Source organism: Prunus dulcis, chromosome 4 (assembly GCF_902201215.1).
Source record: "Prunus dulcis chromosome 4, ALMONDv2, whole genome shotgun sequence".
NCBI lineage: Eukaryota > Viridiplantae > Streptophyta > Magnoliopsida > Rosales > Rosaceae > Prunus > Prunus dulcis.
Window position 1 is genome coordinate 24,188,568 of NC_047653.1, and position 65,724 is coordinate 24,254,291.

The 65,724-nt window shown below is 40.4% G+C and overlaps 3 protein-coding genes, 1 long non-coding RNA gene and 1 other non-coding gene across 9 annotated transcripts; 3 read left to right on the forward strand and 2 right to left on the reverse strand.

Annotated features, from left to right (window-relative positions):
• Positions 1-3,285: 3,285 nt before the first annotated feature.
• On the reverse strand, positions 3,286-8,067 carry LOC117625663. Its single transcript, XM_034357189.1, has 2 exons — positions 7,136-8,067; positions 3,286-7,048 (listed from the first exon to the last, which is right to left on the reverse strand). The coding sequence occupies exons 1-2, from the start codon at positions 8,065-8,067 to the stop codon at positions 3,286-3,288; spliced, it is 4,695 nt and encodes a 1,564-aa protein (XP_034213080.1).
• Positions 8,068-15,307: 7,240 nt separating this feature from the next.
• Positions 15,308-21,388, reverse strand: LOC117624805 (protein SUPPRESSOR OF GENE SILENCING 3). Of its 2 annotated transcripts, none has more exons than XM_034356262.1 (6): positions 21,197-21,388; positions 18,496-19,503; positions 18,055-18,349; positions 17,598-17,842; positions 15,913-16,070; positions 15,308-15,793 (listed from the first exon to the last, which is right to left on the reverse strand). In XM_034356262.1, the coding sequence occupies exons 2-6, from the start codon at positions 19,486-19,488 to the stop codon at positions 15,589-15,591; spliced, it is 1,896 nt and encodes a 631-aa protein (XP_034212153.1). In that variant the 5' UTR covers positions 19,489-19,503; positions 21,197-21,388; the 3' UTR covers positions 15,308-15,588. The 2 variants fall into 2 exon arrangements, with proteins under 2 accessions (XP_034212153.1, XP_034212152.1); XM_034356261.1 differs by having other exon boundaries at positions 18,496-19,489; positions 21,197-21,387.
• Positions 21,389-27,719: 6,331 nt separating this feature from the next.
• LOC117624486 lies at positions 27,720-46,629 on the forward strand. Of its 4 annotated transcripts, none has more exons than XR_004585328.1 (21): positions 27,720-28,264; positions 28,590-28,900; positions 29,012-29,111; positions 29,199-29,276; positions 29,383-29,442; positions 29,555-29,659; positions 29,788-29,898; positions 33,835-33,876; positions 34,055-34,168; positions 34,242-34,429; positions 35,673-35,962; positions 36,046-36,167; positions 36,302-36,344; positions 36,459-36,550; positions 38,133-38,181; positions 38,266-38,336; positions 38,454-38,573; positions 39,290-39,390; positions 42,339-42,384; positions 45,040-45,134; positions 46,105-46,629. XR_004585328.1 is itself a non-coding variant. In XM_034355773.1 (20 exons), exons 1-20 carry the CDS (start codon positions 28,028-28,030, stop codon positions 45,079-45,081), a joined length of 2,322 nt encoding a protein of 773 aa, XP_034211664.1. In that variant the 5' UTR covers positions 27,720-28,027; the 3' UTR covers positions 45,082-45,306. The 4 variants fall into 4 exon arrangements, 1 of the variants encoding a protein (XP_034211664.1); XR_004585329.1 differs by having other exon boundaries at positions 46,237-46,629; XR_004585330.1 differs by lacking the exon at positions 46,105-46,629 and adding an exon at positions 43,901-43,974 and having other exon boundaries at positions 45,040-45,306.
• Positions 46,630-49,045: 2,416 nt separating this feature from the next.
• Positions 49,046-51,567, forward strand: LOC117626172. The gene is made up of 3 exons (XR_004585507.1): positions 49,046-49,229; positions 50,116-50,179; positions 51,296-51,567. It is a non-coding gene; the product is annotated as an uncharacterized LOC117626172 (long non-coding RNA).
• Positions 51,568-58,877: 7,310 nt separating this feature from the next.
• On the forward strand, positions 58,878-58,984 carry LOC117626826. Its single transcript, XR_004585645.1, has one exon. It is a non-coding gene; the product is annotated as a small nucleolar RNA R71 (small nucleolar RNA).
• The last annotated feature ends 6,740 nt before the right edge of the window (positions 58,985-65,724 follow it).

Here is a 65,724-nt window from a genome sequence, read left to right on the forward strand (position 1 = left end):
GAAATTGGCCCAGCTGCGGAAAGATTTTGAGGTGCCAGCCTATATGGGCTTGAGATTACCGACTGAGGCCGATGTAGTCAGATATCCCGCGGATGGCTCCGTGATGATTTTCACAGATATGTATCGGCACGGCTTCAGACTACCGTTTCATCCGTGGGTTCAGATGATGTTGGCCAAGTTGGGGTATGCACCGGGGCAATATAATCCCAACTTCTGGATTCTTCTGCATGGAGTGTACATTGCTTGGTGGTTGGCTGGGCTAGGGGAGCCAACATTTGAGCAGTTCATGTACCTGTACTCAATCTCGAAGCAACAGGGAAATTTTGGCTGGGTACAGGCCAATTGCCGAAAGGCGAAGGAGAGGGGCTATTTTATTGGACACAAGCCCACAACGCAAAAGTCGTGGAGGAACAGGTGGTGCATGGCTTATGGGGACTGGGAGTGTCCTCCAGGGAAGAGAGTTGTCCAGCACATTCCTACCCATTTCCAGTCTATAGGTCCTTGGCCCCATCCCTTAAGATTGTCCATTGCTTGATTGTAGTCTTGGCTACTATTGTTGGTTGTGTACTTTGTTTGTGCAGGTGTAAATGGCTAAGTAGTTTCTAACTCTTGATGCAGGTTCTGTGAAGTGGGGCCCTATCTCCAAGGAGCAAGAAGACGAGGTTGAGTGGGTGAGGGCGCAGCTATCCGAGACTGAGCGTGAGTGCGGGAACTTGGTCACGCAGAAGAACTTGTTTGAGTCCGGACTGTTGCAAGGAAGTAAGTACCTGGGTTATCTTTTTATTTGTGTGCTGAACCTTTGTGAGTTTGACTAATATAATTGCTTTGTTTGTTTTGGCAGTGGCTGGCATCATAAGGGGAAGCACGAAGGTGGCCGTTGACATTGATGAGGCCGAGATGCAAAAGCGGCTGAGGGAGTCGCGGGCCAAGAAAGCTGAAAAGTGTGCCGGAAAACGACCCAGGGATGATGATGAGGGTCGGGTTGCGGATGTGCTGGGCAAGAGGAAAGCTATAGAGGAGGCGCACCAGCATGTGATGGGCTCGGGGCCGAGACTTCCGCCTTTTGATCTGCAGGCCCCGCCGAAGCTACCCTTCGGCATGGAGGATGTGTTCGCTGAAGGGGTCGAGAAAGTTGACTTCGGCAGGCTTCGGCAGCAGAAGAAGGAGGTCAACCTGGCGATGCACCGACAGGAGGTGCCCTTGGTGAACGTCTTCTTGGAAGGCGTGAAGAGCGCCCCCGAGGCCCTGGCAAAGACTCCAGCTTCATCCTTCGTGGACCGGGCCCAAAAGACGATCCTCACCTCTGCCTATGTAAGTGTTTAGGCCCTTTCCGAATGTATTTGTGTTGGATTATTTTTGTATCAACTGACTAACATGATTTTGTTTTGGCAGGCCTTTGGCGAGATGTACGTCAGCATGGCCAAGGCTGACAAGGAGATCCAGAGGCTGAAGAGGCGAGATCAGCAGGCCAAGAGCAAAGTGGCGGAGGCAGAGGAGGCCATCCGAGAGAAGAACGCCTTGCTGGCGCAAAAGGCGGCCCTGGCCAAGGAGGTGGCGGCTCGGACCAAGGAGGTGGAGGAGCTGAAGAGGGCGAAGGCCGAGGAGGTGGCTGCGGCCCGAGTCGAGGCGATCGAGTCCTACCGATCCTCAGAGGAGCTGAAGAGTTATATCATGGATCGGCTGGTTGATGAGCAGCTTCGCTGGGAAGACAGGTTGGTGAGGTTCAACCCCTCGCTGGATATTAACTTTGACACCAATGGCGAGCCTCCTGCCCAGACCCCTCCTGCTGATGCTAGCACCCCGACACCTGAGGCGGAGCCGGCTACTGAGGATGCACCGTCGACCGAGTCCTGAAGGCGTTGCCTTCGTCATGTATGATAGTTATTTTGTACTTTAGTTAATTTGTTGAAACATTTTGCCTTGCATGGAGCAAGGTGGTTTATTTTGGTTATGTATGAACCTGTCCTTGCCTGGAGCAAGGCTGTTTTTTTTATTTATGATGAGACTTAGCTTGATATGCATGAAAATAACAAATGTGTTGGTAAAAATAACAATGTGAGTATGAAAATGAGCCAGAGTCGGGCATTTTATTGAAATAGATGCCGAAAGGCATAAGGTACAAGTGGTCTAGGGTCTAGGTACCTTACGTCTACCTTAAAGTAAATAATCAAGACCAAAGTATTGCCTTAGGGTCTAGATATGTTTACTTGTAGTAGTACTTGAGGTGGTCAGCGTTCCACGGGTGAGGCAGCGTCTTGCTTGTTGAGTCGCGAAGCTGATAAGTGCCGGGGCGGCAGATTTTGATAATCTCGTAAGGACCTTCCCATGTAGGGCCGAGGGTACCTTCGTTGGGATTTTTGGTAGCCAAGGAAACCTTGCGCATGACCCAGTCCCCCATTTTGAAAGCACGGGGCTTGACTCGAGAGTCGTAGTATTTGGCGATGCGTTGTTTGTACGCGACATTGCGCATGCTCGATTGGTCCCGGAGTTCGTCAATGAAGTCGAGGTTGAGTGCCAACTGCTCGTCATTGGCCGTGGCGTCGTAAGTGGACGTTCGGTATGTGGGCTGGCCAATCTCTACCGGAGCCACGGCCTCGGTTCCAAAAGATAGGGAGAATGGCGTCTCACCCGTGGATGTGCGGAAGGTGGTGCGGTAGGACCAGAGTACTTCCGGGAGTAGTTCTGGCCAGCAGCCCTTGGCTTTGTCAAGTTTTGTCTTGAGAGTCTTCTTGATAATTTTGTTCACGGCTTCGACCTGGCCATTGGACTGAGGATGGGCTGGGGAGGCGAAGCATAGACGAATCTTGAGGTTGGAACAAAATTGTTTGAATTTGGCATTGTCAAATTGCCGGCCATTGTCGGTGACGATGGAGTTGGGGATGCCGAAGCGACATACAATGTTTTGCCACACAAAAGGATTCGATGCGAGCCGCAGTGATGGTGGCCAAAGCCTCGGCCTCAGCCCACTTGGTGAAGTAGTCTACTGCCACAACTGCATATTTGACTTGGCCCTTGCCCTCTGGCATGGGTCCAATGAGATCCAGTCCCCATTGGGCAAATGGCCAAGGGCTGACCATGGCGGTCAATGGTTCAGCCGGGAGTTGTGGGATGTTGGCAAATCGCTGACACTTGTCGCATTTCTGGTGAAGGCCTGGGCATCAGTGTGGAGTGAAGGCCAGAAGTATCCTTGGCGGATTGCCTTATGGGCTAGCGAGCGTGCGCCCGAGTGGTTGCCGCAGATGCCTTCATGGATTTCTCGGAGGACATAGTGACCTTCCTCTGGAGTCAGGCATCGAAGGTAAGGAAGGCTGAAGCCCCGCTTATATAAGGAGCCGTTAATGACCAGGTAACGGGCAGAGCGATGGCGAACGCGTCGTGCCTCGGCTGGGTTAGCCGGTAGTGTTTGGTTCTGCAAGAACTGGAGGATGGGGTCCATCCATGTAGGGCTGTGATCAATAGTGCAGATGAGTGGGGCTTGTGTGCTGGGCTGGGCCAAAAACTCGATGTGGATGTGGCGACCCATTCCTTGCTCCAAGGCTGAGCCAACCTGGCTAGTGCATCGGCATGGCTATTCTCTGAGCGCGGCACTTGCCTGATAGTGTGGGCGTGGAAGGTTGCCGGCAAGTGCCGAGCGTGCTGGAGGTAAGCCGTCATAGAGGCATCCTTAGCCGTGAAGTCTTGGTTAACCTGGTGGACCACGAGTTGTGAATCGCTGAAGATCTGAATTTGCCTGGCGTCCATCTCTTTGGCTAGGCGAAGACCAGCTAAGAGTGCTTCATATTCGGCCTCATTGTTGGAGGCTTGGAATTTGAAGCGGAGGGCGTACTCGAGGGCAACCTTGTCTGGGGAGACGAGAACGAGGCCGGCCCCACACCCCTGGGCATTAGAAGAGCCATCCACGAATAAGGTCCACAGGGGCTGGGTTAGGTCGAGAGTGTTTTTGGTGGGGGTTTGGTCCTGGCTCGGAGAGGGATTGGGTTCGGTTATGAGCTGGGTAGCTGCAGAAGCTTGGGGCTCAGTGAATTCAGATAAGAAGTCAGCAACGGCCTGCCCCCTCATAGCCGGGCGGGGTTTGTAATGAATATCAAACTCGCCAAGTTCAATAGCCCATTTAACCAGTCTCCCAGAGGTTTCTGGCTTCTGCAACACCTGTCGGAGCGGTTGGTTGGTTAAGACATGGATGGTGTGAGCTTGGAAATATGGTCGGAGGCGTCTAGCCGAGACGACCAGGGCGAACGCCAATTTTTCGATGTCTGGGTATCGAACTTCGGCATCTTGCAATGCCTTGCTGACATAATGCACTGGGTGCTCGGCGTTGTCCTTCGATCGAATGAGCACGGAGCTAACAGCTGAAGCTGAGACGGAGAGATAAACCACGAGGATGTCTCCGTGCTCAGGGGTTGACAACAAAGGAGCTCGGCCCATATACTCCTTGAGCTCGCTGAAAGCCGTTTCACACTCGGCAGTCCAAGTGATGTTTCGCTTAGTGCCCTTGAGGGCCTTGAAGAATGGGGCGCAGCGGTCAGTGGCCTTGGAGATAAATCTGGTCAGGGCAGCAACACGCCCTGTAAGGCTTTGGATATCCTTGACCGTCTTAGGTATTGTCATATCTAAGATGGCCTGGATCTTTTCTGGGTTGGCCTCAATACCCCTTTGGCTGATCATGAAGCCAAGAAATTTGCCTGAAGCCACCCCGAATGCACATTTGGTGGGGTTCAGCCTCATCTTGTACTGCTTCAGGATGGTGAACATGGCAGAGAGGTTGGGGATGTGCTGGTCAGCTGTGCGACTCTTGACTAGCATGTCGTCGACATAAACCTCCATGGTATTGCCAATCAATGGGGCGAAAAGGTGGTTCACCAGACGCTGGTATGTAGCCCCGGCGTTCTTGAGGCCAAAGGGCATCACCTTATAGCAGTAGAGGCCTCGGTCCGTGATGAAAGAGGTGTGGGCCTGGTCTTCGGGATGCATGAAGATCTGGTTGTAACCTGAATAAGCATCCATGAAGCTGAGGAGGGCGTGGCCCGCTGTGGCATCGACTAGCTGGTCAATGCGGGGTAGGGGAAAGCTGTCCTTCGGGCAGGCCCGGTTGAGGTTGGTGTAATCGACGCACATGCGCCAGCCCTTCCTTGGTTTACGAACCATCACGACATTGGCCAGCCATGTGGGATAGTCAACCTCCCTGATGAATCGGATACTACTCAATCGATCCACCTCCGCCTTCATGGCCTCATAGCGCTCGGGGTCATAAGCTCGGCGCTTCTGTCGAACTGGTCGGACAGCAGGATTGACGCTAAGCCTATGGGATATGATGTCTGGTGAGATGCCAGGCATGTCGTTGTAGGACCATGCAAAGACTTCGGAGTTGAGGCGGAGGAAGGCGACCAGGTCAGAGCGAAGTTCTGGCGAAATGGAGGTGCCGATCCGGACCTGCCGATCCGGGATGTCGTCATGAAGGGTAACCAGTTCCAGGTCCTCCATAGGTTCGGCCTGTGGTGTGATGGACTCCTCCCTTGGGTCCTCAGGTGGTTCTGTGCCAGCTTGGGGAGGGGTGGGAGCCTGGGTTACCGCAAGGGCTTCACTCCTATGTTGGCGATTGGTGGATTTGACTGCTGAAGCGTAGCAGCTTCGGGCCCCGAGTTGGTCGCCGCGCACCGTGCCTGGGCCATTAGGAGTGGGAAACTTCAACAGCAGCATATGTGTTGAAATAAAAGCCTTCATTTGGGCCAAGGCCGGGCGGCCAAGGATGACGTTGTAGGCCGTGGGGCAATCCACGATAAGGAAGGGGGTAGTGATCGTCGTCCGCTGGGGTGCGACCCCGATTGATATAGGGAGATGGATGCTGCCAATGGGCTGGACCACATCGCCCGAGAAGCTCACTAGGGGTGTGATGCTTCGGTCGAGTAGGTGAGGTGGGACCTGGAGTTCATTGAAGGCCTCGGCAAACATCACACTGACTGAGCTGCCAGTGTCCACCAGGATACGCCCAACGTCAAAGTTAGAAATGTCGGCCCGGATAATGAGTGGGTCGTCATGGGGGAGGATAACACCACGCTCCTCCTCCTCGCTGAAGGTAATGGGGGCCCAGCCAGATCTGTGTGTCTTCGGCAAGCGTCCATGCTCGGTGCTGAAGACCTGGTGCGCATAGGTGGAGCGGACATAGTGTTTGATGGAGTTGTTGGAGGTGCCAGCCAGGGTAGGGCCTCCGCTGATCGTGGAGATCATGTTGATTTGTCTTTGGTGAGGGTTAGGCGGGGCTGGTATGTTGTGGACATAGTTGTCTAGCTTTCCCTCCCGGATGAGCCCTTCAATTATGTTGCGTAATGCAACACAAGACTCGGTGTCATGGCCGCTGAATTGGTGAAAGCGGCAGAAGACCCCTGTGTTTGGCATAGGCTTGTTGGATGGTCTCCGGGGGGGTGGCTTGGGGATGATGGGGGCTTCACGCACCAGGACGTTCTCATATGTGGTGTTGAGGGTCGTGAAAACCTCGAACCTGGGCCTGGGTGTGAAGGGAAGAGGGGCCCGATCATTGGTCTTAGGAGGGTTGCCTCCGCTAGAGTGGTGGTGGTTGCCATGTCTGCCACGCTTGTTATTGCCGAAGGAATGCTGGTAGCTATCCTTCCGCTTATGTTGTTGGTTGTCTTGGGCATTCGGGGCAGGGGTAGAATGCTGAAGTGGGGCTGGGGTGGGTGCTGAAGCAGGTGGAGGATCGGCAAAAGTGTTGCGCGCCAGGTTGGCTGGGCCACGCTTGGAATTGAAGTATTCAGCCTTAGCGTGGATCGCCGCCTGCTTCATCAGCTCGGTATATGTGTTCCAACTATTGCTATGAACCAGGTAGCGGAAGTTGGACTCTCGGAGGCCGCTCTTGAAAGCGCCGAAGGCAGCGCGATCGTCAGTGTCTGGGCAGCGGGAGTATTCATGGCTGAACCGAGCTGCATATTCCCGAAGGGGTTCGTCCTCAGCTTGCCGAAGCATATACAAGTCGTCGGCAGAATATAGGCGATCAGTCTGGATCATAAAATGGTCCAGGAACGTCTGCTTGAGACTATCAAAGGAGTTGATGGTGCGGGGATGGAGCCTATAGAACCAATTCAGGGCCGCGCCGCTGAGGGTGGAAGGGAAGAGGAGGCACATGCCTTCATCGGTAAGGCCTTTGCATCCAAGGGCAGACTGGAAGGAGTGGATGTGGGTGAGAGGATCCTCCGTGCCAGTGTAGAAAGCGATGCGGAGTGGCTGGATATCTTTCTCCTGGTGGTAGTGGAGGATACGCTCGGTAAAGGGCCCTGGCCGTGGTTTCGCCCAGAGGGGTTGATGGCTGCGATGTTGCTCGCTTTCCAGGCGCCGGACCTTTTCGAAGAGAAGCCTCATAGCCGGGTCGGCATGAGGAAGAGTTTCAAGTGCCAAAGGCCCGGGGGTGGGATAGACAGGGGCTGGGGAATGTTCCCAATCTTCCAGCGTCTCAGTGTGGCGAGTTGGCCAGTTCTCTGAATTATAGAATTCCCAACTATCCGAGTCCCCGACACCTTCTCCGTTAGGTACGCGGACGGGGGCTGGCGATGGGCCCAGGTGTGCCACCCTTGGGTCCTCGAGGTTGACAGGGATAGGGATCGGCCTTGGCTGACGGTCCGAGATGCGATCCCGGCAATCTTGGTAGATCCTGACTGGCTCATGAGGCCGGTCCTTTGGTGGGGGAACGCAAAGGGGTCGTGACGGGGGTTGCTCCGGATGAAGGTGGTCTTTTCCCTTGCGGAGCCTAGAGTTGGCCGGGGAGCTGTGGCTGGAATGTGCTGGCTGGTTCGGCTGAGGATTCCCAACGTTCTGGGTCAGGTTTTGTTGGGCATCCTGGGCATGAGCCCTCTCCTGGTTCCGCTTTAGAACACGAAAGTCATGCTCTAGCTCAGCATTCCGGGTATGAAGATGCTCGTACTTCTCCGACATCTTAGTCATACTATCACGGAGGCGCTCCACTTCTGCCTGGAGAGAGGCGTCTCCCGGAGATTTCCTTCGGGAAGTACCCTCGCGGGGGGTCTGGTGCTGGGTATCGCGGCTATCCTCGGTCGGCATAGCAGAATGTGGGGTGAAGAAGAGGCGACGGGGCCTGAGGGGTGAAGGAGCCAGCTGGGCTGATAGAGAAAGAAGGGATTCAAGTGTCGAATTCCCACAGACGGCGCCAAACTGTTGATGCTCAAAATGGCTCGGCCACTATTTGAGTCCAACTTAGTGATTAGAGGTACTAGGTCTTCAGCAGGGAAGAAGGCTGAAGCCCTTGGGTGAAATGGATTGGTAAGACCTGCAGAAGGTAAAAAGAGGAGAAGCAACCGTTAAGCTTCGGACACCGGTGTGGTGCCGGCCGAAGGCTCTCCGATGCCTAAGTCAGTTACAGGTAGTAATTCTGGCAGAGTAACAGTGAAAGTAGGGGAATGGTCTCTTTGTTTTACCTGGGTACTGTTCCCTATTTATAGGGAAGTGAAAGTGGGAGCTTTGCACAAAGTTCCAATGTGGGACTTTGTGCAAGCCGACACGTGTCTTGGATTAGGTTTGGCATTTGGGAGCTTCGGCAGGTGTCTGGCACCTCGGAAGTGTGTCTTCCTTCGGCATGGGAGAAGGCGTGGTTGCCTTGGTGCTAGTCGCTTTGATGCTGGGACTGCTCGGTTCATTATGGTGTAAACTGCTCTCCTTCTCTCCTCGTCATGGGCTCCAAGTCTTGACCCAAGTTGATCTGCCTAGTAGCTAGCCAATTAAATTTTTTTGGTCATCGACCCTTTGTGTAAGCTGATCAACTCGTGAGTTAAGGCTTACTTGACTGCGTGGGCTAGGAATAGAGGTGTAGATCGAGCCTAATGGCAGATGGGCTAGGGTTCTATTAGATGTGTACACAGGTGCATACATCAAGTGTGATTGCAAAGGAGGGAGTGAATGGATCTGCTCCAAGAATAGGGAATGGCCCAAGATGGCATTGAGGTGGTCATGAATGGCGACACTGTCATGAGTGGCAGCACCGGCACCTAGGCCTTGCGGTTGCACGACGGAGGAGGCCACGGGGCTGCGTGGCTGCGCTACAATTTCAGCAGCCACATGGCACAGCTGCTGCTGCGTTCCAGTTGCTATAGCAGTTGTTTGGAGAGGTTACGTAGTTGCCCTTCGTGGCTCGTCGAGAAGCTGTTAGAACGCACTGGCAGCCATGGGAGGCTGCTGGAAATCTCTGGCAATCTGTTAGAACGTGCTGGCAGCCATAAGAGGCTGCTGGAACTCACTGGGAAGCTGCTGAAACGCCCTGGCAGCCATGGGAGGCTGCTGAAACTGGCCGGGGAGCTGCTGGAATGCGCTGGCAGCTATGGGAGGCTGCTGGATCTCACCGGGAAGCTACTGGAACGTTCTGGCAGCAATGGGAGGTTGTTGCAAATTGCTGGCAGCAGCTGTACCTCGTGGTGGCAGCGACGCTTCGGCCGTTCCGGAGTGCGCTGTCGCGGTGATTTTGCTCCTGAGGTGTTTGCTTCCAACCATGGTTGTTTGGAAGGCTTCGGTGGATTGAAAAAAATAGGTTTGGAGCATGCTTTGAGTATATCACGTGCTCTCAATGAAAGCACCAATTTGTAGGAGCAAATTTCCCCACGAGAATATTCGGTTCAAAAGATTCCTCTTTCTTCTTCGCCGTCTCTTTCTCCCTGCAAAATAGAACAAATAAGAGGACCACACCCGGGGATGTGTTGGCCAAAGGCACTCTAATGCTTAAATTAGTTCAAGTATTTGTCAGAAAAACATTAGCTAACTAGGGTACAGAGATGTGTTTAAGGTGTAAACCTTATGTAAAAGAGAGAGAGAGAGAAAGGAGGTGGCTAGGGTTTGAGAGGAATTTTTAGTATAGATTTCAGACGTACCTCAACCCTTGTGCGTGACCATCCTTTTATAGTGGTTTCGGAGGGTTAGGGTTTGGAGAAAAATAATCATTGTTAGGAAAGGAATTATTTTTCAGATTTTAGGAGATTTAAATCAATTAGGGATTTAATGCGAATCAAATCCCTAATCAAGGCAAGAATCCCCAAATCAAATATTCCCCAAATTGAATGAAATATTTGACCTAGGGTTTGCTTAAAATAGGGTTCCCACAGAGTGTTTGAAGAACCCCTTTTTTTATTGTTTATTATTTTAAAAAAATAAAAAAGGGCAAATACGAAAATACAATTAATGTTCTTTTGTGTAATTAAGATATTGTTTTAAGTAAGAGAGAAGTGACACTTGTCATGAGTAAAAGGGAAAAGGTCCAAAAGAGAAGGTTAGAGAAAAGATTGCTAGCCCCTTTATGCAATTTGCTGCATAGGCTAACTGAGAAGGGGTTGATAGTGACACACATTGCTTCTTGTGTCTACATCAAAAGGTGTTTAAGGCTCACCAAGGTGTTTAAGCCTCGCCAAGGTGGAAATTGTTGAAATTTGGCACGTCTTTGATGTGGAAATAGGAAGGAGAAGCATCATGTGGCTCATCGTTGGTTCTGGAAACGACTGGTCACATAAACCCAAGAGCAACAGTCGCGAAGTGCTGGAGTGAATTGGGGTCTCTGTGCAAAGAGACTGGTCGTCAAGTGCTTTTCTTGCTCGGCGTGTTTTGTTATTTTACACTGGTTTTGGGGTTTTTTTTTTTTAGCCTATTTGGATTAGGTTAAGTCTTTTATTCCTATTAGGTTTGTACTTAAGTCCTATGAACTATAAATAGGCACTTTAGCACTAGGTTTTCATGACGTGAGAAAACAAAGGGCATCAAATTGGGTTTAAGCCAAGGGTGAGAGAAAGAGAGTTAGGGTTTGGGAGAGAGCAAATGGGGTTTTCATTGTAACCAAAGGGATTGTTTCTTACTAGTGAATTTCTCGAGGATCACCGTAGAGGACGTAGGCACAATGCCAAACCGCTATAAATTCTTGTGTTCTTTGTGTGTTATGTGTTTACTTTTCGGTTGGTGTGTGTACTTTATATTTGCCTGTCTTATGTGTGGTAGTTGCGTAGTCCATCAATGACAAGGTCTTGGAATGTTTTTGCACAACACCATGATATTGGGTTGAGTAATCTTGTAACCATTTCTTAACAAATATATATCATATTCAAAAGGAAAGAATTTTTTTACAAGAAGTCTCTTCATCTCACCAAGAAGCGACATCGTCTTCTAAATGGGAAGAGACAATTTTCACCATCTTGTCCTCTAGGATCGCTATTGAATCAAATATTTTATCTACATCTACAATCCATTGGAGAAAGCCTTCGATGCAGTCACTCCCCCTGAAGTATAGAACAACTGCAACATCAAATTCTCTAAGATTAATTGGTTCCCCGTCTTCACAAATTATATCTTCCTCGTTTTGATGAGCCATTGGTGACATCTCGAGTCAGGCAAAACCTGCTCTGATACCAACTGACGCAAAGAGATATAGGGGAATAGGGATATCGAATGATAACCCTAAAGTAACAATGTCAGAACCCACCAGAGTAAAAATCTAAGGTATTTGATTGATAATAAATGAAATTAACTAACAATACAATGTCATGAGTTGGCTTAAATAGAAAACAAAGAAACTCTAAAACCGTTGAAAATCCTAGGTTCCAAAATATTCCTAGCTAACAAGAAAAGAATAAAAATCCTAATTAAAATCATATTAGAAAATAGTATCTTGATTGATAACTTATTCTAAAAATATAAATAAAACATTAAAGTAAAATATAAATCTTGACAAAATCCATTTGCTTCAATTTCTTCAATCTAACCAAAAATCCCAAGAATAGGCTTTCCTTCTTTTCCTAACACTATAATTGACATTTAATCAGAATTTCCCTCTCTGGCACAATTTTCTTCCAATTTTGAGTCACTTTATTTTAATTAATTTTCACACCATAATTAACCCATATTTCTTCCTACATCAACAAACTTTGGACCTCTATGAACCAATTATATATTTGTATGCCCTTAACACCAGTAGGAAGAATGTTTGGAAAACCTGAAATTGTAACATAGCACGAGTGGAGGAAAACTCTAACTTGGAATTAACAAAACCATGGGTTTAGATAAAACCTAAACTGATTTTTCGTAACAGTAGTGACCATAGAGACACAACGTTACAAACAGGAACAAATTGCATTTTATACAAGAACAAATTGCATTTGATAAAATGCAATTTCACTAGTTCCAATTTAAACAGTGCAACTTGACCTTTGTCATTCACATACTAATTAAAATAAATTTCTATGGTAAAAAATATTTTTGGTCACTGAGTTTATGATTGAAAATAATTTTGATCATCATAATTTTAATTTTCCAATTTTGAACACTGTATTTGCAATAGTTAGTAAACCAGGTCAAATGCCACAATTCAGTTAGTTTCATTAATTAAAAAATAATTACTTCCATATAAAATTTAATATTTCAAACAAATTTAGATATTAAAATTTTCAATTGTTAATTCATTTAAAAATAAATATTTTTAATTTGTCCATGTGGACGTCCATTGCATCAAAAAATGCCACATCAGACAAGACACGTTAACACTTAACATCTCTTCTAATGGCCTGAATAACAAAACGTTTGATTTGTACGTTTTCCGTGAGTTTAGATATCTACATGCAAAATTTAAAAGATTTGGTACTAATTTGAAACGACTCCCAAAGTTCAGGTACTTTTATGTAGGTGTTGAGGCCCAAAAAATCTACGGTTCAACCCAGCGGCCTTATTAAGAAAAGACCCGATTTGGAGCAAGCGAGAGTTCGTCATTCACGCTCACACAAGTCATAATCCACATGCCATGCCAAATAAATATGCAATATGTCACACTAAGAGTTGAAATAAGCACTGCCTCTACAAGCCCAAACTAATTATCCCGTCAAGCGTCGTATTCCTCTTCAAAGCGATAAAATTCAAGCACGCCAATTGACATTCAATACCAAGCAGAAAAACCCATATTTTACACATAGCCATGCTACAAGCTTAAGTGGGCCCAAGCCACGCAAATGCCCTGGCTTGCTGAGTGAGTTGTGGTATGGATGGTGACGAGTTTTCATGAGGCTCATTGATGAGCCGAGAAGTTGAAGTTTTGGGATGCTTGGGAGCCTCAAAACTCAAGCCCATTTCTTGAGCCCAAATATGTGGGTAAGCATAAAAGAGAGAAAAATGGGAGCCCAATACTCTAGCAAAATTAGTCCATCACTTTAGGAAATAAGCTCATTCCCTTAATGAGCTAACCTATCACCTAAGGAAGGCCCAAGTAGCCAAGGAAAATATTTGCAGTCTCCAGCACTTAGCTTGAAACAAGGGCCACGATAAAAGCCAAAATTGTCCATGTACGTAAGTTGGTGGGAGGCTCCAGCATGTGGGCAAAACAAACCTCAAGGTAGAACATTCAAAGAACCAGAAGGTATTAGAGCGCACAAGTTGCTAGGAGAAGAGGTATCCTTCAAACCATCACCCTTACCTATTTCTTTCTCCCACCAGCTCTTGTCATGGAAGAGGGAAGGAAAGAAGGTTAGGTGGTAGCCAAAAATGGGAGTTCATCACTGAAGCAGCTGCTGGAAAGCCTTAGAGCTCCAAAAAAATCTTGTCTTTGTGTGTTTGGATAGAGGAGGATTTCACAAAGCAGGGATGGATCGAAGGGAGAGAAGAGAAATGAAAGAGGAGACTTGGTAAAATTGGAGAGAACCCATTAGGGTTTCTTGGGAATGAGGAGCTTCCAGCGACTATAAAATGAGGTATCTCTTACCCATTAAAGACAACCAAATTCAGAGAGCAAGCATCATCTCTCATCCCTGGAACCCTTCAATTTCAAGCCCTTCCCATTTTCTCTTTTGGCAAGCCATTTCAGAGCTTGACAAAGCTTTCGTCAAGCCACCGGAAACTTGCTCAAACCACTCATTCTTCCACCCTCATCTTCTTCTGCTTCTCTCTCTCTCTCTCTCTCTCTCTCTCTCTCACACACATCCTGAGAGCAAGCATCATCTCTCATCCCTGAAACCCAGCAATTTCGATCCTTATTCCTCCATCTCCTCCCATTTTCTCTTCTGGAAAGTCATTCCAGAGCTTGACAGAGCTTTCGTCAGGCTGCCGAAAACTACTCAACACACCCATTATTCTTCCCCCGCCTCTCCTTCTTCAACGAACTCTCTTAAAATTCCTTCTCCTCTACTTTAAAACCCACGTTTCTCATAGGAACTCACAACCATCTCTCTCTTTACTGCTAAACTCATGACTGTTTTGCTTCTATGTCACAAGCTTCTCATGCCAGCTAAGAATCTATCTATAAGCAATTTTTGGTTTCATTGGTGAAGGAGACCAAGGTGTTTTCTAAAGTTCAGCTACCCTTTCGAAGCACTCATGGGGTCTGATCCTTGAACTCAGACCCAGGGGCAATTTTCGCACATTTGGCTCTTTACAGCACCCCAGGCCCTTCAGTAGTTGCCGGAATGAAAAAGTCCCCACAATAGGTAACCCTAAATTTTAAGTAATTAAAACTAATTTTTAAAACCCACAATTTAAAACGATCCCCAAAATTCAGGTCCTTGACACCGCAAGTTGCAACGAGGACAACACGAGATTGACTGAGGGAGAATGTCAAGGACCGCCTACTTGAGGCTCTAGCCCGCGTGTAGGAGGGCCCATTCCCACCAAGCCCAAGCCCGCTCTAGATGGCTCGATCCGTTGTATGTTTGGACATGTTGGAATGCGTGGAAATATTCCCTGTAGTTGACTTTTTTTAGTGTCTAGTCCATTCGGAGGTAAGAGTTGTATGCTAAACATCTCAGAGTTGTGTGGTTCTCTTGAGAGCAATACTAGTATTCTTTCTCTCAAATCTTTCTTTCAGTTTTCTTACGCGTTCTTCGTGTTCTTGTTCCTTTGGGTGCTAGGATCCCATTTTGCTGATTTCAGACTTACTATCAAATAAATAATTAAAAGTTAAGCTTTACTTGTACTAAGTGCCAGTTTTATAAGGTACCAAAACTTGCAATTTTTTTCTTTTAGAGAATCGCAAGTATTTTTTTCTTTTAAATTTGATTTCACTGCTTGACTTTTCTCTACTGATTCTAAAGGCTTCCAGTTTCTTGAGAGAACTCGATATAGCTTTGTTGAAACCATCAATGGCATCAGCATCTTATTTCTCAGTCTTAATGCGCCTTTAGCTCAGCACAAGAGGAATTTCACACTTGTTCTTGATACGCGCCATTATGGATATATGAGGTTACTTAGCTTCAGATTTCTAAAGCAGCATGTAAACCGAACAAAACACATAATTTGTACACCTAACCCCAACACAACCCCCACCCCACAAAAGATCGAATGAATGGTTTCAGCCATTGAAGGAGAATTTCATGCCAATCAATCATTGAATAAAGACAATATTCATCAACGATAATTTTCTGGCATTACCAACTGAAGCTAAGTAACCTCATATATCCAGAGTACCACCATTTTGATAGATAGTTTCTTTGCCTGTTCCTTTTAGTATAATTCTTTGAATCCATCATTAACCACACAACAAAAAACATAAACTGCCCTAAACCTATTTAGTGACTCTTTCCACCTAAGATCTCTCGCCTTCAAAGGACACGGGCAGTTTCTTCAGGAGCGATGTGGGGAATACTTCTCCATGAGCTGGGTATATTTGGCATCAAAATCCTTCTCCAGTTCTACCTCTTCCTCCCACTGCCTCCGCTTCATTGCAGCTTTATTGTCTTCATGAGCTTTTATTAGCATATCCCTCTCTTCCACAAATTCTTCCATCTCCTTTTCTTGAGACTTGATGAAGTTATCAATTTCCACCGACCTACAGCCACGAGTATGAGAGAAATAAAAATCAAACAAAACCAGAAAGCACTGCTTTAGGACAAGCATAGGGGTCCTAACTTTCTCTAGTCTATACATATTCTTTAACACACTTCTTACTTGTATTTCTTTTCCTCGGCATTTGAAGGATTGACATACGACTGCTTGACCTTGTCACGTTCTTCCTGCTGCAGCCTCTCAAAGCTTTCTTCCCTTGCATCCCTTGATTCATGAATTATTTTGATTTGGTCTTTGAAAAATTGTTCTTGCAGATACATCTTTTCACAACAAAATAAATAAATAAGCAAACAAAACGAAATAAAAGAGCAAATACATCTGCCGAAATGAACAAGAAATACAGATTACAATAAAGAATTTAGAAGCCATAAGGAAAAACCAAAAAGATTGTAAACCACACAACACAGTTAAAATAACAACTGCACATCAAGCCAAACCTGGATGCAAGTGTAAAGCACAGTTAACAAAAGGAACATGCAAAAGATAGAAATGGGAAACAGATACTGAAAAAATAAAAATAAACGCTACAGGTCTTTGTCAAAGTGCAGTCCAAATTTTACGTGCATTTCAAACAAACAGATTTTTTTATAACCATTCCAAACACAGTTAAAAAAAGGAACATGCAAAAGATAGAAATAAAAAATAGAAATGAGAAACAGACACTGAAAAATAAAGGCTACAATGGTCTTTGTCAAAGTGCAGTCCAAATTTTATGTGCATTTCAAACAAAAAGATTTTTTTTTTATTACCATTCCAAATAAATAGAATTAGTATAAGAGCAACTCCAGCGATCAGGCCAAGCCCGAGGCTGGGGGGAGCCCAAGCAAAAAATCCAATTCCAGCGGGCCACTTTTGCCCGGGCTGGAGGCGGGACCCACGAAGACAGGCTGGCCCGAAGGCAGCTCTCGCCTGGCCGCCTCCCCGGGAGGGGGGGGGGCTGACGTCAGCTTGGGGGGGGATGACATCAGCCCAAGCTGACGTCAGCCCTGCGCTCCACCAACAGCTAGAAGACGTGTCGTCTGGGGGCTCCGATCGCTTGCTCTCCTCCAATCCAACGGCTGGGCTTTTTTTTTTTTGGCTATAAAATTATGAAAAAAATACCAAAAAATTCTGGAATTTTTTTCTATAAATACCTACCAATACTCTTCACTTTCAACACTAAATCCTCATACATTTTCTTCTACTTCTACTATTATTCACTTTTTACTCAACATTTTATTCACTTTTAAATTGTATTTTTATTTATCATCTTATCCGAAAATTTTATCCGACTGAGATATGAATTTTATAATAAATATTGACACGTACGAACCCAAAAATATTATCCGAAAATATTATCCAAATTAATTGTTTAGGTAAACAAATTTGTGAAAAAAAACAAAAAAATGAATAGTATTTGCCCCTTGCCATGGCAACGGGTGGAAACACACATTGCTTTTTGCAAGGGCAGCCACTATTCACGTGAATAGTAGCTGCCCTAGTCCCCCCCCTTGCCATGGAAAAGGGCAAATGGGTGGAGTTGCTCAAACCACTTAAACAAATTGATTGGTTATAACAATTTCACAAAACCTACCCCACCCTCTGAAAAAATCATAATCCTCCTAACCGCAGGCTCTTGATTCAGACTTGAACTACAGTTGTAACTTAAAGAAACAATACCAGCATGGACATCCATAAATGTCCCCACCAGAGTATAAAGGCAGAGTCTACCAACTGCTGCTTACCCACAACACGAGTTTCAATCATAATTTTGGGGAGTGATTATATATCTTAACAGGGAATAATACCTCTTCCTTGTTCTCTTCATGCTGCATTTTGGTCCTTTGTCTTACAATACGATTTTCCTCCGTTGTTTTCCTGAGCCTCTCACTAACTATACCAAGAGATTCTTCAAGCGCTTTGGCATGCCTCTGTTCCTTAGCAACCTTGTTCTTAAACCAATTAAGCTGTTGGTTGTCCTCACTCATTTGCCTGATTTGGTTCACAACCATCTCCTGGTAGGATCTCATCTCAAATTTCAGCTTCGATTTACCTAATTAGTGATAGAAACATGTAAGACGTCCATATATAACATTAGGCACAGATCTTAATAGCGGAGTGAAATCCAATGTATCAAAGCTAGCATGGGAACTTAAAGGATTTAAGTGAAAGCTCATTGTTTTGTACACCACCCAAAACAAACAAAAACATAGAGCGTGGCATGGGTGGAGAGAGAGAGAGAGAGAGAGAGAGAGAGAGAGAGACCTTGGGAATGCTGGTTAAATATATCCAAGTCTTCTTTCACCGCCATGTACCCATAAAGCTGTCGCTTCCCACCTGAATGAAATAAGACACGACGACGATCCCAAGCATCTCTGTCTGTTCCTTGCTCTGTAAAATGCTTGTGCAGACGCTCAGCCTCTAAATAACCCCTCGCAGACGCTTCAAAGATCAAAATACTCATCCCACGGTGTCCCTGAGGACCATATGAGTGCCGAGCCCTCACAGCAGCATAAGAGCTGAAGTAGTCAAGGAGCTCCTGATTTCCCATACCAATCCACTGAAATTCAAAAGCAACAGAAAATAAGGACTGGAATGATACCAAGACAAGGAACCTTTAGCAAAATCATGACAATGTGCACCTATATTTGAGATAGTAATTTAATTACATAAAATACTTTCAAGCAAGAAAAACATCACTCATACCTTTTCATTTTCATCCTGCTCAAGTCTAGTGTTCATGATGACAACCATTGGAGGCCACACAATTTCATGATCCTTTTCCTCATCTTTTAAACCTTTCCACTTACCGAATGCTTCACCAGCAGGTACAACTGTAGTTCCCTTCCTCCGCAACTCCTCATCCAAAAGCTCCGCAAGCTCTCTATGGAGCATCACCCTCTTTGATCCTTTTGTTTTGGCATGTGTCATTAGGGGTTGCAGGCCTCGGTACCAGTCAATGGCACCAGGACCACCTTGGCAAGCAGGACAGTGCCACTGCCTGGCAGGATCATTAATCTCATCAACAGTTAAACTATCCAAAATCTCAAAGAATTTCTTGAACCATCTGCTACTCTTTCGAGTTTCATGACTCTTTTCACTTGAATCCGAATCAAACTCATCACTATATAGCTCATCGTCACTATCACCCACAGCATCAGAGTTGTCATCATCATCATTAGCCTTAGCAGCAGCCACATCGCCGTCCTTGTCATAGTTTCCCTGGCCATCTTCTGAACCCTTGGGTTGAGTGAAACCCGCTCTGGATTGCCAGTTCCATCCGTGGTCCAGTGGAGGGGGAACTACTTGTTGCGGAGCCACATAGTTGTTTTCGGAAACCCTAGCAGAAGACTGCTGCCTTACATTTCCTCTTCCGGCTGGTTTTCTAGAATCAGCAGTTTGTGATGGCCAGAAGTTCCCAGACGCCCGACCTGATCCACCACTATTCCTCATACTTGGCTTCTGAACATCAAACTCTGCCCAAGCTTTAGAATTAGAATTCTGAGGACCCCATTGTTTTGCAGTACTGCTTCCAGCTCTGTTCTTTGGTTTCCTGGAAATTACCTCCCACTGTCCGTCATCTTGGGCCGACTCCAGGCTAATGCCTGCTACACCATGAGTTAACTGCTCAACTTTGGGGCTATTGAATTCCGAGACATCTTTTCCTTTGGGATTTCCTCCGTTTCTTCTCGCACTCATCCTAAAGAATAATACCTTCTTTGGATAAGTTTTTAAACAAAAAATCACAATAAAACATTAAAAATTTGAGCATAAATTATCTTACAGGATCAAGGACATTGCAATTTTCGCTTTTGTAGACAATAACAAATTGATGTACGTGCACTTTCATTAACATATCAATATTAAGTGTCGAATCATAAGATGATGGTATACATTTATATGGTAAATGATACAACAAACAACAAAATGATGTACGTGCACTTTCATTAAAATATCAATATTAAGTGTCAAATCATAAGATGATGGTATACATTTATATGGTAATGATACAACAAACAACAAAATGATGTACGTGCACTTTCATTAAAATGTCAATATTAAGTGTCGAATCATAAGATGATGGTATACATTTATATGGTAAATGATACAGCTAGAAGATCACAAATATTTGAAAGAAAAGCACATCATTCAATTTATTGAGCCAGTGTTGAACTTAATGCACCTTCTAAACAATTTTGTAAGAATCCGTTACAAATGAAAATTCTAATGCCCCAAAACTGTATAACATATCTGTTGCTAGAAGTAGAAAAACTGGTTTTTTGCTTCTATTTTTTGTACTTTATAATGAAGTAGGCTAATAGGCAACATTGGAAAACACACGCATAGAAAGTGAGTAAATGAAAGAGAGAGAGAGAGAGAGAGAGAGAGAGAGAGAGAGAGAGAGAGAGAGAGAGTTCATTTAAACATGGAAATCACAATTTTCCAAAATACACTTGAAATCCATTCCATTGACCAAAAAGCAGGAATCAACATAAACTGCCAGACTAATCATACCAAACCAAAAATCTTACATTTGATCAGTTTCTTTTCCACTTCACACATCAAGATTCAAAAATAATGTCAAGATATGCATGAAACATATTCCAAGAAATAAAATTGTTTATTTGTACAACCTTTCAGAGCTAATTTACCAACTTCAAATCACAATACCCATTAACAAAATAAATCATTCAATTCAGAATGAGTTATAGAACACCCATCATTCATTCTCCAACATGAAATTTTTCTACTTTGATGCCCTATACAAGGCAACATGCAGATAAGCAGCCAAGTAATTTTCCACGAAATAAAATATTTTCATAAACTGTTGGACGATCATACAAATTCCACATTTTGTTTTCCAGTTACAGAAAATACTTTGACATAGAATATTTTCATACACTCTTTAACTCGGCACCCTCTTTTCTTTAGAAATATTTGCCACCAAAATACCTCCTCAACCAAATATCAGGAAACACAGGTCCATTTTATTTTTCTTTACCTTATTTTCTTAGAAACAAAACAGAGCGCAAAAAGAAGGCCGTTAGACAAACATAATAAAGCCCTAAAATTTTCACAAAAGTTTCATGCACAGAAATGTGCCGGATCTAATATTGTAGAGAGAAGAGGTTCAAAAAGGGTTTTAGAGAGAGAGAGAGAGTGAAATTAAAAGCACAAGACGCACTGAAACAGATTGTTGTGCACATTATACTCCAATCTACATTTCTACGGCAAAATATATATATATATATATATTTAAGCACAAAATCTCAAAATTACACAGATAAACAAAGCTCGCAAGTACATACGCATATCTTGCTAGAGAGAGAGAGAGAACCCTAATACAAGAACGGAAGATAGATACGGCGATATCTATTCAGAGAAGTAAAGCTTTAAGAGAGATTACCTGAGGGACAGAGCCGATCGTTGTCGGAAAATGACCACTGTACGCCGGAAACGTAGGGTTTCGTCGCAATGGATGGCGCAGGCGACTGAGAATCACGCGCTCGCCAACAGAGTGAGAATGAGAGTCAGAGTGAGAGTGAGAACGAGAAGAAATGGCGTGGAAAACAAGTCTTCAGAAAGACCCTGCCTTTTATTCCCGAGTCGAGCCTGCACACTTCTGTTGGGTCCGGAATCCAAATTATTATGAAATCTCGTTAATTAAGGACATCTGTAGTAATATCCTTGTGATAGTTTTTTAAAGACTAACTACAAAAGAACTCCCAAATTACTTTCAAGTTAATACGAAAAACCTATAAATTACTTACATCGTTATATAAATCGTTAATAAGTTTGTTAAATGCTAATGTGTTTAACATAGCCCCTATTTTTAATGACATAGACTTCTACATGGACAAAACAATTAATAAATAATTCTTTATTTTTTTCAAATTGTAAAAAAAAGTTAATAATTAAATAATTAAATTAAAACTAAAACTAAAACTAAAAAAATAATCTCTTCTCTCTCCTCCGACATCAATTCCTCCCATGTTGTAACACCCCATCTTGATTGGATCACAAGCCTCTACAATTAGTATCGGTGCATTTACATGCATTTAAAGGAATACAAACCAAAAAACCCTAAACTCTAACAGCAGAATTTAATTCCCAACGGCGATCCCTCTTCTTTTCTTTTTCGTTTAACATTTATCATCAAACAAATGGGGTAATTTCCATTTCTTAGACTAGTACCTATTCGATTGATGGGAGAGAGACATATGTGGGTTTCCAGTTGCCGCACACATCCCCTCCTTGGGGGTGGGTGGCTTCCCCATCTTCCATCTTTCTCTCCTCATCTCCCTTTCTCATTTCATAGTTTTCTTCCCCTCTCCTATTCTCTCCTCATATTTGTCTGAATTTTGGGTCCTTTTGCCCAGATATATCTGGATCTTCTCTTTTGTTTGTTTGTTTGTGTGTTTTCTGTTTTAGGTCCTTGGTGACTTTTGTTGTTCTTGGATGTGTGTAGACAAAGAAATTTTGGTGCAATAAATTCCATTGGACGAGAAAATAATTAGGGTTCGGTGGATTGAATTGTGGGTCTCATAATTCGCGCATGTGGCGTATGACTCATCAAAATCGGACTAGTTGTCAAAAGTGACACGTGGCGACATCCGACGGAGTGCATCAAACGGTTCAAGATGAAGACAAAATTAAGGGGAAAGAATCTTCTGTGATTGACTTTGATTTAAATCAAATATTAATCAAGTCAATCAATTGAAGATAATCTGGTTAAATTGTCAGATTATGGGAATTGATTTAAATCAAATCAAAATCCCACAAAACAAGGTTTTAAATAGGAAAAGTTATTTAGGTCAAGCATCCTACAAAAGCCTATAAATAGGAGGCCTCAAGACGAAAGAATGGGTAGCATGCAGAAGAAACAGAAAACTCTCCGCACTCTTCACTCTACTTTGGAAGAGCCACCAAGCACAACAAATACGTGCCGGTTCCTCCACCTTAGAGAAATCCAAACACCAAACAAGCTTTGTACTACTTGTTTGATCAAGATCAAGTCTCTACGACCCTTGCATCAAACACAAATTTTCTTTATACACTTTGGAGATCGAATCACCCTAAATTTCATAAATACAAATATTATTTTGTAACCTGTTCTTGTCTCATTTGTCGCAGGACATTCGTGTTTACAAATTTGGCACGCCCAGTGGGACCATCTCTGTCTCTCATCTCTTTTTTTAGTTCCAAAATCAACCAACACGCCAAAACGATGGCCTCTAGGAAGATTCAAACCATTCCTGCAATGAAAGGGAAAAGCGTGAGCACCTCCTTCTCAAGTAGAGATTCAGCTGGGGTCGTCACCCGGAGCAAGGCCAAGGCGATATCCTCAACTCAACATGTTACTTCCATATTGACTCAAGCCAAGGCTAAAGATGTTCACCGAAGGCGCAAGCTGGTTATCAATTTGGCCTCATTTAGGCAAAAGAAGAATACCTCTCGAGCGGATGAGAGAAACTCTCGAAGTGAAGAGAGGAGTTTTTCAGGTTCAAAGAATTCAAGAGAACGCTCATTCTTGCCTGTTTCAGACGCCGACTCAAGCACAGGCTCATACCATGGATCCCTGCCTGACGACCAACAGAAGAAGATTACCTCGGCGCCTGTAGGTGAGTCTTATTCTATGGCTATACAGGTCATGGTAACGGGAGCTATGTCTATTGAAGAACAGCTGGCCCATATGAACGAAGAGGTCACAAAACTGACTAAGATGGTCGAAGAGAAGGATGCACAGATTGTTTTTCTCATCAACAAGTGGGAAGCGCATCAGGATAAGGAGCCTGGTCAAGACGCACACAAGAAAAGACCACATCATGAGGCTGAATCCAGCGAGAAAGGATTAGGTCATGAAACAGAGTCGGATGAGAAGTCGCAGGAAAAGTTGATGCCGCCTCGGTGGGTTCTTTGTCGGTCCAACAACTTCAGGACATGATCGCGAACACCATCAGGGTTCAATACGGAGCACCTTCTCGAGACACACTCATGTATTCTAAGCCATACACCAGGAGGATAGACAACTTGCGGATGCCAACAAGATATCAACCTCCCAAATTCCAACAATTCGATAGAAATGGCAACCCAAAACAACATGTTGCACACTTCGTCGAAACATGCAACAATGCCGGGACAGAGGTTGACCATCTGGTGAAACAATTTGTCCGTTCCTTGAAAGGAAATGCATTTGATTGGTATATAGACTTGGAGTCCGAATCCCTTGACAGTTGGGATCAGATGGAGCGAGAATTCTTGAACATATGTTATAGCACTCGTCGCACTGTGAGTATGATGAAACTCACAAATACCAAGCAATGGAAAGATGAACCTGTCGTCAATTACATCAATCTGTGGTGCTCGTTAAGCCTGGATTGCAAAGATAGGCTTTTGGAGTTATCAGTGGTTGATGTAATCGGCTTGTGATCTTTACTTTCCAATTTGGATTCCTTGTTTATTAAGACTTCTTGGACGACTTTTCAATCAATTTTAGGGTTTAGGACTCTGAAATAAGTCATATAAAAGGCCAGCCAAGGCCCCCATACAAGGAATTCACTTCCTAAAGCGACCAACTGCGCAAGAGGAGGAAGCTACCAACGAGTTCTTTCTTTTCCTTTCTTCTTTTAATTTTCAGTTCTTATTGTATTTATTTTTGAGTTCATCCAAGAACATGAGTAACTAATTTCTTGATAGTTAGGGCTTAATCTTGAAGCCCTAAACATGATTTCAATTCTATAAATAAGTTTGAATGGATTTGTCAGTTTCTACTAGCCTAATGATTTCTGTTTCTCTATGTTATGTGGATTTTGATATTTTGTTTCTTTGAGTAGCTAACTTTGAAGCATGTATTGGAATTAAATTGTTGTAAAACATAGGTCAATTGCCATATTGAATGTGTTCTTGTTTGCAATGAATAATTGGGTTAAGAACTAGTTATGAGAAATTGATTCTTGAATTCCTAATAACAAATGCCATGTTTTAGGATTTTTGTGACACTTATATTCTCTTTGATCTTAATGGATTCTTGATTGTTAATTTGAGTAAATGTCATACTAGATTTCAATCAAGAATAAATGTATTGATGTAAATGCTATACACTTTACATACACTTAAAAGAGAATCATACAACTCGAGTGAAATACCATGATCTTGTTCTGAGTTTCGTCATCATATGCTTGCTAGAAATTGATTATCTATTGTTGTTTATGGATTGATTGATTGTTTGGAGGTGGATATTGAGTCCTGGATATTGTTCTTGACTGATTTTAAACCAATTTCTCTTAAACTCTAATTTATATTCTGTTTTGTTTTCTTTTTCTTGTTTTGTTTTATTTACAAAATCAAATCAAAACCCCCTTGGTGTTGGCATGTGTGTGGAAGTCCTTGTGGTTTCAATCTTTATTTTGTTTTCGTGTTTAATTGTGTTTTAGTTTTCATTGTGTGACACTGATAAACATCTCTTTAGATTATAATCACTGTGGGAACGACTCTTGCTTGCTTATTATACTATCATTTGATTTGTGCACTTGTAAGGTTTTAATATTGTTGTTAAAAATTACCAACATATATCTCGATATTTCTTCAATAGGTGCTTAGGCTCCGGCTAGCTAGCAGGTGGGACCCCACAGGGGCATACCAGCTTGGACATTATGTGAGTGGACTTTGTTTTAAATAAGCATTGTTTTTAAAGTATAAATTACATGCATAAAATGGGATTTTTTAATTTATATTTGTTTTTACTTGGATATGGGAAATATTGGAAATTTATGCACGTTTGCATGCGAGAATTATAAGGTTTTTATGGCATTGAATGGAAGTAATAAGGGATTGAAATATGATATGTGCATGTAGTATATATTGATGGCGCTATTGATTTGTGTATATGTTTACCACATTATGTACCTTCCTCATTACTATTACTCTGGATATTTTAGACACACGGTAACTCTTCGGAGGTGTGTCAAGAACTGGGCACCCCTGATTGGGTGTACCAAAGGCCTTGACGGGTTGTTTGAGGAATAATAGTCCCCCGGTTGGACTGCTCATTCCTTGGCCACATGAGTATTGAGGATTCTGCCATGTGATCTAGTAAAACAATTCCCGTGCTGGATTGTTTTCCCCTAGTACATAGCAATTGATGTGCATGCGTTTATATAAGTATAAAAAGGGATTTATGGGATTAACATGTTTTGAAATCAAACACGTGTATAAAGGTTTTACATGCATGGCTTTCAGGTAAATGTTTTCAAAAAGGTGGGGTTAGTACATTTGTTATAGTTATGTTTAAACTTTCTTTTCGTCCACTCACATTTTTGGTTTTGCTCCCCCCACAGGCCGTGACTTGAGGAGCTTAACAACTAAGACTAGAAACTCCCTCTCCGCCTGACCGTCGCCATCGTAGGACTTTCTTTTTCTGACATTTCTAATGTTTTTGACTTGTAAACTAATGAGATCCTTAGAATGCTCTGAATACGCCCATGTAGGGTTGGATTTGTGGCCAGAGGCCATTTGTAAATTGTGTGTGCTGGCGCTTGGGTATTATAACTGTGTTTCTTACATGTGTAAATTTTGGATTATCCATTTTTCAGGGGAGACTCTGTAGAAATTTCAATAGATTTAAGGCGGGAAAAATGGTTTCAATTAGTAAATGGGCTCATCATCCTATGGGAGTCAGAAGGGAAGCCGGATTTGACACGGATTCCAAAGGGAATTCGGGTCGGGTCTTGTCATTTTCCAAGCCCCATTAAATTACTAAAATGATGCCCTACATTCACACCAGTAGATGGGCAAAGCAGGATGACAATTAGGGTCAAAGCAAACAGATAAATGTTCCTGAAATTTTAAGAAAAGACAAGCAAGAAGTAGAATAAGCGAAGTAGCAGCTACAATCTTGAGGGATCTATGATGCAGATTAACAAGGAAGAAGTAACAGCTGTGAATCTACACTTCAACAAATTAACATAAACAATAGAGAAAAAAAAGTCATATTTTGGAAAAAGGAAAAAATATTTAAAGAGGTGCAAACCTTTATATAGAGTTACTATGTTTTAACAACTCGTATCGAGAAAGAGTAGTCTTACCCATAAAATCAAAGCCCTAAAATTCTAAACAAAAATTAAACATTAAGTGAACGCAATAGAAAATGGAAACTTTAATATCAAAGAGAGAGGGAATTCGAGAGAAACGTACCGATTCTGACCAAAGAAAATAAGAGATTGTATTGAGAGAGGAGAATCTTTTTGAGATGAACAAGAGGGAGTTTGAAAAAAAATGAATTCAAAGGTGGGGGAATTGTGCGGGGTTGGAAAAGGTGTGACATGACACGTGGGCTAAGGGGAAAGTATAACATACCCATTTGTATTGTAAGCTTACTTTTTCTCTTCAGTTGTTCAGATGACTTTGGATGGCTGAGATTGATTCTCATATAATGTTCTCATTTTATCATTCTCACCTGATCCGAGCGGTAATATATATAAGCTAATTGAGCACAAATCTCATGTCGGGCTAGCCCATCGAACCTGGACTCTATTTACAGGCCTATAGTCATCCACTAACTCATGCATTTACAACTATTTGAACATTTTTTTTAGTGGAGCGGGGAACTAATTTCCCAAAAATCATTCTGTCTAGTTCTATTAGGCCATTTCAATAATAATAATACTACTATTACAATATTTGTATACTACATCGCTATACTATCTTATATGGCAGTTGAGGTGGACAGCCACATCAATTAAAATTATTTAATATTTTATTTTATTTTATAATTTATTCCAGTATTTGTTTTTCTAATTGTTTTAATTAAAAAATACTTCATTGATTTAATTGATGTGACATATAATATTGATATACCACGTCAGTATAAAGATATGAGATAAAAATGTGATAAGTGTAGCATTACTCTTCCAAAAATATCCTAAAAACTTGAGTTTATTTTTCTTCTCCTACCGGGCATCTCTCTCTCTCTCGCTCGTTCCAAATTTCTCAGTCCTCTGTGAACTCCACAGAAGAGAAAGAAGGCAAAATAAACCATGATATTTGATCTCATCTGCCACTTTGTATTTAATAAATGAATGAATTCATGGCTAGAACCACTAGTTGATACTAAATCAGGCAGCAGGAAGCTTCTTCTCAAGTAGGCAGTAGGGCAGCAGTTGCAGTGAAGAGCGAAATCAAATGAAATGAAGTGAAAGAGAGCAAAAAGCCCTATACAGACACAGAGGCAGAGCGAGAAATGATGGAGAATGGTTATGATGGGAAATTTGCGGAGAAATTCTCAGGGTTGGCGATTTCGAACGCTGCTGATACTATTCGTTCCTCAAACGCCAACCACAACCACCAAAACGACAGCAGCTTGTTTCAGGTCATGAAAGCCGTGGAAGCTGCGGAAGCCACCATCAAGCAACAAGTCGAAGAGAATCTCCGACTGAGGACTGAACTTCAGCACAAGATTCTTGAGCTCGACAGATATGTAAGGGCGCTCCGCTCATTTTCCATTCGTTTCTGCAACAACTTCCTTGAATAATCATAATATATGACAATATTCAAAATTGTTGATACATTTTTGTTAGGTTGTGAGGTTTGCTTCTCTACTCTCTTGTCTTATTAACCGCATTCAACTTTATTTATTTTGTTGTTGGGGGCTTAGTGGGGGTTGTGTTGTAACTCATTTCTTGTATTGGATTACAACCCTAACTTGTACAAGTGTTGATTGATGCCTCTTCTTCGAAATGGACCGGACCATTCTCGTATGCCCTCTTCATGTAATTGTTTGCTTTCTTACTTATTATGGGCAGAAACTAGATGAATCAATGGCCCAAAGGTCGCCTTCAGTTGATCCTTGGTCCGAGGGTCTCCAAACATCTTTTCAAGCTCATCAACCAGTTCCCACTGTGGATGGTCAAGACAATAGAATTAAGAGTGTAAGAAACACTTATGTAGTTCTCCACCAAGAGAGTCAAAACCCAACTACAGATGCCCCAATACAAAGTCATGCTGAAACTCAATCCAACAATGGCACAGTCAATGGAACCATGAAACTGCCTACAGATAATGCTGGCTCGTCTCACTTGTCTTCGCCATCTACCACATCATTTTCTCCAGGAAGGTATTTTACCTCAAATGCAGAGAATGAGGTTCCCTTACTAATCTCATTCTTAAAAGCAGTGTTAGTAAAGTATCTGAACAAATTCAGATGAAATTTTTTTGTTCGTCTTAGGTTTAACATGGTAGGAGAATATGATCCACGGTTCAATTTTTCTGGGCAAGGACTGATGCCAATGGCTGAATTAAATACTCCTAGCAGCCTCTGGAAACAGGTATTGCATATACATATACTAGATGTTAGTTTTCTCTTTATTATTATTTTAAGGTATTTCTCATGGACCAAAATTTGCATTTATTAGGATCTGAGTGTTAAGATTCATGAACATGAAGAAGAGATTATGCAATTACGGAAACATCTTGCTAATTATTCAATAAAGGTATGCTTAAATCATTCACATTGCACTTCCAATCTTCACAATGGCTGCTTATATGCCAATTGTATTCCTTGTTGATTGAAGTGACTAATGACTAGTATGATGATAGGAAGCACAAATACGCAATGAAAAATATGTTCTGGAGAAGCGTATTGCTTATATGCGTCTGGTAGGCAGAATTTCTCGTATATTCCTTATTAAACTTCTACACCCAACCCTTGTCTCTCTGTCTCTCCCCTCCGAGTAATCTCTATATTATTCTGTTTTCTTCATGCTACTAGGCCTTTGATCAGCAGCAACAAGATCTTGTCGACGCTGCATCAAAAGCTCTATCTTATAGACAAGACATTATCGAGGAAAACATACGCCTCACATATGCATTACAGGTGCTTTGCCTTTTCTCCCCTGTTTCTCTTTTACACCGATAATAATGTCATGAAAAAAATGTATAAGTTGTCAGTTGTCTTGTTTCATAACTGAGTTGAAAGAATAATTTTTCGTTTGCTTCTGTCAGGATGCACAGCAAGAGAGATCAACATTTGTTTCATCTTTGCTGCCTCTTCTTGCAGAGTACTCCTTGCAGCCACCAGTTCCCGATGCCCAATCAATTGTTAGCAATGTCAAGGTCAGCTCAAATGACCTTTAGTTGTGTTATGTCTAGAATAGATATGTGTATGTTTAGAGCAGGTCAGCTTTATTACTCTATCACTTGCTTGAGAGTTTGTGAAATATTACTCTCTTCCTGATTTAACTAGGTTTTTACTCCTATAGCTTGTGGAAATTTTATTTTAAGCCTTCTTTAGAAAACCAAGGTTAAAAACGTTGGTATTGGTGGATTATATAGGAAGAATGTTGGTATTGAGTATGGAAACAACATAAATTTCCTTTAAAGAAGGAAAATTGTCGATAACACTTCTAGAAACCCTAAAGCAGTTGTAATGGATCAATTAAACTTGTACGCTTGATATAATAGTATATCCATGAAGAAGTTTGACATGTAAGATGAAAGCAATGTGCGCCACTGACACGTGACTTTGAATGTTAAAATATAATGTGCAAAAGTATCTTTTTCCATTTTTTTTTAAAAAATTGCATACCTTGATGGTATGTGGTAAACTTTATATACAAAAAAGGGTACATTAAACAGGGAAGGACGTTATGAGTATTATCCTCAATTAAAACTAATTCAGCGTGGAAGAAATAAAAACAATTTGCATCTAAGAAGCACGGATACGCTGGTTGAGGTGGGTATCCCGTATCCGATACGCTAGGGGATACGATACGCTGTGAATACGTGCGGATACGCGATGTCAAAGACAAAAAGATATTCGTATCTGACATTACAGATATGAGTATCTGATGTTTAGGATACGCGTATCAGGAAACGTCTCCACTTCTTCTTTCAGATCTTCCTTCTTCTTCTTCATCCAGCAGTGCCCCCACTCATCAATTCTTCTTCTTCGTCCTTAAGAAGCCCAGATCTTCCTTTTTCTTCTTCATCCAGCGGCGCCGCTCATCAATTTCTTCTTCTTCATTCTTTATTGTCGGCGGCGTCGGGTTCTCTTCTCCATTTTCATTTTGTTTTCTCACGCGTGCTTCTCTGTTCTTTTGACAAAAGGATTTTGTTTTTTTTTTTGTTTTTTTGTTTTGGTCAAAGGATTTTGTTTGTTTAATATTCACAGTTTCACCCACACCCCACGTGATGGCTGGTCTTATCGTTTTGACAAAAGGATTTTGTTTTGTTTGTCTTATTAAAAGTAATAATATTATAACCAAGACAAGTGGAAGTATGTTAAAAGTAATAATATCAAAAGTAATAATATTATCATTTTTATGTTATTTAAAATATGTTATAAATTATATATATTGTTATTTTTAAATTATTATAGATTATTTAAATTGCCGTATCCACGACGCATCGTATCCTAATTTTTAGAAATTTGTCGTATCCCCGTGTCGTGTCGTATCGTATCCCCGTATCCGTATCCGTGTCCGTGCTTCTTAGATTTGCATTAATGGAATACAAGATATGGGCAGGAATCGGGGAAGGCAGTCAAAATAGGAATATGAAGAAATAGGTGTGCCTAGATACTTTATTCTATGGACAAAGGATCTAATTGGCTTATTGAGTGGGAGGTGGCTTAGAATAGCCAAGAAGGAGAGGTGTGGGAATTAGAAACTTCACAAATGGCTGTGGAGGTTCCCACTTGAAAATGAATCCGTATGGCTGCGATTCAAAACAAATATGGGCTTAAGGAAAAAGGGTGGAATTCTAAGACAGTTGTGAGAGGTTCAAGTTATAGTTTGTGGAAATATGTTTCCCATAGGTATTCTCCATTATTGAGTTGCTGTCAGTTTGTTGTGAGAAATGAGGATATAATTAAGTTTTGGGAACATGTTTGAGTGGGCGAATTTTTTCTAAACATTCTGTTTCCCAGGCTTTTCAAACTGTCCAGTATCCGTAATAGAGTTATTCCTAGCATTGCTGACTCTAACTTTTGTGGAACTGGTTTTGGTTTTAGGAGGAACTTGAGTGTGGCTGAGATGGCATAACTATCTTCTTTGTTGTCTTTACTTTAAAAATGTTCGTGTCCACTCTTCGAGGGTTGATTCAAGAAAGTGGTGCCTAGAAATCACAGGGAGTTGCAGCAAGTGTGGTTACCTGTTAACTAAGTAATTTAGGTATTGAGTCGTTGTTCCATCCCTACGGTATGAATTGGAATGCTACAGGTCCCACCAAGGTGAAGATGCTATCATGGTTAGTGGCTTACCATAAGATGAATATTTGTGATATGGTTCAAAGGAGGAGACTAATTACTTGCTGACCATTCTCTTCGGGTGGTTTGGCTGGAGAGATAGGGTCTTCTAAGATTATGTGGTGTGGGGATTGAGGAGTCATGGTAACAAGTTCAGGTTTTGTCAGCGCTTTGGTCATCTGTCACCAGAGTTTAAGGGTTTATTCTCAAATATTTGGCTAGATTGGCAAGCTGCTGTTGTTAGTTGCTGTCTTTGGGAGGGTCCTTTTGTTTTAGTTGAGCTTGTTATTTTCTTTTCGTCTGGCTTTTCTGAAGTGGTCCTCTTCTCCACTACTCTTGTACTTTGTTATTATATTGTTTGCTGGCAATAAATTGTCTCTTTTATATAAGAAATGGTATGTATTTATGGGTCAGGTTCACCAGTCCTATTTTCTGACACAAATTTTAAACCATTAGACTAAAACTCTTCCGAAGTTAAGATTCTTTGTTACATGGATTATTTCTTTAAAAAATTAATGGTTAATTTTTGTAATCTCTTTCCAAACCCAAAAAAAAAGTAACTCGTCGTTTCACTACTCAACCCTTCTCTCTCTCTCTCAAAACTACAATTCAAATGTCAAAATTGGCAGAGTATAACTCTGAGATCGTCTTTGGTCCCTTTTGGCAATGGTGGTGCCCACTTGGGTGGAACCATGTAATGCCTTTGGGTGGGGATTACAGCATAGTGGGTAATGAACCATACATGTAGTTCCTAATGTGCAGGAAGTACAGCTTAGCTTGCCAGACAAAAGCCTTTCTATTGTCCATGTTGTGTAGTACCATTACAAATTTCAGGAAGAAAAAAAACAATTGTTGCTTCTTTCCTGTTAGATTATTTGCATGTACCTTTTTTCTTCTTTTCAAATTTTCCTTCCATACCAAAAACCCAGTCCATTTTATGCTTCTGACAGAAGTTGCTTACTTATCAGTTCATTTTTGGTCTTCTGCCACTCCCTCCCATCAAATCCTGTGGACATAGCTCAATTACTTGTAAACCACATAAATCATTGTGCCTTTTGTGTGCGAATTTTCTTGTGGGTTTTGTGTTCTTTTCCTATTGTGTCTTACTTGTGTACGATGAATAGGCTTATATTCCTAACATTTCCTGAATTGACTCAATACAATGCCAACTTAGATGAGTCACTCCGATCTATTAGGTAAAGTTGGCTTGGATTTAAATGACGGTTATGTTTATTTGGGATTTCACTAAGCATTTTGGAAGGTGGAGTGGTTCTTTGCTTGATTTGGCATTGCTTACCCCTTGATCCTAGCCTTATTACAAATCCAAGGATTCTCTTGTATTGTTTAGGGTCAGTAATAATACTCAAAGATACAGGATAACCCATGGATTTGTAAGGCAATGCTCAAATTAAAAGTCAAGCAATACCAAGACTAGCAGAGGAGCTAGATCCCTGAAAGGTATACCATGCTCAATTTTTTATTTCTATTTAAAAATCATTTTCATGGTGACAATTACTGTTTCCCCTGATTTGCTCATCTTAATTTCTGCAATTCCTATGAAGGTTCTTGTTCTCTTGGTATTCCCCTTTAGCAACCATTCTGTTTAAAACTTTTTAAGTGTTTGTAATTCCGTTCTCTTTTCCATCACTAGCAGCAGCATAGTGTACAGTTCTACTAGAAGTTGTCCAACCTAGGAGATTGAATTATGTTTGGAGAAGATATCTGTCAGTGTTTTGTGTGCTAGACTAAGACTTCTCATGAAATGAAGTTGCTTCATAGTCCCTGCATCTTCTGCTTTCTTGCAGGTTCTATTTAAACATTTGCAAGAAAAGCTCCTTCTTACTGAGGTATGTAATGCAAACTTCAGAGTGCTAAAAACTTCACCTGATCTGGCAAATTTTTTTAAGTTAACCTCCACTTATAGTACTTTAACCTCCACTTATAGTGCTTTGAGATGTCTTTGAGCAGTGCATAATTTTTTCACCAGAATCGAATTATTTGATTACATCATTCCCTTGATAACAGACAAAATTAAAGGAGTCACAGTACCAATTAGGACCTTGGCGCTCAGATTCAAATCACTCTAACATTGCCCCGCAGTCACCGTCTCACTCCATTGGTGCAGCATTGGCTACTTCAGTATGTTTATTTCTCTAGTTCTTCCTCTTAATATCCTGTAAAAGATTTTCATCTCTATTGTGCTTTTTATCAGAACAAAAATGGGCTAGAACTGGTTCCGCAGCCAATATATTCCCATGAAACAGTACCAGTTTCTACTTCTGATGCTCAGACAACCACAGAGTGGGATCTATTGGGTCTCCATCAGAGTGGTTTGGGTGGTGTTGTCACAAATAACATGAAAGCCAATGGCCTGGGGAGGTATTCACCTATAGAAAGCAGGTGAGCCTGGTCAAATGGAGACTGCTTCTTACAACCATCTGAATTTGTTGGTGGGTTCTGATTTCATTGGATTTGAATGTTGAATGGTCATACATGGATATAATTGACCAAAATGCTACTGAGTTAGAGTGAATCATAAAGCATCTTTTTTTGAAATCATAATTTACCCTTGTTCACCAATGCTCATAGGTCTTTAGTTTGTCTATTGGTTAGGTCCTTATTGGTGCCAGTTGTTACAATATCCATTTTTTCACTTTGAAACTGTTGTGCCTAAGTGCCTATATATATTTTTTATTTTTATTGAAACTAGTGTGGTATTGTTATAACAGTTCTTTCTAAACTATGAACAATTTGGAATTTATGAATCATGACCACAAGTGATATGAAGAATGAAGAAGCTTATAACAAACTTTCTAGTTGGTGAAAGAGATGTGAGGAATGCGAAGTTAGTGAAGCTCATTTACTGTTTTTGGCTTGTTAGAGAACCACTAAATCCCAAACTGGATGGGGCCTCACGTGCAGCCCATCCTGAACATGGAAAGGCAAGCAAATGCAAACATAGAGAAAACATATAGGTAGAGTGCCACCCTGCACCTTGCAAATCAACAACATAGTGAGGAATGCGTGCTAGAGGTTTTGAACTCAGGACCTTATGGAATCAGAGCCTTGATATCATATTAGATAATCACATACCAGTAGTCCCTGAATGCTTCAGATGTTAGGGAATGGGCCAACGATATACGTCAAGCTGAGAGATATATATTGCCACATTTATACCCAGTTCATGTCCAGCAATAAATGATTGATAAGTCATGCCGTCAATCAACAGACAATGGATTTTAATTTTTAATTTTTTTTTATAAGCCATTGGATATTTAGAGTGTAAATGAGTAACAAGGCCATTTAATGCTTCAACTTCAACTTCAACAGCCCATTTATGAAGTTTATAGGGCCAACCAGCAGCATAAATTTCATATCTGTTCCGAATAGTGTATTTTCCAAAAGACAAAAAACATGCCCTAAATCCCAAATTTAATATGATTGGATGCTTTAGGATTTTCTTACATAATTTGTCTTCACAGATTCAGACCAAATTTATTTCCATTATTGAAGCATGAGTTTAAAGTTTTGTACTCCTTTTTATTTACAGATTGTTAGTGGTAATCAGGAAGCCAGGGAATATATATGTATTTCTATGAATTTATATGCAGTCTCTTGCTCAAGTGTTTCAGTTGTTTACTAGGACTTCTGCAGCCCAAGATGTACCTACTCAACTTGCTGTTACTCAGGGTGATGCACAAGTAACTCGTTACAGTGAAGAAACCACCAATAAACAGGTCACATTTCGTGATCCTGTCAGGAACTCAGAGAGTGATTATCAAGATCCAGAAGGAAACCATAATGAGAGAGAAACGTCAGCCAATTGGAATTCAGGAAACGCTCCTTACACAACAGCGCTTGATGATCCCAGCTCCTCGTATGCCCATTATCTACCACCAGTGCTTGAAGAACCTTCTTCTTCATTTTCAGAGGGTCATTATCTATTTTGCACTTTGTTTATTGGTCTTATTATTGAGTCTTGTCACTTTTAAAATCTGGTATATTGCAATATGCAGCTGCAGATGATGATCCGTTACCAGCGATAGATGGCCTACAAATTTCAGGCGAAGCTTTTCCTGGACGGGAACTTCAAGCATGTGGATACTCTATTAATGGAACAACCAGTTGCAATTTTGAGGTGTGATTTTGAATATAACTTTTCCTCAGCCCCCTCCAACACCCACTAACACATGTAAAACCTAATCATTTTGAGACTTTTTGTTAGAGACACATACAAATTTGTAATCATATATATTTTTACTGCATTTCCAGTGGGTACGCCATCGGGAAGATGGATCTGTTTATTACATTGATGGTACTGATCTTTTCCTTTTATGTTCGATGTTGGATTTATTTATTTATTTATTTATTTAAATTTTGCATCCTTTTATCATGTCAATTCTGAGGCTTGCCGAGTTTCTGATAATAGGAGCAAAGCAACCAAACTATCTTGTTACTGCTGATGATGTTGAGACATACCTTGCTATTGAAGTCCAACCTCTGGATAACAGGAAGCGAAAGGTACTTTCTTAATTGTAGTTACATGTGTGGCTGACTTATTTTGTCTCAATATTGATTTCTCTCTCTCTCTCTCTGTCTCTCTCTGTCTCTTTCTTTTTGGGGGATGGGGGCAAGGTTTTCTGAATGTTCAATACAAGTGAAGCTTGAATGCAATGAAATGCATGAGTTGTCTAATTAGTTTGATGTTCAAACTTTGTGCCTATACAGTAATTGGCTATAACTTATAAGGTATCTTTCCAGAATGATATTTTTTATTAGGCACCTTAGATGTGCCAAACATTTCGGAAAGCTCAGAGAGTAATTGCTACACATGGTTGGTCAGTAATTCTTCCTTCGTCTTCTGCATTTCAGATGTCAAATATTTAGGAAAACAGGAATTTATGCTAGCATTATGTGGTAGCTACCATTATCTGTAGCTAAAATAATATACAAATGCTAGTTCATTGTTGTCGCTACTAACCATGGCTCTACTTGTTATAAGGTCCGATATATCTATAAGAAAATGAACAGTAAGTTCTAAGTTGAGTTTCTTGTAGTGCAAAACCAGTCGCTTTTAAATGAGATGAGTGCAATCCCTAGATTGATTTTCTGTTTTCTTTTTTTAAAGGTCTTTTTTAATTACCTAAGGTCCTAAGACAATCCCTTAATTATAGGGGATGGAATTTTCGGGATACATTTTAACCCTCTCATAGAATTTGTACTGGCATTCACAATGTGTGCCAGCTCGCCGCAAAAAAATTTGCACACAGCATAAGGGTGGGGTGTGGGGAGTTTTGAGGCCCCCTGCTTTTAAATTGAAGGAGGTAACCCACCATTTGGGCTGCACCGCATTTTGTATATGAAGTTATCTCCACATAGGATAGGAGATATGAACCCAACCCACCCCTGCAGTGCAGTTGCTTGTTCACCACCATGTTAAACCCATGGGTAGAACTCATCCTTGAAACCAAAACTTACAAGGAAAGGGTGCCTGTGTATTTATATACTGCACCTCCTCTCAAGCGAAGGGCGTTCCAGGTCACCAATTCTCTTTAAGAGAAATCTTTGTGATAGAGAGTTTGATATGTTTTTCTGAATTATTTTCTTGTATTAGTAACCTCACTGTGCATCCTTCCTGTGCTTACGAGAGAGTTGTTCCAGGTCGTTTCTTGTAAATCCTGTTCTATGTCTTTCTTGATAACCAAAACCATCCTACACTTGGTCCTTAGTTCATTTTCAAAGTCCAGTTACTTGTCTGGGTGGTGGCCCATGGAAAACTCCATACCTGTGAGATTCAACAGAGGCAGCCTACACTTCATTGTCTCCTCTTTGGTCTGTTCGGTGAAAAAATGCTAGCGAATCTTCTTTCACGTCTCAAATTTTGAATGGTTTAATCTTGGTTTTTTGTTTGAATTGGGTGGTTCTGAGCGCTCCCATCCTTTTCAGTTGTATCTGGGTGTTAATCTTGGTCGTACGTTAATTTCTTCTTGTTTTTTTTTTTTTCGTTTTGGATAGAAAACTTAATGCTTATATTGATTAAAAAGGGGAAGTACAATCACAAAATCTAATCCTTGTTTGTTCATTAACTTGGTTTTTTTTGTAGGGAGAGCTTGTGAAGGTTTTTGCCAATGAGCACAAAAAGATAACTTGCGGTAAGTAAGATGACTCAGGTATTTTGTAAATATCAAGCCATTCAAATTCCATGGATGTCACTATTCTTTTCTCTTTATTCACAGATCCTGAAATGCAAAGTCACATAGAGAAGATTCTCGGTAGTGGTCATGCTTCATTTAAAATTTATCTGTCGGTATGTTTGTACATGAAAAATCCCTACATTTGTACTTAGTGTACTTATTATTCATTTAGCAAGTGTTTAAAGATAGATTATTGTTTCTTCTATTGAAAGTACCTTTTCATTTTACAGACTGGATATCTTGATATATGGGAACCGGCTACGTTGGCTATTAAGAGGGAAGCATATAGTATTAAGTGTAGTGAAACTAGTGGTGTCGTACTTACGGAAAAGTTTTCGCCGACAACACTTGTATGATTTCTTACTTATTAACCTTTTTGTTATTCTGCATGGATTGGTGAGGCTTGGCCAGCTTAAATTGCAGTAGTTTTGGAAATGAGTAGATGTTATAAACCTTGTAGGAATGTGAGTAAACGGTGCTGAATTGATTGATAGACTTGCTTTTCATTTTGTCCTTATTTATTTATTCCATGATTAAGTAAGCTCAAGTGTAGTTCTAGCTTTGTTCAATTGAATGTAGCATATAAAGGTTTTTCCAGATTCATGCTTTGTTAAAAGCCCAATTAAAACCTGGATGAATTCAACATGACTTGTGCCCCTAATTGTAAATGTGAAACTGCGGTACGACTCTCTTTATTACTATTGTCTGGCAAGAAGTGAATATACCTACATTGGTTTATATATGATTCTAGTTCTTTGAGAAAATCTGAAATGCTTCCTTTAAAGTACATGAGTGGTTTAGATTTCACACTTCAGGTATTATTCTTATTCAGTGTTTATAGGCTTCTTGCTTAGCATTGGCCCATTGGATCGTAGATTGAATAAGGTATTGGGATATGTTGAAACTCTTCTGATGCTTTTATTAAGGGGGAGTCAAATTTTGTATTTGTTTTACGGCTAATAATGTTTCTGACCCAGTAAGTACTAGTATTTTCAGATCTATGTTTCTTCATGATTATGTTGTATGTAGTTCCTGTCTTATTTGACTTCTTTTCTTATTTTGTCAGGTAACAATTCCATATGGAAGTCCTACAGAACTCATAATATCTAATCCTGGCGGGGGTGAGCATATTTTAAAAACAGATGATAGCTCGACCGATATTAGCTGGTAAGCAAAATATGTTTCCATATAAACAGAAAAGAAACAGGAAAAAGATAAAAGTCCGAAATTTTTGTTTTGTGTGAACATAAACATTTTAATGCATTCCTTTGAAACAACCAGATCAGGATATACCAATCATGAACTCTTATTTAGTGTTTGGTAGTTGTGCGTACAAATTATATGTTGGATATATTTTTTTTATTATCGTGTTTGACTGTCTCTTCAGTACTGGGAGTTATTTGCATATAAAACCCACTCTCTACAGCCAACTGGAAAATGAATAGCTATTTTATTTTAATCAAGACAATTGCAACTATCAAAATGATTTTATCTTCTTTTTTTCCCTAGTACATCTACATGCATTCTTAGCTTATTATTCTCCACAAGAAAACTTATGCTTCAAGTGGTTTAATCTAATTGTATAAGTAATTTAAAGAGCTGAATTATGGAATATTGAAAGGGAAAAAAGAATCTGAAAGAGTTAATCATGCATCAAGTAATTAAGATGCAATTTTCTTTTTATAAGAATGTGAATCTTTATAAATAAAAAATAAATAAACCAGTATAACAGATCTGACCAAGAAGTCCACTTCAAAAAGGAAACTAAACGTGCAAACTGCATTACCACTTCAATCCTAGGGAAAACACCAAAACAAAAAGATAATTCCAAAGAGCTACAAAACAGATGATTTCCAATCTGACAAATGATAGAAAAAGATAACTCCCTAGAAGTTAGAACCATAATTGTGATTACAGCCTAGCAAAGGAAATTTTTCTTTGTCTGGAATCTTGAAAGCCGCTTCCCAAGCAAAGCCTCATTCCTTTTAGCTAAATTACCCAACCTTAATCCTCATTTTTCTTTGGGTTGTTGAGACACGATTTCCCAACATGGTTGGACAATGATCCAAAGTCAATCTAGTAAGTAAGTGCAGCTTGCCTTGCATGAGGAGAGAGCTCCTCCCAATCCAAAGAAAATAGACCAAGTAAAACCTGCATTATGAAGTTCATGATCCCTCAAATTTGTTTGCTTATAAAAACATTAAATGCCCTCATGCTTCTTGTTACCCTATCACCATTTGACATTTTGGAAGCAAACCTAGTAATATTAAAATCTCCGCCTATACTATACACCATCTTGATCCACCCAGATAAAGGCGCCAACTCCTCCCAAGAAAATCTCCTTCTTCTAGATTTGTTTGACTCGTAAACCTGTCAGCCAGCAATCTCTTCCGCAATTTTAATCGAACAAGAAAATTCTCCCACAACAGATTCCTGACTGCGACCACCTTAGTGTTCCACTAATCAATATCCCCCCTGACCTGCTTCCACAAGATGCCACAAACACCCAATCCTTATGCCTTCCCCCAAAATACTACTCACTATCTTATCAATTACCACCCTTTAGTCTCTTGCAAAATTACTAAATCTGCACCACAGTTGAGAAGTACTCCTTTTATTACCCTTCACTTGGTCGCATCCCCTAAACCCCGAACGTTCCAGCTAACAATCTTCATTGGACTTTCTCACTTTCCCCTGACCTGCTGCCACAATATCCCCCCAGATTCAAACTAGTCAGAACATCCCCCAAATTCTCCACCATCTCCTCTGCCTCCTTTTCCTATTTCAGAAATCCCATCTGAACCCCTCTTCTATTCCAAGAACTCCACTGGAGACTTTAAATTCCCTCCAGCGGACTAATCTTTGGTAGATTGATGTTGCTCTATAGGAAGTGGCTGTGACCCCAAAATCTAAGAATCTGCATTTCTTTGCACCTTGGACAGACTCTTTCCTGGACTTAGATTAGAAGAGTTCAACAAGGATGCTGAACTAGACAAATCCCCTCCCTCAGCACGAGGAAAATACCCACTTTCTTTCTTTCCACTAGAGCCCTCAGGTGCAACCACAAAACCTTGGTGGTTGGTTAGACAAGAGTCATGGTGAGAAACTACCTGTTCTGACTCTTCAGGCTCACCCTCTGCTAGACGGAAGGAATCCCCTAGGCTGAGCATGAATCCTTCGTCTTCCAGTGGCTCTTAATTTTATTCATGTTCTTTGTCCAAATCCTCTTCCAGCATATCTGAGCCCTCAAAAGGTCCCCTAGTTGTGACCCATCTTCATCAAAACTGCCGTCTAATCCTTGTTTATCTAACTCTTGTGAAAACAGTTCCAAGAGTTCCTGTTTCTCACTTGCCTTGCAAATCCTCTAAATCATTTCCTTCCAGGGTTCTCTCCTCCCCTACGCCAATCCCTTTTGAATCTGAAGCCCCTCTGAAGCAGCAATACCGTTCTTTTTTAGATACGATACTGCAATTCTCTATCCCTCTTCGGTTAGAGCCCAAATCAAATTAACCCAAACCCATGCCCACGCTGCTGCCATTGTCTTCCACGTCAACTTCTGTATCACGAAGAACTGGAGTGTGTTTGAGTTGCAAGGGCTTTTGATTTCTTTACTAAATCTTATCTGCATGTTTCTTGATTAGACTACTTATTTGTTCATGCATATATCATTATGGTAAAGCCTTTTCATATAATTCAAATTTTTATGCAAGAAAATTGTTTTTTTTTTTTTTTTTTGGTTTCTTATTTATTGAACATCAACATCACTAGTTATAGGTTCTGTCCCAGATTTCAGTTAATCCACTGTATCAAAGAATGTAACTGATCCCGAGTAGTACATATGATTTAGTTCTACTGTCATTGTACTAGTTCTGCTGGTGAGATAGTCATATTTGCCATGCACTGCCAATTCTTAGTTGTAGATGCCATGGTTCTAACTTTTATATCTTTATTTCTTATATGGCTACTTTGTTTGTCTTTGTTTAGCAAAATATTGGTTCCAAACGATTTGATGTGATTATATTTGGAAGGTTTTATTCATTCCTATGTTGTTTAACTATTTTGTTTCTTTCCTCTCCTGATATATCTCTTTTTATTTTTTCCTCTCCTTTTTGCAGTTCTAGAGATACAATTGTGCTCACGTTGAGATTATTTATCCTAAGGGTATAACACTTTAATCTCTGGCCATAATCTCTCTTAGTTTACATAACATGGAACTATGATCTTTGAAGGTTTTGTTTGGGCATCTAATTTTGTCATACATACTTATAGGGACCAGACATAGAGCAAGTATTTACATATATGTTTATAGGAGAAAATCTAGTGTGAGACTAGAAAAGTGTAATATATGGAGGACATGACATTTAACAGTAGCTTGTTAGATACCACTGGCCCTAAAAGCTTGAGCTGTTAAGGAGTGGACCAACAATGTATAATCAAGCATGGGAGGCACATTATCAAGAAAGATTGAGATACCAGAAAGGCTAAAGAAGAGGTGAATTAAAACTTAGAAGCGAAAACATGTAGCTGCACACAAGTAGTGATATTCCTGAAACTTAACTACTACGTTATCTTTCCTCTCTTATCTCTTAGTATGCTTTTATCTTTAATCAAATGAGTCCAGCTCATTTTCAAAATTTTGAGTCAATAGCACAAAATGCCGGTGAGCTTGAGGTGGATGTGGAGAAGTGCAACTCGAGTTTTGTTTGATAGAAGGTTACCTTTGAAGTTAAATGGCTAAAATTGTATACGACTCTTATAGGCATCTCACCCAAACCTCCCACGGCCCCTTTTTATGTCATCCCACCCATGTACTCTATCCATCTTCGCCCCCCACCTCGTATCCTCACAACCTCTGAGTAGCTCCTTTTCTTCTTCTCTTCTTCTATGCTCCCTTTCCTCCCAACATTAGCCCCACACCTCCTACTCTGTTCTCTGATGTAATTTTGATCTCCCAGCCTCTATACTTATTCTCTTCTCTGTTGTTATGTGCTTTCCATTTTGTGGAATGCTAATGCATTTCAGTTTTGAGCTGTCCAGCTAATTTTGAGCCTCCATAACGTCTCAATGATTGCTCAAATGCCCATATAATATAATATAATATAATATTTTTATTTGTAATAATTCGAGTCCCGAAAGTCTTACGTGGCTTACCTTGGTAGACATAATAAAACACTTGGTGCCTACTCCTCGCCTTTGAAAACACTGGAAGCGAGTAAATATAGAGGGAAAGCTTCTGCAAACACATCTAAGAATGTAGGAAGAGCGGTGTTTGACCCTACAAGTCTTATGTAGATATAGATGAAAAGCTAATGTAGATAAGGGCATTATGTAGCACAAGGAAAATTGCAGTGAGGCCAAAAGTGGACGGACTAGGATTTGGCATAATTGGAGTATATAGTGATAGAAACAAGCTTTTCAGAGACAATTTCAAATTCTTTGAGTCTTGATTAACTTATCAGTTGTGTGCCAGAAGAAGCTGATTTTTTATTTTTAAAAATTGTATATGTATTACTTAAGGCTATAATGTACTACAAATATATGGTGATATCCCTTCTCTGTCTTTGAACCAAAGTGAGAATTGCACATCCCTATTCATCTCATTTTTTCCTCGCATTTTTTCAAGAATATAATTTGAATTGCTTCTGCCTTTTATTTTTCTTTCTGTTTGGTACACAAGATCACATAGACCTCGGAGACTCAAATCGAAGCATTTAGTGAGGGAGACAAGCACAATTATAATGCACTTAGCAGGTGGTGCTTCCTCTCCCTCCTTAATAGCTCACTAGACTTCCTGTTGTCTTGTTCACAATATTGTTTAGGCACTTTGATGTCTTCTTTTCTTTCCTCGGACTTGTCGTCTGGTCAGTCAACCAAGTTTGATACACACCTTCATTTTTCATGTCTTTGGGGACCCAAATCTCTCCATGTTTAGAGAACTTCTATTAACTGAAACAGAAAGAACCATGTGAAATGAAAGAAGAGGATTAACCTACTTGATACTAGCCTGATTCAAACTACAGAAGTAAACCCACACCCTTGTGGGGGAAAATAAATAGTTTTAACTTACTTTTTATTCCCTCAAAAAAAATGATAATAATTTAATCTTTGAATAAGTAAAATTGTAATCATATGGCCTTAGAAGGGTTTGAGATATTTGGTATTTAGTTTTGATTACAACCCTTTCGGATTTCATTTTTAGCTAGAGAAAATAAGTGAAAATTAGTATCTTTCTTTTGTATTGAGTCATCTATAGAAATTGAAGGAAAATAAAAGGGAAAACAAGGTTAGTTTAGTGACTTGGTTCCTGTAATTTCGATTTAGTATCACACATTATGCTTTTCTTAACTTGTTATATGAATCTGATGCAGGGCAGCGGCTATAAGCTGCTGTCCAGCGACCCAAACATACCCAAAATACAGAAAATAGAAGGATAAAGCAGTAGAATCGAAGTTGGAACGAAGATAATTGAGTTCTAGGGCAAAATCCCAAGATAATTGAAATTTTATTCAACAAAAACTCAATACAAGAGTCTCTAATTGACAAAGGAAATTGAAACAAAAACTGGAAATTGAACTAAAATCCTAGGAAGAATAGGAAAACAAATAATAAAATAACCTATTAATTTGATATAACTAAAACTTAGCCTTATTGGCTGATGAGCCTACTTAGATTAGGAAGTCTAATAGATGCTCCTGCATCAGAATCATATGCGTGCCAATGTTTGGAATTCATTTAATTCATTGTACGTATTTTTTGTTGTTGAGCACATTAAATCTTCCTTGGCATCAGATTTCACCCATCTCTTGGTTCCTGCAGGCTGGTGAGAGAAGGAAAGGTAAAAAAAGGTTGTTTTTTTGAGTAGGACAATTATCTCCTGCTGTTGGGCTCCGCAAGAGCTTGTGTTCTTATGGGTAAGGTTGTCCATTACATATTTGGGTGTTGGTTGTGCTGTTGAACTTCCTGCTATTCAGTATTTGTTAGAGCAGCATGAGTTTTGTGTTGTAATTTATTGTATAAAACGATCAATGTTGTTCTTTTTAGATTTATACTGCTTTTATTTTTTCTTTCTGTTTTATTCCACCATCTCTATCTTATACACACCGTCCAGAAACGTATAATCGTTTAGGGGTTAGGATCTGGGGACAGCTTTTTACAAATAATTTTACTCCTTTTTAGTTCCTAGATCCATTTACATCTAAAGGGTCCAAAGAAAAAGTTCAAGATTTCTTTTCACTTCTTTTACTTGTTATTTTCTACACAAGCAATAGGATGTCCATGAAGACGTGGCAAAATCATGTATGACGTAAGTGGTTGAGTTGAGTCTTATCAGGTCAGGTTCACACGGGTTGACACGACAGTAACATAAATATTGAGGGTGGAACTTTGTGAAATGTGCTCTAGTTTTTTTTCTTTATTATGTACAGAGTTTGATGCAGAATGCATGTGATTAGTTTTCCTAATGCTCTTCGGATTAGTTATTATTAGTTTTCCTGTCATGAAGTAAAGAATATCGTCCTGAGATGTTTGAGATGTTCCTTATGAGAGCAGCTGTATATAAGTATGTCATCAAAATAAACTACCAGAAATTTATCAATGTAAGGCTGTAACGCATGAGTCATCACCCTCATAAACGTGCTAGGTGCATTGGACATTTCAAAGGGCATAACAAGCTATTCATATAAACCATCAGGGGTTTTAAACACGGTTTTCCATTCATCTCCTTCATGAATGCGGATTTGATGGTAGCCACTGCGAAGATCTATCTTAGAAAACCATTGGGAACCAGTCAAATCATCCAACATATTCCTAAGTCATAGTATGGGAAAACGATGCTTAATAGTAATTTTATTTACGATGTGACTATCAACACGTATTTGTCAGGAGCCATCCTTTTTGGGGTAAAGAGAATCTGAACAGCACGAGGACTTAAAACTATGATGGACTTAAACTATGATGAATAAAGCCCTTTATCCAGCAACCCCTCAATTTGTTGATTCAACTTTGCTCACTTAGGCGGATTCATATGATAATGGGGAAGATTAGGAATTTGCAAAGCAGGAACAAGGTCAATAGCATGCTGAATCTCTCTTGTAGGAGGTAGTTCATCCGGTATCAAGTATGACATCAGAGAATTCAGTGAGGAGTTGTTGCATGGGTTCGGCAGGTGGAGTGAGGGTGTCATCATATGCCGGCTTAAGCAGGTTTTCCTAATTCTATTTGGATTAGTTATTAATTTAGTTAAGGATGCCTTGTTGTTGAAGGATCTCTGATTAGTTACTTTGCTTTACTATTTCTCAAAGTTTACTTTTCCTTTTCCTAGAGTAAAAAGGGGTTGTGCCTTTATAAATGAGCAGTTTGTAATCTTTTAAGGTAGACTTTATTAATGATAAATTTCCTTACTTTAAACTCTCTGATTCCTTCCCTTTCCCTTTGTCTCTTCGATCTTTAATTCTTCTCTTTAACCTCTTATATTCTTCTCTGTTCTATTGTTTAAGTGCTTAATATAATACCCACATATTGTACTACATCAGAGTTGGGTAAATTTTTTGGGCATTTGTTATGTAATGTGTTTGACATAAGTTTTTATGGAATTATAAGATGTTTTCTTCATGGGCGAAGCATGATAAATTAACAGGTAAGATTTGGGTATAAGATAATGTCACACGACATGACGTGAACACATGGAAATACGATATATTAAAAAATCTAAATGCATGGATGAATACTATTAACTATTTGAGCTACAAGTTTCTTTCCCTCTCTTTAAATTACTACATGATGCGGCAAATAAATTAAATAGAAGAAAATTGCAATCAATTAAAATTCTTTAAGATAAGAACTCTAACTTCCATCGGAAGAAATAAGGTTAACGGTCGTTTTTACCCCCTCAATTTTAATGCTATTCGAACTCAACATACTCGTTTATTTTTTTCAATTACTTTAGCAATTATATTAAAATGGTCAATGTAACACCTATGGTTAGGTTTTTTTTTTCTTTCCAAACTTCATTAAATTTTCCATTCAAAATGTCACGTGAAAAAAAGAAAAAAAAAAAACATGTAACAATTGAAGGAAGTTGAGGTTCCACCCTAAAATCAATTGGCAATGGGGGGAGTAAGCCAACTTCTTATAAACCTAGGTTAGATTCCTTAACTTTTTTTTGACTCAATTTAGCTTAGTTCACTAGTTCAAATGCCCACCCCTAATCTCGGCGCTTGTCAATTGCTTCACTCGGATGGTTGACATGGTAGGTGTGGGTTTGTTAGAGTGAAGATCGTCGTCATGTTGAGACAAGTTTCATGCCTCATATGGGTGGGCATTTGAGCGGGTGAATTGGTGGTGAACCTAGTCCAAAAAAAGGGGGAAAAAACTGTGTTGAACCAAAAAAAAACAACCTATGCTCAAAAACAGAACCAAGTCACTTTGGATCGATTCCCATTCTGGTTTTTGTCTTGAAAAAACTAGTATAAAGCGAACCGAACCAAACCTGTTATGTTAAGTTTACTTATTCATTTATATCTAAAATTATTAATAACCCTAATTAATATACAAATAAAATTAGTAACTCAAAGTAAGATATATATATTTTAGCCCAATTAATACCCAAAAATGTCTTACTTCCAATTTATACTCAACTAAATATATACTCTAGCACCATTTCTTTTCTTTTCGGTGAACCATATTCGTTCTTGTTGTGCTTCCATCTCTCTCTTTTCAACCTAATTTTATTTATTTATTTTTCTTCCTATTTATCTGTTCACATCTTTCTCTCTTATTTTATCTCTTCTACCTCATTCTCTCTTATTTTATACATTGTATATATTTTTCTTTTCTTCCCATGTTTCTATACATCCTATTTCTTTGTTCTTCACATCTTTATATTTTATCTTTCTAAATCGGCAATTGGACCAAACCGACCTGGAACCACATTAGTTCGATTTGGTTAAGTTCTTTTGTACATTTTCTATAAAAATCAAACCGAATTGAACCGTGTGTAAATTCCGATTTCAATGGGAAAATCAAACTTTGCCCACCCCTAGTGCATCATATAGTCTAGCTAAGCCAATAGCCTCGCAAATAAATTGGCTTTGATGGTATCTTTCAGGCCACTAGTAAACATATGAACTTATCGGTCTTGGGAGAGATAACCAACGTTGGTTAGTAGCTTCTCAAATTGGTTTTGGTAGTCATGAACCCCAAAACGAGTGTGCAACCCCTACTGAACAAAAAAAAAAAAAAAAAAAAAAAAAAAACCACCTTCTTCCCTAGTTTACCGACACCCCATAACCAAATCATTCCTAAGCCAACCACCTGAGACTCACCCCTGGGCCCCGCATCCAAATACCTAGAATTTTTATTTTTTTTTCCTTTTCCAAATCATTTTTCAATTTTGAAAACATTTTAAAAACATATATATTTGTATTCAAGTCGTTATTGTAACACCCCGACTCCGAATTTAATTCATATTTTAAATTATTTAAGTGAATTTACGAATTTACCCTTAGGGTAGGGGTAAATTGGTCTTTTTCTTGCCCGGAAAGTGTTTGGGGCAGTGACTGGTATTTTTGGGTAGGTGGTACTGAGACGAATTCGTAGACACGCGGTAGGCTTGAATCGGAGTTGTAACGAAAAAGTTACGGGCAAAACACTTCCAGTGGCAAAATCGTAAATATTTCAAAATTGGGTTTAAAATATCTGACTTCTCTCTCTCTCTCTCTCTCTCTCTCTCTCTCTCTCTCTCTCTCTCTCTCCCGCGGCTGAACTCCCCCTCCCCCGTTTTGAATTTTCGCCGGAATTTCAGACGGCGAGAACTTCGCCGTCCGCCCTCCGTTTGAGGCGCCGTTTCTTGCAAAAGCTTCATCTCTTCCTCCTCTACCCAGCCCACCCCTTTTCTCCGATCGAAAACCCGGCAAACGGCGGTGGCGACGACGTGAAAACCAGTCAAAACTGCCGACGTCGCCGACGACGTTTCCGGCCATCTCGAGCTGCGCCGTCACTTGGAACAGGTAGCTCTCCTTCCCTTCTAGCTATTTCCTGGGTTGTGCGACGACCATGGTGACGGTGGTCGTCGGATCGAAGCCGTGAAGTTCCGGGTTAAACCGCGAACTTCCGACGCCGATTCCGGCCACTTGCCGTCCGAATTGGACCTTGGTGTAGTTGAATAAAGTGTTCCACTCGTCGAGTAGAATCTATAGCCGGAAGGGTGAGCTCGGGTGTGGAGTTTTTCCGTTCCCGGAATTTCTCTACACACCCACGCACTGCCGGCGCATGTGGCGGCGCGTGGGCGAGTCTGGTGAGGCTGCAAAATAACCCGATGAGATCCTTAGGTTGTCACGAGCACGTAGGATTTCGCGGATCTCAATTCGGATGTCGTTTGACTATCGAACGGATTTTCGCATATTGTGCGTTATCCGGGTTCGATAGGTTCCGACCGTTAGATCCTTCCCGAATTAAAATATGTTGTACTAGGTATTCCTAGGATCGTATAGGACTTCGCGGATTGTGAATCGGAACCCCGGATGTTCCGATTCAATAACTTAAAGTTTGTGTTTTATATTAACCGTCCGATCGTGCGATCGTTAGCGATCTAACTGTCCGTTTCGGACCAAACTTGCGAGACGAGTATCTTAGACCTTGTGGAACCTTTAGGAACTTTCGGATTGTAAAATGGAGGTCGTGGGTCCCGTGGGCCCGGTTGACCCGAATTGGGAAGTTTGACCGTCTGTTGACCGAGTGTCTCCCGAAGCTGTTCCATCGTCCAAATTGGGTAGTTGGACCTTAGAACGTTGCGTTCCTAGTGCACTTACTAGAAACCTGGGAAATTAGGGTATTTAATTCAAAGTACTCGTTCGAAACGCTTCGTATTAATCTCGTGTACGTATTCTGAATTAGGTACTCCGACCACGCATACGCAGCAAGCGGGACCCTCTCAGGGTCAAGCAGCGTGGGACTACTTGTGAGTGGATTTTGTTTTCAAATCTTATGCATGGTTTTATTAATGAAAGATTTATGCATAATGTTTAAACGATTTATTGAATATATTATATTCATGGGTTGAATTTGATGTCTATATAGCGCTTTGGCATAGTTGGGTATTGAAAGTATATTTTATATGGATTTTGGGAAATTTATGCATGACGTTTTAAATGGTATTTTTGGATATATTATTTATTCAATTGTTGAAAGGGATATTTTTATGAAGCATTGAAAATATATTTTTGGGTTTTAACATATTGGAGTATCTTGAGTATGAATATATGGATTTGAGGATTTCTATATATATTTGGTTATGTGCGAGGTACTTGGGTTGTTGAGATGAGATTGTGGAAAGTGGTGAGTATAGAATGTCAGTGTGGTGTGCTATAAGCACTACCCTATGTACCTCCCCTGATTTGGAACTTGGATACGGATACTTGAGATACTTGGAAGAATCGGAACCCGGGGCATCCTTGACGGGATGTTGCTGTAGACCCTTGATTGGGTAGTCTGCGCGCGTAGGACTAATCACAGACGTACGGGTTTTGAGGTTATCGACGGTACGTGCTGGCTGAGAGTTGGTCCCCCAGTTGGACGGCTCGTTCCCTAGTCACATGGTGGATTGAGGACTCATCATGAGGACTCTGCCAGGGTGACTAGTCAAACAATCCCCCGGTTGGATTGTTTCCCCGGTACAACTAGGTGATGGTCATATTTATATTCTATATATATATATATATATCTCTTATATATATTTATATATATAATCCATTCATTCATGTTTTTCGGTGAGGATACTTCTTTGCCGGTCGTGCCAATGGGTACGCTTTCGAGAGTTTGGTTGTGGGACTTATAAGTTTGGTTGGTGGGTTTTATAAAGCGTTCTTTATGGATGTTGGACTTGGCATCGAGTATTGATTTGTTTTTATATATATACATTATATATATATATATATATATATACTTGAGTATGAAGGTTTTAAGATGCATGGAATTTCTTGCATGGTTTTCTAAACGGTGGGGTTATACTACGTTGGTTTACACTGAACTGAATTTATTTTTGTCCACTCACAATTTTCTGTTTTGCGCCCCCCAGCCAGTAGTTGACTGAGCTCCGCAGCAGAACCGGATCGTGCGCTTCCGAGCCTTGAGCCTTCGTAGGATTCTTTCTTCATGTTATTTCCTTTGAACTCAGTTTTGTTGAAATTCAAGTTCTTAGACATGCTCTGTTATCGCCCTGTTAGGGTTTGATTTGTGAGGCCGGAGGCCATTTTATTGTAATTTGTTTGTTCGCTTTAAAGCATGCTGCTGGTTGGGATTGTTTTGTATTTTGATGCAGGTTGAATTCTGTTGGGTTTCTTAAATTTACAGGGGGGCCTCTGCCAAAATTTTGGTAAAGAGTCTCGGTTTTTAGTAAGTGGGCCCGGCATCGGGGTGATGTCGGAACAAAGACGGGGTCCGTTCCGGTCTCCGGGGAAATTCCGGGGCGGGTCCTGTCAGTTATTATTGGACATGTAGGTTTTACATATGTGTCACACCATCAATTTATCAGAATTTTTTACAGTAGGCAGAGTAACCTTACTAATGTGATTAATTGCAAGTGGAAAATATCGCTCAAATTAATATAGTAGTAAGTAGAGTATCATTCCAACAGGGATCAAGTTAATCTATTAAATACTAGAGTGATTTATTTCTAATTATATTTAAATTAAACGAAAAGAGAATTATGATGACTAAAATCTAATTAAGGAAGTAAAATAAATTGGGATCAAGTAAATAATGTAAAAGATGAAAACAAGGATGATAAAGCACTAGGGCACCGATTTCACCTTGCTAATCCTACCCAAATCCTTATAGCTTGTTAATTCTAATTACCTAACATGTTGATAATCGTTTTCCCTTACCTCACCAATACTCTCTTCCGAGTTATATTAGTTGTATTCCTTACCATCAACCGACTCTATTCCTAGTTATGAATTTAGATAGCTAAGAAACCATTAAGATTTGTAGAAAACAATAAAGATTACACAAACCATAACCTAGTCTTCCAAGTCGGCTATGTAATTTATGGTACTTGTTACTAGAAGCTTTTTATTAGGAATCTGCTTCCGGTCTCAACCTAATTCTTCCAATAATGCAATTAGTGGCCAATTAATTGAAAGCATTAAGAACGGTATAGCACTCAACATGTATCGATAAATAAAATTAACAATATCAAAGAATTTGAGTATTCATAGCTAGGCTATATCGTAGTCCTATTAAAAGAAATTAGTTCATGAAGGACTTATCGAGAATCATGATGGTTGATGAAGACATGGAAGACACTGAATTCTCCAAGTAGAATGCCAAGGTTGCGCAAGCTTTCTTCGTATTCTACTTTGGATATTTCGGCTATGAGTATGGATACGTAGGATGATGGATCCCTTGAATAATGACCTAAACTCCCTATTTATAATACTCCTACAAATCCTACCTATCTAAGGTATAATTACAATTCTTATAAAAGTAGGATTCCTTCTAAAATAGGGTCTTCTTTATTTCTCTTTGTTTGACTTGATAAGACTTGAAACATCTTAAACTAGGAAATTTGACAACATTCCTTGCAACAAAAGGAATGACTTGACTTCTTGACTTGATTAATCTTCAATCTTCATCTTCTTACCCTTTTTACCACACTTTCTCCTATTTTCACAATTCATTCACAAATCTGACAAAACCAATTAAAACAACCAATTTAATCCAAGGAAATTAACAAATAATATATATATATATATATAATAGGCTTATCAAATACCCCCAAAACCTATCTTTTGCTAGTCCTCGAGCAAAACTGAAAATAAAAAATAAATAAAAACAAACAAATAAACAAGACTAAACCACTTTCGCAGGTAATCTCGATGGCACTTAGCAACAAGCCTTTAAACCTCTAGGGCCATGTTTGGTATGCTTCACTATGCCTCACTAGACTGGATTGAATTAAATAAATACTTGAAACCCATGTTTGGTAAGGGAAGGGATTATCTTAAATGAGATTATATAGTCCAATAGTTAAAAAAAGCCTGGACTTGCATAGCTAATATAGTGAGCCCGAAATTCGGTTCGCAAAATAGGACACTCACTATTTTGAACACGCGAGTCCGACTTCCTTATCACTTGAATCAAAACCCCACCACAGATCCAATCGACGAAACCCAGCACCCAACGCTCCACCTTGGATTTCTTCTCAGAACGATCTCTCTTCGCACCCCAGCCACCAGTAGAACCCAGAACCATCTCTCTTCGCCATCTGAGTCCAATTCATAGCAATTCCAAAGAAAAAAAGAAAAGCAGAAAATAATGAAACCAGAAACAGAGAGAAGAAAGAAGGAAAAAGGAAGAAAAGAAAAGAAAAGAAGAAAAAATCTAGGTCTGTTTACTTGTGATACTGCTCCTATTTGGGTAGCTTCCTTACTTGCTGATGATGTTTTGGGGGTGTCTAAAAGCCGCTTGATCTGTCTTGAGTCAGCTTAGTTCGTTTTCATCCGAACACACCCTCCGTTGCGCGCAGATAATGAAGACGATGGTGCTGGAAAAAATGGAGCCATCTTGCTGTTGTTGTCAAATTGCTCATCTTGGATTACAGGGGTTGATGCGCTGCTTGGTAAAGACCCACAAAAAAAAAAAAGGTGGCGATTAAGCCAGTTGGTTACTGGATCTTTCTTCACAATTGAGAAGGGAAAAAAAAAACCATAACAGAAAGAAAATATGGAGAAGAGGAGAATAAATAAAATAGAGAAAAGTAAACAAAAGAATAAAATACTAGTAAAAAAATACACCCAAAAAAAAAAAGAAAACAGGGAGAGAGAGAAAGAGAGCTGGCAGGGCGGGGTGGAGTTATTTTTCAATTCACACATGTTGGCTTGTATAATTATTTATTTATTTTTAATTTTTAATTAAATTTAAATATTTAAATAATTATTTTTTAGTCTGACACAGCACCAAACATAGGTCTTCACTATTTTTATAATCCAGCTTCTTAGTCCAATGCAGCACCAAACGTAGGTCAATACTTAATCCAGTTTAAGCCAATCCGAGTTAATCCAAGACAGTCCCAGGATTTAGTCATGTCCATAATAATCTGCCGTACCAAACAACCCTAGGTGTCCCTAGTAGGAGGAGTTATGTCTCCTGAGGGTTTACTAGTCACGACACCCACAAACGCTCCTTGTAAAACAAATTCATTAAAGCAATACTTCCAACAAACTAATAATAACCAATGAATGCTAATCACAATTCAAAAACTAAAGTTATGCCACTACAAATAAAATGCATGATAGTGTAAAGTGTAAAGCCAATACTCCAAGCACTCGAACTTAAAGATAACCACACTCGGCGTGTGTACAAACTCTAGGCCTCACTAGATAACTCACAATTTTCTCACAGAACCTAGGGTTGCACTCTTACCCAGCATATGTGAATGAAGTTAGGTGAAGAAATCAAAATATAAGGGTTTAGGGCAAATCAAATATGAAGATTTGTATGCTATCCTAAAGGCACTAACCGTCTTTTCTAAGATGCATTTTAATTCCTTATTCGAGATCTCTACTTGCCCACTAGTTTGGGGATGGTAAGGAGTGGCAACCTTATGTGTAATACCATATTTAGCAAGAAGAGAGTTAAAAGAACGGTTACAAAAATGCATACCTCCGTCACTAATAATTGCACGCGGAGTACCAAAATGAGGGAAGATGTTCTTTCTTAAGAATCCAAGCACACTCTTGGCATCATTGGTAGGCAAGGCCACAGCTTCAACCCACTTAGAGACATAATCAACGGCTACCAAAATGTAGAGATTGTTGTAAGATGGTGGGAAAGGTCCCATGAAGTCAATGCCCCAAACGTCGAATACTTCAACCTCCAAAATGTTGGACAACGACATTTAATCTCGACGAGAAATATTCCTGGTTCTTTAACAACGATCACAAGTTTAGACAAATGTATGAGCATCCTTGAATAGAGTTGGCCAAAAGAATCCCGATTAGAGTACCTTAGCTGCGGTTTTGGTGGCTCCAAAGTGACCTCCACATGTTGGTGAATGACAATGATGAAGAATAGCAACCATCTCGGTCACATTCAGACATCTTCGGATAACTTTATTAGGGCAATGCTTCCATAAATAAGGATCATCCCAATAAAAATGCTTTTCTAGTGAGAAGAACATTTTCTTTTGTTGAAAAGTCATGTCGAGTGGAAGGACATTACTAGCCAAATAGTTAACATAGTCAGCATACCAAGGGGCGATGGAAGATTGGATGGCTTCGGGAAACATCTCGGCTATAGGTGTGGCAGCAGCTAGTTTATCCTGGACTCTGTCTTGGATCAACCAAGATAAATGATTGGCCACGACGTTTTCAGACCCCTTTTTGTCTCGTATTTCTAAATCAAACTCTTGTAATAACAATACCCATCGAATCAACCGTGGCTTTGCATCTTTCTTTGATAATAAATACTTCAAAGCAGAATGATCGGTGTAAACAATTACCTTAGAACCAATGAGATAGGAACAAAACTTGTCTAAGGCAAAGACAACGGCTAGTAGCTCTTTCGCAATTGTGGCATAATTCAATTGGCATCATTGAGAGTTCGGCTAGCGTAGGAAATCACATGAAGAAATTTGTCTTTCCTTTGGCTCAAAACAGACCCTACGGCATAGTCACTGGCGTTGCACATAATTTCGAATGGTACTTCCCAATTTGGTGTGATAATGACTAGAGCGGATGTGAGTTTCTCCTTTAGAATCTTGAAAGCCTCCAAACATTGATCATCAAAGTTGAATGTGACATCCTTGAGAAGTAGATTGCATAATGGCTTCGTAATCTTTGAAAAATCCTTATTGAAACGACGATATAACCTGGCATAACCAAGGAAACTTCGGACTCCCTTCACGTAGGTAGGTGGTGGCAAATTGGCAATAGTATCAATCTTGGCTTTGTCAACTTCAATCCCTTTGGCTGAAATCTTGTGCCCAAGGACTATTCCTTCTCTTACCATAAAATGGCAATTTTCCCAATTCAAAATCAAATTAGTTTCTTCAATGTTGTAGAACCAAAGCTAAATTTGAGAGACAATAATCGAATGATGACCCAAAAACAGAGAAATTGTCCATGAATACTTCAATAAAGCACTCCACCATATCAGAGAATATACTCATCATGCAAGGTTGAAAAGTAGCGGGGGTGTTGCACAAACCGAATGGCATTCTATAGGAAAAGGTACCAAAGGGGCATGTGAAGGTCGTCTTTTCTTGGTCTTCGGGCGCTATAGGGATTTGATTGTATCCCGAATAGCCATATAGAAAACAATAATAGGCATGGCCAGCCAACCTTTCCAACATTTGATCAATAAACAGCAACGGGAAGTGATCCTTACGAGTCACGGTGTTGGGCTTCCTATAATCAATGCACACACGCCAACCGGTCACAATCCTTGTAGGAATAAGATCGTTGTTGTTGTTCTTTGCTACCATGATTCCTCCCTTTTTTGGCACTACTTGGACTGGGCTTACCCAATTACTATCCGAAATTGGATAAATAATTCCGGCATCTAAAAGCTTGAGAACTTCGGCACGAACAACTTCCTTCATTTTTGGATTTAGCCTTCTTTGATTTTCTACCGTCGGCTTGAAATTTTCCTCTAATAAAATTCTATGCATGCATGTAGAAGGACTAATTCCTTTAATATCCGCAATAGTCCACCCAATAGCGGTTTTATGCTTTTTTAGAACTTGTAGTAATTTTTCTTCCTCCTCTTCAAGTAAATCTGAATTAATAATGACGGGAAGAGTTTGTGATGTACCAAGATAGGCGTACTTTAAATGCGAGGGTAGTGGCTTCAAGGTGAGGGTTGGTGCGGCAACGATGCTTGGGACTGGCTTGGTGGTGGTAGCACTAAGTGGCTCAAATTCTTGGTGGAAGGGTTGTTTGTACGATGGTGTAGCTTCCAGCAAGGTCACCATTTCAAGCATGCATGGCTCCTCGTCTACAATCTCTATCTCATGGACCAAACTTGCTTCTAATGGATCTTTTGGGTACTCCGCTTCGAATTGTCGTTGAACAACATGATCTATAGCCTCTACCTTGAATTCCACGTCTTGATCGGCTACTCGTAGGATCAAAGAACCTTTTGCTACGTCAATTAATGTTCTTCCGGTAATGAGGAACGGGCGGCTTAGAATAATTGCAGTGTCGACATCTTCCTCCATATCCAAGACTATGAAGTCAGCTGGAAGTATGAACTTGTCCACCCTCACTAGTACATCTTCAAGAATTCCATGAGGATATGTAAGTGATCTATCCGCCATCTGCAAAGAAATAGTAGTGTTCTTAATTTCTCCCAAACCTATTCTTTTAGCAATAGACAAAGGCATTAAATTTATACTAGAACCTAGATCACATAAAGCTCTATGAAAATAAATAGTGCCAATGGTGCACGGAATAGAAAAACTCCATGGATCCTTTCGCTTAGGTGGTAGTTGCCTTTGTATTGCTGCACTGCACTCCTCTGTCAATTTCACCGTCTCTGTATCATCCAAACGTCTCTTTTTGCTTAAGATGTCCTTAAGGAACTTTCCATAGCTCGACATTTGGTCTAATGCTTCACCAAATGGAATGGTAATTTGCAATTTCCTAAAAATTTCAATAAATTTGGAGAACTGTGCATCCTTCTTATTTTTCTTCAAGCGTTGTGGAAAAGGAATCAGTGGAACATAGGATTTTGCGGTGAGATTTGTGGATGCTTGCTCATTGGTCTAAGAAGAAAAATTCATTGCCTGTGTTGCTGAATTTTCGGTTGAGCTTAAGGCGGCGGGTAGGTTATTTTCTTCAGCTTTTTCCATATCTCTCCACTATTGGTGGTGCTTTTCTACGTCCAAATCTACAGTAGTTTTGATGGGTCTCCCATTCTGAAGTGTAATTGCCTTCGCATGCTCTTGATTTTTTGGATTAACCTCAGATTGGCTGGGCAAAACCCCCTTCTCTCGTACCATGAGTGCATTCGCCAATTGACCCATTTGAACTTCTAAATTTCTGATGGAAGTGGCTTGATTTTGTAAGGTCATCTCCTTCTTGCTCATGAATTGATTTGTATTGGTGGCGAGTTGTGTGATTATGTCTTCCAAGTTATTTTTCTTCTCTTGTGGTTGAAAACCTAGTGGTTTTTGTACGTTTTGATTATTACTCCATGAAAAATTAGGGTGCCTTTGCCATCCTGGATTGTATGTGTTGGAGAATGGATCATTGCCGGGACGTCTATAGGTATTCACCATATTGGCTTGTTCTTACAGAAATTCTGGAAAATCAACCCCATGAGGACAAGATATGGTGGCATGACCGGGAACAGCACAAATGGACAAATCTCTTGTGTTGGTGCTCTCCCATTCATAGCAAGCAAGGCGTTCAATTTACTGGTTATAACGTCAACCTGCTCTTTTGAAGCAAAAGCATTAGAACTACCAATTTCATAAATTCCAGCGCGTTTACCTCTTGTATCTGAATGCTTGTTTCAATTGCTAGTGTATCAAACAAAGTTTGACATTCAGTTGGCGTCTTGTTCTTAATAGATCCACCTACATAGTTATTCACAGTAGCTTACTGGAAACGATTAGTGCCTTTTAAAAAATACGCATGAGAACTAGAGTAGGCAAACCATGGTGAGGACACTATATTAAAAAATTATTGAACGGTTCCCAAGCTTTTGAAAATGACTCATCGGCCTGTTGATTGAATTGCATGATTTTATCCCTTAGTGCATTAGTTTTCTGAGCTGAAAATAATTTCTCCAAAAACTTGTTTTGAACCTCCATCCAGCTAGTCAATAATCCAGGCCTTAAGGAGTTTAGCCACATCTTTGCTTTATCTTTCAATGTGTAAGGAAAGACTTTCATCCTGAGACGTTCTTAGGTGACTCCCTCTGTCAAAGCCATGTTAGAAACCATGCTAAAATATCTCTAATATGAGCTAAAGGATCTTCAGAACTTAATCCATGAAAAGAAGGTATCATATTAAAGTGGATATTTTTCAATTCATAATCCCTGGCAGCTGTAGGGAGAACGATGCTTGAAGGTGACGTCGGAATTGTCGGGATATCAAGGTCTCCCATTATTTCATTCTGTACAAGGGTCAATTCATCTGCTCCTTGTTGATTCTTCTTTTCTCCATATTGTTTTTTACTCCTACGAAGTGCTCGAAGCTTTTGTTCAATCTCAGGTTCTAATTCAACTAGTGGGCTAGTTGAAGAGCAGGTACCAGTCATTCACTGTATGCTCAGAAACGAAGTTGTTGTACCTGCAAACAAGGACAAAGGATTGTTTAAATAAGGAGAGAATAATAGAATTAAAGAAGGAAACAAAACCTAAACACAATTAGGAAAAGAAACTTTAATTGTAAAACCCAAAGAAAATTGGAAAGAAACTTTAATAAAAGGAATAGAAAGTTGAATGAAAATAGGAATGGAATTCCTGATGGCTGCGTGAAACACTCCTTGCTTCCCTTTTTTTTTTTTTCCTTGCAAGCTGGCTGTTTGGGCTGGCGTTTTCTTGTTTCCTTTTGGTTTGTTTGTGGTTTGAATCCCTCACGTTTGCTTCTTTTTTTTTGGTTGGAAATCAAATGGAACTAAAGAAGTACCTGAAATTAAAAATAAAATAAAAACTAATTAAATATCCAAAGTATAACTAGAAAATAAAGCACACTAATATTAACAGAATAAGTCGATCCCTGGCAACGGCGCCAAAATTTGATGTGATTAATTGCAAGTGGACAATATCACTCAAATTAATATAGTAGTAAGTAGAGTATCGTTCCAACAGGGATCAAGTTAATCTATTAAATACTAGAGTGATTTATTTCTAATTATATTTAAATTAAACGAAAAGAGAATTATGATGACTAAAATCTAATTGAGCAAATAAAATAAATTGAGATCAAGTAAATAATGTAAAAGATGAAAACAAGGATGATAAAGCACTAGGGCACCGATTTCACCCTGCTAATCTCACCCAAATCCTTATAGCTTGTTAATTCTACTTAAGCCCCGCGACAACTCCTTAATCCCGGCCGCTACTCAAGCCAAGCCACAACTCAAGCTTGGCCGCAACTCCTTAAGTTCGGCTACAACTCATGTGACACCCCGACCCAATTTTAACCATATATTTAAGTGTTTAAATTATTTAATTTGTTTAATTGTGAAATTACAATTTTGCCCTCGAGCAAGGTCACGATAGTCACTTTTCGATCCAGAATGATATTTGGGATTTGAGTGGCATTGTTGTGTAGAGCGCGTCGATACGAGTTCGTAGACACGTAGTGGGCCCAAATCGGAGTTTTAACAAAGAAGTTACAGTCAAGGGAAGTGCAATGGCACAACTGTAAATATTTCAAAGTCAGATTTTTAAAAACCAGTCAGCTTTTCTCTCTCTCTCTCTCTCTCTCTCTCTCTCTCTCTCTCTCTCTCTCTCGACCCTCTCTCTCTCCGTCGCGACTGGCCGAAATTGTAATGACCCAAACCTAAAATTCATGATTAAGGAATAATTTATTTTGAGAAAAGACAATTTTGCCCTTGGAATATTTTATTAAGGAAAAGTTGACTTTTTGACCGGAAAGGAATTTGATCATTCTACAAACGCCATTGCGTAGAGCATGGTGAAATGAGGTCATAGACACGTAGTGGGCCCGAATCGGAGTTGTAATGAGAGAGTTATAGTCAAAAGAGTCTCAGTGGCACAACCGTAAATATTTCAAAGTTGGATTTTATAAAATCAGCTCACACTCTCTCTCTCCTCTCGCACGATCTCTCTCTTCTCTCCCGTTCCAGCTGCCCATCGCCTTTCAGGGATCGCCGGCGCCGCCACGGGGCACCACCGGCCACGGGACCGGTGGCGTTCGAACCGCCGCCTTCTCCCATTCCTTCCCCGACCATTCCCCGCATGAGACATGACCGGCGCTGGCCGAAAAACGTGAAAAATCGACCGGTGTTCACCGAAACTTCACAGCCGCTGATCTCCCTCCTCCGGCCACCATTTTCGTCGACCCAGGTATGGATTTTCCACCTCTCGAGTTGTTCTAGCTGCCTGTTGGGTAGGAATAGATCGATTCTCAGTGTAGCTATTTGATTTTTGAGCTTGAAGTTTCGGTCAATTTTCGACCTCCGTGATCGGCCACTTTCGGTCAGTTTTTGGGGTAGGTTCAAGAACAAAATTGGTTCCAAATATGGTGTTTTATCTAGGGTAGGAGTTTGGAGTCATGGTTTTAAGTTTTTCCGGCGAGGTGTAATCGCTTCGGACACCCATCGCTGCCCGCGTGTGCTGCGGCGCGTGGGTGAGGGTAGTGCAGTGGCACTGTGTCTTGTTCCGATCCTGAGGTTATCACGAGCGCGTAGGATTTTGCGGATCTCAATTTGGATACCGTTTGAGCCTCGAACGGATTTTTCATATTGTGCGATTTTCGGATTCAATACTGTTGAGCCGTTAGAACGCGCTCAATTTCAGATATGTTGTTCTAGGTAATTTCAGAATTGTGTAGGATTCGACGGATTGTGAATCGGAGTCCCGAATACTCCGAAATCACGAACCTCGGGGCTAGGGTTTAGAAATTTTACGATTACACGATCGCGGTCAATCCGATCGTCAGTTTCAGATCAGACTTTCAGGACATGGTTATTTATATGTGAGGAACCTATAGGAATTCTCAGATTGGTAATCGGAGGTCGTGGACCCCACGGGGTTCCGTATCGTCCAAAATGGAAGTTTATCGCTTAGTGAAGTCTCGAGTCTTTTCAGACAGTTCTAAATATCTGAAATGCTAAAGTTGGCATAAGAAAGACTTTAAGTTAGTGCACGTATTTCTAGGAGCCGGGGGTCAGAGTTTTACTTAAAAACTTATACCGAGCAGTTTTATTAATTAAATATTCATGGTGGTTTAACCAGGCACCTGGGACCAGGCAGACCCAAAGGAAGGACCTTCAGAAGGTCTAGTTAGCTCGGACCAGGAGTGAGTGGACTTTTCTTTTATAAATGATTTTATGCAAATGAATTTCATTATTATTATTATTTGATTGTGAATTTTCCTAGCATGATTTGTGAAGCCCAATATCTTTATTTTTGTACTGCTTAGTTAAATATGCTAAAGAGTCATAGAAAGCGGAGTTTGAGATTTATATCAGATAAAGTGGCAGTATAGTTCCAGATTTAACAAAAATTCAGTTATTTATCAGGTTTTTTCAGAAACCTTATATTTTCTGATGACAGCAGAGTTCTTGATTTAATAAGCATTCAGTTATTCATCAGATCTTCCAGAAATTTTATATTTTCTCAGAAATTTTTATATTTTTTTAAACCACCGTGGGTACCCAGTACAGAAACAGCTTGCTTTCAGTATCTGTTGCCTTCGGATATGACGATGTCTACAGACATCCAGTTACCTTCAGTTTTGTCAGTGCACTTGACATTTGCCTCACGAGTTTCGGGGACGCCCGGACTTTGAGTGCCAGGATTGCGGCTCGGGTTGATTTTGTGTCACCGAGACCTGCCAGGATTGCGGCTCGGGTTGACTTTGTGTCATCGAGACCTGCCAGGCGGCTCGGGTTGATTTTGTGTCACCGAGACCTGCCAGGATTGCGGCTCGGGTTGACTTTGTGTCACTGAGACCTGCCAGGATTGCGGATCAGGCTGACTGCGGTCCCCTGAATCCTGCCAGTTTGCGGCTCGGGTTGACTTTGTGTCACCGAGACCTGCCAGGGGAATTGACGGATATCAGGAATTGACGGGAAAAAAAAAGAAAAAAGAAAGGGTACACCTAAGTGGTAGTTTTTAAATTAATTTCAGTGCGTTTATGCGAGTTTTGATTACAGTGATTTTATGCGAGTTTTCTCGATATTGAACATGTTTTGCATCTGCGTACATCAATATGTGAATGCCTTGATTTTAATATGCTTCAAAGGTAGTTTAGATATTCAGTTTACTTAACTTTTTTTTTTTTACAGTGGGGGTTAGTATTTTCTAATGCTATTTTCTGAACCATTATTTTTGTCCACTCACATTTTTCGAATGTTTTGCGCCTCCAAGCTGTAGATGTGCACAGGAAATCCACCACTGGGCCAGTTTTCCACCTTCCACGTCTTTCTTTTGTTTTACAGAAGTTTGATTTTGCAAAAGGATTAACATATCTGTAAACTATTAGAATTGCTCTGATATTTGCCCTAGATTGAGAACTGGACTGTGTATTGTATCATAAGTATGCTGGCAGTTGGTTGTGTAGATATTATTGCTCGTTTTGACAGGCGTAAATTTTGGGATTGAGCAAATTACAGGGGAGACTCTGCCGAACTTTCGGGAGGAGTCAAGGTCAAAATAGAGTTCGAAGGGCAAATAGGTCAATTGTGCCCGACATTCGCCAAGTGTCGGACACGCACAGGGTCCGACTTGAATTCCAAAGCGGAATTTGGTTCGGGTCCTGTCAGAAATTTTCTCAAGACACCCACGCGCTGTCAGCTCGTGTGGTGGCACGTGGGCCATGGTGTGATGGCCCATTTCATCCTGAGTACGACGGGCTTGAATAAAAACCATGGAAACTTTTATTGAAACTTTGGAGACTGTTTATTTAGTCAATTATCTATTAGTTTATCAAAAAAAATTGGAAGGAAATGCATTGCATGATGGTTTTAACTGATTTTATATAGCGAGCTGACAAACACTGTAAGTGTAAAAAATATGTAGTAATTAATGAAAGAAGATTAAACACACCATACTCATTTATATATAATGATTTACTACAATATGTTACACTTTATACATTGCATGGTAAGATACATGAGTGGCTTAATACCACATAGAATTCCTACGAGGTTCAAAATTTTCACTATCTTCATCATCTCTATGTGTAGAGTAAGTGTATTTTAAAGAGTAGTTATCAAATGATAAATTTCCAAAATAGTTTTGCATGTAATTGTTAACATGCCACCCATATGGATCTGAGATTGGTTGACGTTGTCCATAAGCAAAGTCATTTGAAGATTGGATCTCGGATTCTTTCCATGAGCCGCTCGATTCCATCCCAAAAGGAAGGGTCAAGGACTCACATTCTCATGTGAAAATTTGATTCTTGCAAAAACAGTTCAAAACAAAACAATATAAATATACATATTTTAGCATGTTATGACAAATACATACACGAGGTAACCACTTAGTATGCTTGACTGTAGGGTTTTAATATTGGCCTTCTCATAACCATTAAAAGGCCACATCCTAATAATCTCTACTGTGGATCAAAACCAATTAGCCTTTCATCTGTCCATTGTTTTTTGCAAGGATCTATGACAAAATTATCATCCAAATTGTTGCTGCAACATCTTAAGTACACCTATATCGAGGAACATACGCAACTGTGAGCACCTTGAGCCACTACTACTCATGACTACTCCAAGTCTCCACCTTAAATGAATTTCAATTTTGCATCATACCATCCCTCATCATCACATGACCTATACAAGAATAATCATCCCACTTGTTGCTACAATATTTCAAAGGCACGTGCAACTCTGAGCACATGGATATGCAACTCCACCTCAAGCTGCAACTTACGCCTGCACCACCTTGACTGACTTCCAATTCTGCATATTAAAACCATGCTGACACAACACCTACACCAACTAACTGGGGGCCTAGTTCACACCTTGCACCCTAATTTAACCATCTGGTGAGCTGGTGTATACTTTTACCTTGAAAGGTCTCAGTCCCAGTTAAAACTCCTAACACATTAGTTGATGTGAGACTACTATATTTGATCCACACATATGAATAACAATCTCAGCAGGACTGTAACAGAAGGTTTAAAATTGGAGAGGCTTACCTCGTGTATGAAGAGCATCGATTGTTAAGGCGTTGAAGGAGTGAAATGGCAGGAGTTTGAATCCCCTTTGCTTGTGTGCTTGCTTTGTGTTTTTTTTTTCTTTTTTTCCATTACATCGATATTTTTTTTCTCGATATTTTCGATATTATATCGATATTTTAACAAAATATTTTTTTGAAATATCTGTGACATGAAAAACCGATTGTTTATACCGGAAATAATCGACCTGTGACTGCCAAACACGTGGATTGAATCGATATTTATCACAATAAACCCTTCGGCATGTGCCCTACCGAAGCCATACAATTTGACCCTTTTGCACCTGGACACGTGTCATGCCCACAATCCGCTTCTACAGTCCCACATCGGAAATATGAGCATAGTGCACGCCTCCCAAGGCCTATATAAGAAGACCCCTATCCTCAAAAGGAAGGAGGAGAAACCAACGGTACGCTACCGCTTGATCTGTAATCTAATATTTACTAAAACCGTACTTACTTAAGCATCGGAGAGCCTTCGGCCGGTACCACACCGGTATCCCAAGGTCTTACCGAACGTGTCCTTTTGCAGGAACTTGATCTTCCGAAGACTAACTCCCTTCCGAAGACATAATATCACTAAGTTGGGCGAACCACGTGTCAAACCACTT

What these genes read in the sequence shown, in the direction of transcription:
- LOC117625663 (XM_034357189.1), bottom strand. Translation starts at nt 8,067, where the DNA reads ATGCCGACCGAGGATAGCCGCGATACCCAGCACCAGACCCCCCGCGAG. An exon ending in GGCCTTACCGATGAAGGCAT is followed by an intron (nt 7,049 to 7,135) that starts GTGCCTCCTCTT and finishes CTCCTTTGATAG; the next exon opens with TCTCAAGCAGACGTTCCTGG.
- LOC117624805 (XM_034356262.1), bottom strand. Translation starts at nt 19,488, where the DNA reads ATGAGTGCGAGAAGAAACGGAGGAAATCCCAAAGGAAAAGATGTCTCG. An exon ending in AGCAGGATGAAAATGAAAAG is followed by an intron (nt 18,350 to 18,495) that starts GTATGAGTGATG and finishes TTTGAATTTCAG; the next exon opens with TGGATTGGTATGGGAAATCA. An exon ending in ATTTAACCAGCATTCCCAAG is followed by an intron (nt 17,843 to 18,054) that starts GTCTCTCTCTCT and finishes ATCACTAATTAG; the next exon opens with GTAAATCGAAGCTGAAATTT.
- LOC117624486 (XM_034355773.1), top strand. Translation starts at nt 28,028, where the DNA reads ATGATGGAGAATGGTTATGATGGGAAATTTGCGGAGAAATTCTCAGGG. An exon ending in TTCTTGAGCTCGACAGATAT is followed by an intron (nt 28,265 to 28,589) that starts GTAAGGGCGCTC and finishes TATTATGGGCAG; the next exon opens with AAACTAGATGAATCAATGGC. An exon ending in CTAGCAGCCTCTGGAAACAG is followed by an intron (nt 29,112 to 29,198) that starts GTATTGCATATA and finishes TGCATTTATTAG; the next exon opens with GATCTGAGTGTTAAGATTCA.